Genomic DNA, 60948 nt, shown 5'->3' with positions numbered 1-60948 from the left:
TTTTCACTTAATCTCCCAAACTACTCATTTATTTCTCAGTCAGGACCATTCTTTTTTTTCAGTTAGTCTAATGAAAATTGTTAAATGTTATGACTCATAATTCTAGAATGCTTTTTTTGTGTGTTATAATACTGTCCCTGGACACCTTTATTGCTTTCTTTTTAAAGGTTAATTCTGCCTGTTCTATCACTTGTAGTCCAATAAGGCCATCCAAGTTTAGCTGTCTTCACCCTTCTGGTTAGCGAATCTTCTCAAGTGATGAGCAATCCCCCTTTGCTCGTGTTTCATCTCCCTTAGCTGTTCACTCAGTCTGTTAGGCTCCTTCAAAACATGGACGAACTAGCAAATGATAGAAAGTGCAGCAGTCAGTTGGTTTGTTCGTCTTTTATGATAAGCCAGGTTTGGGGATTTTTTATTTTTATTTTTATTTGTTTGTGTTTCGTCTGCTTCAAAGGAGGGGCACTAATGAGAGTGAATTGCTCTCCTGCTCTGGGGAATCCTGCTCCTCTGATAGCATAGGTGTGACTGAAGGAGGAACTGACTAGACTGCCAGTGATCCTGTTAAGAAAACTCCCCCCTCAAGCCTACCAACATTCCCAGCCTCACCAATGTATTTTACCTGAGAGACTCTTTGGACCAATCTAAACTCCACGTCCTACAGCCCTGACCCATCTGCCTAGAACTCTCCTTCCCCATTTGTCTTGGTCAGGTTTATGATCAAATGTGACCTTCCAGAGACCTTCCCTGTTCATTCTGTGAAAAAGCGAACACCCATTCCTCTGTCCTCTTAACCTGCTTTATTTTTCTTTGCAATGATCATCATATTTGTCTTATTATCTGTTTCCTTCTACTAGAATATAAATTCTATAAGAGCAGGGATTTTTCTGTTTGTTATTGCTGTATCCTCATCACCTAAAATTGTACCTGAAATGTTATCGTTGCTCAAAATATACTTGTTGAATGAAGGAATAAATGAGATTCCTGTACAAACTATGGGCTCAGATGCATCTTCCTGACTTTGTCAGCTTGCAGATCTGGTTGTTATTATTACATAGTATCTTGCCAATGGGTCTCAGTCCTGGGTAAGTTCACTATGGATTCAATGTGACCAAAGAAATGACAGTAGACCGTTCTTGGGGTGAAAGGGTTATACCCAACTTTATTCCCACGTTGGTAGGTCAATCACTAGAATCCCATCCACTCAGAGCAAGTCTGCATGCAGCAAACTGGTCTCTGCCTCTGAGCCTCTCTGCCCCTGCAGCCATCCCAGTCTCTATCCTCAGTGCTGCCACCACTGCCGTCTCATCTCTGCTCTCCTGCAGCCTTGCAGCCATGCCACCGTGTTGCCCAGAGCACTGGGTGGAACTCTTTATACAGAGTCAATAACAGTATTGCCCTCACGTTTGTAGTGAACTAGCCAACCAGAGCCAGGTGAGAATCCTGGCCATAGGAACCTTCATTTTATTCATACCGAGGCATAGTAGAGGGTAAGAAAAAGTCCAGAATATGGGCTCAAGCCCACTTTCTATCTGAATAGTCCCACCATGAACCATGTGAATTTCTTTAATCTAATTACTTTTATTTCCAAATAAATAAAGTAAATTATGTGAACTCTGAGTCAAAGATAGCGCATTGAACATGTGTCTATTTCTGTTCCCTTGAACCACACTAAAATAATAATAATGGATTTTTAACCCCAGAAAGGGAGACTGAATACAAAGATATCAGCTATAAAATTTTATAAGCTAGAAAGCAAACAGATAAGCAGGAAGTCTTAAACTAGCAGAGGGGGAAATTAAGAGCCAAGAGGGGGAATCTGGTTTAAGTCACAGAATTGCCTGAACATTCATGAACTGGCATTCACAGATGCCACTAGAAATGGAGATGATTCCTAGCTACATCTTGGGGATAATTGGGGACATAGTCTCTAGAAATAAAGAAATAAGCAGAGGACCCTAACTTGGTACTCAAAAATATTACATGAATAGTTGCATACTCATAGCTGAGGTCACCCCTTGAACTTCCTCATCTCTTGGCAAGCAGATACAAATAGACAGACACCCTTTGTGCCAGAAATGGGTAGAATCTTCTCTAAGAACTGGACCAGCCCAAAAAGAGAGACCCAAACTTCTCAGATCACCCTGCAATTATATTCACAATCCTTATGCTATACTGTTCTATTACCAATGTGAGTAAGTTGCAAACTACATTTCCCCTTTCCTGCATGTTTCTTAGGTAGAACTGGCCAAGAGAAAAACTGGCATGAAAGGTAAGCAGTCGTCATGACTCCTTAAAGGATCCCACAGTTAAAGATTATGCCACAAAGTGTAGAGTTCCTGGTACCTGCAGGCCACAGTAACAAATTCCAGATCTAACGCCACATACCTGGTTCCCAGATCCAGCACCACATACCTGGCAGCAGGCCGACAAAAACAGTACAGACGTAGCTTCCCACAGTTCTCGAGTTCCTGGTTGTAATCACCTCTGGTGGCTGAACACGTTTGATTTCTTAAATTCCCCTAGAAATCCCAACATTTCCACCCATCTCAGTACCTGAAGAAAAACTTGCTGGTGATCTTTCCTTTACTTCCAGGACCTCCTTCCAGTGTGCTTCTGTAGCTACTTCCATAATTATTTATGTCTAATCCCTAGAGAAAATGTTTTAACATTTATAGACCTCTACACAGTACTAACACTGTTCATGTGCTCAGAGTTTACAATCAGCTTTTTAATCCCCCATTCTTTTTTGCCTTGACAAAGCATCTAGGGAAAGCCTCTAATAGGAAAGACCTAGTACAAATAAAGAGAAAAAAACTCAGCTTATAGAAAACAGAGAAAGAAAACCTTTCCTCACCAAAATACTACCATAAATCTCCTTTGAGAGAAAAGTGGCAATATTGTAGACACAAACCAAGACAGCGTTTTATTATAAACAAATATTCAGACAATAAAAAAGGGATCTGAGAATCAGAAATATGAGAGTAAATATGAAAGACTCTTCAGAAGAACTGAAATGTAATACTGAAGCCATCCCTAGAAAATAGAACAACAATTAAAAAAATGAAGAGGAGAAAAGGTTTTTTTTTTAATTGACTACTTCAGAGAATCTAATATCTGAAAACACAGGAGTTCCAGAAAATGAGACAATCAGCAGAAAGGAAGAAATTATTAGAGGCTCTAACAAAACCTAACTCATACCTTTTTGAAACAGCTAAGATTAACTTCTCTCCCAATATGTTGACCTCTAACCAGACCTTTCTGAGTTTTAGGAATTTCTCATAGACCTCTCTGGAAATTACAGGTAAAAACATTACATTCCAGAGGCAGTTCCCAGGTACACAGTCTCCCTGATGCCCTCAAGACATTGATTCCATGAGCTCCCCTTTAAAATGCTCCCACTCTGAACAGAGCTCTGGAGATGACCTTGGAGTGCTAGTCCGCCATCTTTCTGGGTTGCTGGTTTCCTGAATAAAGCAATCTTTTCTTTTCACCAACACTTGTCTCTTGAGTTTTGGCCTTTTCAGCGACAAGCATCCAAACTTGGGTTCATAGCTAGGTAACAAAATCAACAATTACGTAATCTAAGGAAAGTCCCCTGAACTGAAGAGTTTCTAGGTTAAAAGGGTTCATCCACTGTCCAACAGAATAGATGAAAATACACTCACATTAAGAAAAACACCTTGAAACTCCGCAACATGGACAAAGAGAAGATCCTAACAGCTTCTCAAGAATAAAATCTGGTCACATATGAATGATTAAAAATAAGGATGGGTTTAGACTTCTAAACATCTAAAATGAAGCAAAGTCTTTAAATTTTGAAGGAAAATGCCTTCCCATATACAGTTCTATACCATAAACAGTCGGCATAATATTCAAACAGGAAGGTCAACTTTTATAACTAGTCAAGCAAGAATTTAGCTCACTTACCCTTTCAGGAAGATACTGGGGAGATGATAACCAAGTAAAGTTCTGACAGTTCCAATGTGTGGATTTTTCCCCAGACCATCAGCAATTCCTGACACCGGCTGGGTATCCTCCAGTTCAATTCAATTCTAACATTATTTACCTGGAGCTAGCATCAGATCCAATAGGCTAAGGGCTCAGTCCTACAAGACTGCCTGGTCCAACCCTATTTCACACACTAATCTCAAATACAGACTATCATGTCTGTTTCTGACCAACTTGGCTATAGATTGGAGGTTTCAAAAACTCTCCCTCCTTGGGTTCAATTAATTTGCTAAAGCAGCTCACAGAACTCAGAAAAACATTTTTTTTAAACTAGATTTTCAGCTTGTTATAAAAGGATATAACTCAAGAATAGCCATATAAAAGAGATACATAAGGCAAATTATGGGGAAAGAGCACGGAGTTTCCATGCTCTCTTTGAGGGCACCACTTTTCCTTGAATCTGCATACGTTTACCGACTTGGGAGCTCTCTGAACACTATATATTTGGGTTTTTATGGGGGCTTCATAGGTAGGCATGATTGATTAAATCACTGCCCATTGGTAATTGATTCAACCTCCAGCTCCTCTTCCCTCGCTGGAGGTCAGAGGGATGGGACTGAAAGCTCCAAATTTTTATCACAAGGTGGGCTTCACTGGCAACCAGCCAAAATTCCTTTGATGCAGTCCAAAATCACTTCATTAACATAACAAAGGACACCTAGGTGGCTCTCTTCCCAGGAAATTCCAATGGTTTTAGGACCTCTTGCCAGAAAGGGGAAGAAGACTGAATATGTAATTCAAACCATAAGAGAAATTAAACCAAGGAGAATACACAGAACAGATCAAATAAAAAGTGAAGAGAATTCCTAGGTATTACTGAAGAGAGTGAAGACACACCTGGAAGAGAAGACATCGGGAGGATCAAAAGTATGAAACCAAGAATATATGAAGGGCTATGTATCTACAGATATCATTTCCATAGTAAACAGATAACATTTAGGTAATATGGAACTATTGCTTCTGTTGATGAGATTTACAATGCGGATGAAATACAGAAGAAACACAATGATCTGTCAGTGAAGATGTGACTTATGTTAAATGAATGCTTGTATTAAAGCCTAGTGCCTCTCTTTTAACCAATATCTTAGCAAAACACTTCTGATTCCTGCAGAATTCAATGCCTAAAACACATACACAATCTGTGAAAATGAGAAAATTGATGTTGATGTGATTGACATATAAATATTTTCAACAAGAATGGTCACTCAGACTTTTGACAACTGTCTGAATGTATGGATGGCCAAAACACAAAAGTAGCTATTAGATGTATGAGGATTCTGGACATAAGGCAGTCGACGCCAACCACCACTTCACTTCCTCTAACCATTTGAGGTGCTCCTGGGCATCAAAGACCTAATTATTTTAACTGTCACTCTTTCTGTTTGTATTAAATAATTTGATTCCTACTCAGAGCAGGCCTTCAACAAAACTATGGGGTCTTGTTATAAAACTTTTCAATTTATAACCTTCTGTTAGATATATTCTTTCCTGTCATTTTCACAATACTCTGTGTGATAGATGATACAGATGAGAAACTGGTCCAGAGAATTAAAGTGATTTCTTCAAGGTCGTGGAACTGGAACATGAGGAGCTGGGATTCAAAGTGGCATCTTCAAACTGTAAATCCCTTTCCGCATGGTTTCCGTCCTGAATTTATTAGATTTACAACATGGAAATGACTCTGTAACCTTAACTCTGCCCTAACAAATTACTCATACTTTTTCTTTATCTTTGCAAATTAGTTTGTTAAGAATCACTGCCAAAAATTCTTAATCTGGTGAACTGTATTGCCCTCCTAAATTTAACTCTATACCAAATTATGCACAGACAGAACTCCTTGGCCTGCAGTCCTGAGATTCTGAAATTTTCGGCAGTGCCTAACAGACTGTTTTGACCCACCACATTTAGTCACATCAATCAAATCACCTCAAAGAATACATTGTTCAGAAAATAATGTAACATGATTGATGTGAACAGATGTGACATAGGACAATTAAGTTTCAGTTTAAGGACCCAAAAAGAAAAACACCTGATGCTCTATAAGGTTCACTAAACAAAAGCTCCATTGTTAACAGTATAAATATAATTTATAGGCTTTGTTTTCCCAAGTGGGAGAGAGAAGAAATAAAATATATGTAAATCGTAGAGTGTGTGTTTATTCACCATGCATGGGCAGAAAATTTCCTCTGAGTGTTAGAAATCTAATATTTCCCATTGCATTCTAGAGCCAAGTCTAACTTAGCAATGCTAATCCACAGGGAAAAAAATAATGTGTCTTAGGAAATAAATGATTTATCCTTAATATACATATGGATGAGAGCATTTCAAAATAATTCAATTTATTCCTTTAAGAGAAATGAAGGATCTTAATAAATTTGAAATATAAATGATATTTTATTGGGTATATTTTTATAGCATTTTATGTAGTGAATTCTTAAAGGACATTTATACTATTACCAAAGGTCATAAGCATTCCTTTCAAGGTCTTTTTGCTGAGGTTTACTTCATAATTTAAGCCTATGCAAAACAAAGATAAAAAATGTATTCACATATATGTATATGTGTGTGTGTGTGTGTTTGTTTAAAATAAACTACCATGTTTTCCTGGAAGTTTTTTCTTATTGTATGCATTGTGAGATGTCACATTTATATATTTGAATACCTTGGTAGAGAAAATATTTATTTATAATCAATCCAATGCTTTTAAAGCAAATCTGTAGTATATCCTTATAACATTTCTCCTTCCTCTCTTACTCTACCTTGTCTTCCTCTTTTCCACTTTTTTTTTCTCAGTTATTTCTTTTACAAAGGAAACTGCCAGGATTCCAGTGCCCAATTCTCAGATGTGGTACTTTATTCCTTTGTGTGAATGCAATGCTTCCTGGGGAGCCTGTTGCACAAACAGAATTGTCCAAACAGTAGTAAGTACTGCACATCACAATAGTTTTGTGACCTTGGCCATGTGACTGAATTCCTGTGCAAGAGGAATTATCTTTATGCTTGAGATAATTACAGCTATATATCTTATGGAGTAATTTGTGAGAATTAAACTAGCAACTGAAAGTGCTTAACATATTTGGTAGTAATTATAGATGCTCAATTGTTAAACTTAAGAAAAAAGTCAGTTATTTTACCAGTAAAAATGGGTTTATTTGGGAATAGCAGAGAATTGTAATCAAGAACATGCAAGATAGAGTAGAACCAGAGGCAAGTCCAGAGAACAACGGAGAGGGATACTCTTTTACAGAGGAAAATGACTGATTTAAGAGGGCTGTTTATAAGCAAAAAGTCCAGTGGAGTCAACTGGAAGTCATATTGTGGCTTTGTATTGACTGTGTTTTAACAGTCTCTAATTGGCTGGGTTGTAAAGGTGAACAGAAGGTGGAAGCCTACTTCTTCCTCCTGGGAGGTAAAGTAACTTAAACAGTATTGAGACAGGGACTGCGGGTGTAGTCAAAGTAGGATGAGGGCCTCCAGAAAAAGCAAGGCAGAATATTTACAGTCAGGGCAATGTAGCTACATGCAAGGAAACTGCCTACCAAAATTCTGTGTTAAACATTAAGCTCTAAAGTCATTCTTCAGTGAGATCAGTTGATAATCCCCAGATAAAAGAAAGTAGCCCATGTTTTTATTATGCTAATCGTTTGTAATCATTTGTAAGATTCACTTTAGCATGCTAAAAGAGACTTAATGTTTCATCAAGGACAAACATCCTAAGACCACTTTTAACAAGTCCACACCCTAAGCATTTTTTCACATTCCCCCAAATCCTCAACTGTCTATATAAAACCCCTAGCAATACACCAATATGGGGCTCTCTTGTCCCCTCCTGGCATGAGGCAGGAGCTCTGTCCTCTCACCGTATCTCTCAATAAAAGCCTCTCCCTGGCTTTCCTACCTTGGGTGTTTGCTAAGTTCATTCTTCAGCTCTGCAAACAAGAACCCTGGCAGCAGTATGGCATCCATCTCTTCCAGTGGGATCTGAGATATACAAAGAGTGGTGGGCATGAGAGATTCTCCTGTAGGCTACTGGACACAGTGTCATTGAGCTTTCCCTTAATTTTCACACAATATATTAGTTTCTTTTCTTCATTAGTTAAAGGATTGGCAGTTTAATCTTTTTGTTGAAATTACAGTTTTATCTACTGTAGAGAAAAAGGAAGTTCCATAGCTAGGATTCTCACCTGATCCTGGTCTGCCTACCACTGAACATGTACAGGCTTGCAGGTGCAGGTTTGGACACATGTGGGCAATAAGTTATTATTGACTCTATGTAATAACAGGCCTCCACCTCAGTATTCTGATGCTGCGAGGCTGCAGAGAGGCCCAGAGGCAGAGACCAGCTTGCTGTAGGCAGACGTGCCCTGAGGTGGACAGGATTCTAGCACTTGACCTGCTACCACAAGAATAAAGCTGGGTATGGATGCTTTTACACTAAGAACATTCCATAGTCATTTTTAGATCTCACCAAATCCAGAGTGAACTTGCCAGGTGCTGAAACCCTCAGGTGAGACATCTACCAATTGTGTATTTTACTTCTCTTCATTAATGCCTAAGAAAGGAGATGAAGATGAAAGTGGCAGGTTTCTTCCCTTCTTTCCCTTCTCTAATGAAAGCACATATTACAAAGCATTCAGCGTGGTGCTGTTGTAGGTTGAGTTTGTTCTCCTCGGTTCTTGTCCCCACTGCAACAAAGAATTGACAGGCAGAGACATAGTAGTGAAGCAGAAAGAAAGTTTTATTTGAATACACTCCAAGGGAGGAGCTGTCAGAGTCAAGGCAGACAGAGGCACTGAATTTTTAGGGGAGGGTCTATTTATCATGACCTAGCTGGGGAGGTACTTCCTTTGATTGATAGACTGAGGTCATTTGATTGATAGCTCTAGTTATACACCCATTCCTCTTACTATACATGTTTTTTCCCAGAATACACACAAAAAACATGGAGTTAGGGGGAGAGGGGAGCAAAACTGCTGTTTTAATGAGATTATGATGAGGTGTGGTTTCGGCAGTTCCTGGTTTTGCTCCATTGCACCTGCCTTGGGACCTGACTGGGACCTGTTTGGCCTGGTCCTGATAAGCAAGAAGTTATCTACCTGCAGAGTTTGTTGTCTCATGTGGGAACCCCCCCACATGGGCAGAGTTTGGGCAGTTCTTTTTTTCCTTGAACCTTATCTTCCCCTTGCCCAGCTGCTCATGTCTTTCTACCTAAAAGTGAAATACCCCATGAGCACTAAGGAAGAATAAAACAATTTATAGGGAGATGGAAATCAGCAGAAAGGGTGGACAGGCATTATAATTAGGAGACAAAACTTTGTATATGGTATCCCAGACTATTCACAATAATCCCATCCAAATAGTCAACCTCAGCTTTTTCCTGCTAAGAAATGCCTACCTCAGCTACTTGGGAAGGCTTTCCATGCCCCAAACTTTCCTATTTCCATGCCACTCACTCTATTATTTTTTTTTATTTTTTTTTTTGAGAGGGCATCTCTCATATTTACTGATCAAATGGTTGCTAACAACAATAAATTTCTGTATAGGGGACTCAATGCTCAATGCACAATCATTAATCCACCCCAAGCCTAATTCTCATCAGTCTCCAATCTTCTGAAGCATAAAGAACAAGTTCTTACATGGTGAACAAATTCTTACATAGTGAATAAGTTCTTACATGGTGAACAGTACAAGGGCAGTCATATCACAGAAACGTTTGGTTTTGATTACGCATTATGAACTATAAACCATCAGGTAAAATATGAATATTCATTTGATTTTTATACTTGATTTATATGTGAATCCCACATTTCTCCATTATTATTATTATTTTTTAATAAAATGCTGAAGTGGTAGGTAGATACAAGATAAAGGTAGAAAACATAGTTTAGTGTTGTAAGAGAGCAAAAGTAGATGATCAGGTGTGTGCCTGTAGACTATGTGTTAATCCAAGCTAGACAAGGGCAATAAAACATCCACGTATGCAGAAGATTTCTCTCAGAACGGAGGGGGTGAGGTTCTAAGCCTCACCTCTGTTGATCCCCAATTTCTCACCTGATGGCCCCCCTGCGATTGTGCCTGTCTTAGGTTGTTCCTCCCTTGAGGAATCTTACCCGTCTCTGGCTAACCAGTCATCTTCCGGGGCCATACAGGGAAATGTAAAGTTGGTAAGTGAGAGAGAAGCCATATTGTTTGAAAAGGTTAGCTTTTTACTTCTTTGCAGATTTATGTCCTGTGGCTTCTATGCCCAGCATTTGTCTTGAGGTATCTTTACCACTTGGAGGAATTATGATACTCGGTGAATTCGATATGAGGCACGAATTCTATTTATGGTTTGTAATTAGGAAGGAAGAAGAAAAGCTATAGAGGTAGCAGACGGAAAAAAACATGGGAAGATTGATTATTTCTTTGACATATCTTCTTGTAGAGTAACTTAAGCATGTATAGGTTTTAAGCTACTACTTAAATTGCGCACACACATTAACATAATAGGAGTATAGTTACATAACCAAAGCAGACCTGTAATTACCAGCCATCTCCAGTGAAACCAAGAAAACCAGTTAGGCATCCTAGGCATTTGTGAAAATTTATCTATGATATGATGGATGTTGTCCAACTGAACTTGAACAGTCTGAGAGAAATCAGACAAGTTAAAATAACCCATTCCTGGGAACTGTACACATCCCATATGTTCTTTTAACAGTAGAAAGTCTGTAGTTGTGAGATTTTGGAGCGCTACAACTTGCACTTCTCCTAATTCTTGGTTGAGTTTCGACAGTATAGATTCAGTCAAATTTGTTGTTTTACTGTATGCACAGGCCAGCTTAGATATCTCCTTCTTCATTCCCACGGCAAGTCCAGGAACCGGTGGGATGAATGCAGCTACAACTGTAGCAGCACCTGGATCTTTGTTGAGGTTTTTTGATGATCATCTTCTGGTATGAGTCTTCCAGAGAGTGCTGATGTTGGAAGTTCTTCTTCATATCATATCTTAGTTCATTTTCGGGGTAGCCAAATTAGGCTTTGATCCTCTGTATAAACACAAACAGACCCTTTGACCACACTTTGATATGCCCTTTATACCATTGTGTAGAACTCGTTGGAGGTCACCACACAGGAAATGCTTTTTTTTTTTTGTTATTATTAATCTACACTTACATGAAGAATGTTATGTTTACTAGGCTCTCCCCTATACCAGGTCCCCCCTATAAACCCCTTTACAGTCACTCTCCATCAGCATAGCAAAATGTTGTAGAATCACTACTTGTCTTCTCTGTGTTGTACAGCCCTCCCCTTTCTCCCACCCCCCCATTATGCATGCTTATCTTAATACCCCTCTTCTTCTTCCACCCCCTTATCCCTCCCTACCCACCCATCCTCCCCAGTCCCTTTCCCTTTGGTACCTCTTAGTACATTCTTGGGTTCTGTGATTCCGCTGCTGTTTTGTTCCTTCAGTTTTTCCTTTGCTCTTATACTCCACAGATGAGTGAGATCATTTGGTATTTCTCTTTCTCCGCTTGGCTTATTTCACTGAGCATAATACCCTCCAGCTCCATCCATGTTGCTGCAATTGGTAGGATTTGCCTTCTTCTTATGGCTGAGTAGTATTCCATTGTGTATATGTACCACATCTTCTTTATCCATTCATCTACCGATGGACATTTAGGTTGCTTCCAATTCTTGGCTATTGTAAATAGTGCTGCGATAAACATAGGGGTGCACTGATCTTTCTCAGACTTGTTTGCTGCATTCTTAGGGTAAATTCCTAGGAGTGCAATTCCTGGGTCAAATGGTAAGTCTGTTTTGAGCATTTTGATGTACCTCCATACTGCTTTCCACAATGGTTGAACTAACTTACATTCCCACCAGCAGTGTAAGCGGGTTCCCCTTTCTCCACAGCCTCGCCAACATTTGTTGTTGTTTGTCTTTTGGATGGCAGCCATCCTTACTGGTGTGAGGTTATACCTCATTGTAGTTTTAATTTGCATTTCTCTGATAATTAGCGATGTGGAGCATCTTTTCATGTGTCTGTTGGCCATCTGTATTTCTTTTTGGAGAACTGTCTGTTCAGTTCCTCTGCCCATTTTTTAAATTAGGTTATTTGTTTTTTGTTTCTTGAGGCGTGTGAGCTCTTTATATATTTTGGACGTCAAGCCTTTATCGGATTTGTCATTTACACATATATTCTCCCATACTGTAGGGTTCCTTTTTGTTCTATTGATGGTGTCTTTTGCTGTACAGAAGCTTTTCAGCTTAATATAGTCCCACTTGTTCATTTTTGCTGTTGTTTTCCTTTCCTGGGGAGATATGTTCAAGAAGAGGTCACTCATGTTTATGTCTAAGAGGTTTTTGCCTATTTTTTTTTCAAAGAGTTTAATGGTTTCTTGACTTACATTCAGGTCTTTGATCCATTTTGAGCTTACTTTTGTATATGGGGTTAGACAGTGCTCCAGTTTCATTCTCCTACATGTAGCTTTCCAGTTTTGCCAGCACCATCTGTTGAAGAGACTGTCATTTCACCATTGTATGTCCATGGCTCCTTTATCAAATATTAAATGACCATATATGTTTAGGTTAATATCTGGAGTCTCTAGTCTGTTCCACTGGTCTGTGGCTCTGTTCTTGTGCCAGCACCAAACTGTCTTGATTACTATGGCTTTATAGTAGAGCTTGAAGTTGGGGAGTGAGATCCCCCCTATTTTATTCTTCATTCTCAGGATTGCTTTGGCTATTCGGGGTCTTTGGTGTTTGCATATGAATTTTTGAATTATTTTTTCCAGTTTATTGAAGAGTGTTGCTGGTAATTTGACAGGGATTGCATCAAATCTGTATATTACTTTGGGCAGAATGGCCATTTTGATGATATTAATTCTTCCTAGCCATGAGCATAGGATGAATTTACATTTGTTAGTGTCTTCTTTAATTTCTCTTAAGAGTGTCTTGTAGCTTTCAGGGTATCGGTCTTTCACTTCTTTGGTTAGGTTTATTCCTAGGTATTTTACTCTTTTTGATGCAGTTGTGAATGGAATTGTTTTCCTGATTTCTCTTTCTATTGGGTCATTGTTAGTGTGTAGGAAAGCTACCGATTTCTTTGTGTTAATTTTGTATACTGCAACTTTTGCTGTATTTCAATATCAGTTCTAGTAGTTTTGGGGTGGAGTCTTTAGGGTTTTTTATGTACAACATCATGTCATCAGCAAATACTGACAGTTTAACTTCTTCGTTACCAATCTGGATTCCTTGTATTTCTTTGTTTTGTCTAATTGCCGTGGCTAGGACCTCCAGTACTATGTTAAATAACAGTGGGGAGAGTGGGCATCCCTGTCTAATTCCCAATCTTAGAGGAAAAGCTTTCAGCTTCTCGCTGTTCAGTATAATGTTGGCTGTGGTTTTATGATATATGGCCTTTATTATGTTGAGGTACTTGCCCTCTATTCCCATTTTGCTGAGAATTTTTATCATGAATGGATGTTGAATATTGTCAAATGCTTTTTCAGATCTATGGAGATGATCATGTGGTTTTTGTCTTTCTTTTTGTTGATGTTGTGGATGATGTTGATGGATTTTCGAATGTTGTACCATCCTTGCATTCCTGGGATGAATCCCACTTGGTCATGGTGTATGATCCTTTTGATGTATTTTTGAATTCGGTTAGCTAATATTTTGTTGAGTATTTTTGCATGTACGTTCATCATGGATATTGGTCTGTAGTTTTCTTTTTGGTGGGGTCTTTGCCTGGTTTTGGTATTAGGGTGATGTTGGCTTCATAGAATGAGTTTGGGAGTATTCCCTCCTCTTCTATTTTTTGGAAAACTTTAAGGAGAATGGGTATTATGTCTTCCCTGTATCTCTGATAAAATTCCGAGGTAAATCCATCTGGCCCATGGGTTTTGTTCTTTTGTAGTTTTTTGATTACCACTTCAATTTCGTTGCTGGTAATTGTTCTGTTTAGATTTTCTGTTTCTTTCTGGGTTAGTCTTGGAAGGTTGTATTTTTCTAGGAAGTTGTCCATTTCTCCTAGGTTTCCCAGCTTGTTAGCATATAGGTTTTCATACTCTCTAATAATTCTTTGTATTTCTTTGGGGTCCGTCGTAAATTTTCCTTTCTCATTTCTGATTCTGTTGATTTGTGTTGACTCTCTTTTCCTCTTAATAAGTCTGGCTAGAGGCTTATCTATTTTGTTTATTTTCTCAAAGAACCAGCTCTTGGTTTCATTGATTTTTGCTCTTGTTTTATTCTTATCAATTTTGTTTATTTCTTCTCTAATCTTTAATATGTCCCTCCGTCTGCTGACCTTATGCCTCATTTGTTCTTCTTTTTCCAATTTTGATAATTGTGACATTGTACCATTCATTTGGGATTGTTCTTCCTTCTTTCAATATGCCTGGATTGCTATATACTTTCCTCTTAAGACTGCTTTTGCTGTATACCACAGTAGTTGGGGCTTTGTGTTGCTGTTGTCATTTGTTTCCATATATTGCTGGATCTCCATTTTGATTTGGTCATTGATCCATTGATTATTTAGGAGCGTGTTGTTAAGCCTCCATGGGTTTGTGAGCCTTTTTGCTTTTGTTGTACAGTTTATTTCTAGTTTTATGCCTTTTTGGTCTGAAAAGTTGGTTGGTAGGATTTCAATCTTTTGGAATTTACTGAGGCTCTTTTTGTTGCCTAGTATGTGGTCTATTCTGGAGAATGTTCCATGTGCACTTGAGAAGAATGTATATCCTGTTGCTTTTGGATGTAGAGTTCTATAGATGTCTATTAGGTCCATCTGTTCTAGTGTGTTCTTCAGTGCCTCTGTGTCCTTACTTATTTTCTGTCTGGTGGATCTGTCCTTCAGAGTGAGTGGTGTGTTGAAATCTCCCAGAATGAATGCATTGCATTCTATTTCCTCCTTGTGTTCTGTTAGTATTTGTTTCACATATTCTGGTGCTCCTGTATTGGGTGCATATATATTCATAATGGGTATATCCTCTTGTTGGACTGAGCTGTTTATCATTATGTAATGTCCTTCTTTGTCTTTTGTTACTTTCTTTATTTTGACGTCTGTTTTGTCTGATACCAGAATTGCAACACCTGCTTTCTTCTCTCTGTTGTTTGCATGAAATATCTTTTTCCATCCCTTGGCTTTAAGTCTGTGCAAGTCTTTGTGTTTGAGGTGAGTCTCTTGTAAGCAGCATATGGATGGATCTTGCTATTTTATCCATTCTATTACTCTGTGTCTTTTGATTGGTTCTTTCAGTCCATTTACATTTAGGGTGATAATTGAAAGGTATGTACTTGTTGCCATTGCAGGCTTTAAGTTTGTGGTTTCCAACAGTTCAGGGTTAGCTTCTTTACTATCTTACTGTCTAAATTAACTTGCTTATTAAGCTATTATTAACACAGTCTGATGATTCTTTGTTTCTCTCCCTTCTTATTCCTCCTCCTCCCTTCTTCTTATGTTGGGTGTTTTGTTCTGTGCTCTTTTTAGGAGTGCTCCCATCTAAAGCAGTCCCTGTAAGATGCCCGGTAGATGTGGTTTGTGGGAGGCAAATTCCCTTAACTTGTGCTTGTGTGGGAATTGTTTAATCCCTCCTTCATATTTAAATGATAATCGTGCTGGATACAGTAGTCTTGGTTCGAGGCCCTTCTGTTTCATTGCATTAAGTATATCATGCCATTCCCTTCTGGCCTGTAGGGTTTCTGTTGAGAAGTCTGATGATAGCCTGATGGGTTTTCCTTTGTAGGTGACCGTTTTTTTCTCTCTGGCTGCCTTTAATACTTTTTCCTTGTGTTTGATCTTTGCCATTTTAATTATTATGTGTCTTGGTCTTGCCCTCCTTGGATCCCTTGTCATGGGACTTCTGTGTACCTCTGTGGTCTGAGAGGCCATTTCCTCCCCTAGTTTGGGGAAGTTTTCAGCAATTATTTCTTCAAAGACAGTTTGTTTCCCTTTTTCTCTCTCTTCTTCTTCTGGTACCCCTATAATGCGGATATTGTTCCGTATTGATTGGTCACTCAGCTTTCTTAGATTTCTTTCATTCCTGGAGATCCTTTTATCTCTCTCTGCATCAGCTTCTCTGCATTCCTGTTCTCTGTTTTCTAGCCCATTAATTGTCTCTTGCATCTCGTCCATTCTGTTTTGAAGTCCTTCCAGAGCTTGTTTTATTTCTGTATTCTCCTTCCTCAGTTCTTGCATATTTCTCTGCAAGTCCATCAGTATAGTTATGACTTTTGTTTTGAATTATTTTTCAGGAAGACTGGTTTAATCTATCTCCCCAGGTTCCTTCTCAGGGGAAGATGTAGCAGATGCCAAAGCTGTGTGGATTAGTCTTGTCTGGATCAAATTTTTTTGTCTTTTCATGTTGATAGGTTCTATTGACTGTCAGCTGGGAGAGCCAAACTTCCAGTTACTACTGGCCTTTCTTTACTGGGACAACTGCGATTCCTAGTGGCTTGTGTTGGGCAATTGCGTGTAGACTGGGTCTTTGTGTCTTGCATGGCCGTTATAGAAGAAGCTCCCTTGCTGAGAGCGTGGCCAGCCACTGGCTGCTTCTCTGCTATGTCCGAGCCCCGGAGGGGTAATGGACAGGGGGCTGTTTGTCTGTTTACCTCCGACAGGGGTCTCAGAGCTGTTGCCCAGGGGTTTAGTGCGCCCGGGTTTCCCTGGAATTTCCAGCTTCTGGGCTGTGACCTGTGTTATTTCCATCCAGCTGTGGCGTCCCTGTCCCTTTAAGACTTTCAAAAAGCACTCGCTTTTCTTTGTCACAAGGGCATCAGCTTCCGAACCTGCTCAGAGTTCTTGCTGCCCTGTTTCCCTAGTTTCCAGCCCTCCACTCATGCACTGTGTCTGCACTCTGTTCTGGATGTCTGGGGCTGGGTGTTCAGCAGTCCTGGGCTCCCTCTCCCTCCCCCCTCCGACTCCTCTCCTCCTGCCGGGAGCTGGGGGGAGGGGCGCTCGGGTCCCGCCGGGCTGCAGCTTGTATCTTACCCCTTTCACCAGTCGCTGGGTTCTCACACGTGTGGATGTAGTCTGGCTTTTGTCCTGTGTCTTCTGGTCTCTCTTTTAGGATTAGTTGTATTTGTCGTATTTTCAAAAATATATATGTTTTTGGGAGGAGATTCCCACTGTCCTACTCATGCCGCCATCTTGGCTCCAGCCTCACTCTATTATTTTTAACTATAACGTTCTTCTCTACCATCAAAATTCTACTTACTCTTGAAGAAACATCTCTGGGAAGCTTTTCCTGGTTCTGCCAGATAAGATTAATTACCACTCTCTCTCTGCTCCATAGTTGCTTATAACTCAAGTGCAGCCCCAGTGTTTACTTGATAGTTTCCCCTACAACACTTCTTGAAGATGCGATCTTTTCTTATTAACTTATTTATCCCTAGCAAGAAAATTCAGTAAATTGTTATAGAAGATTAAAAATGTAAAAATCTATGTAGTAATCATCCAACAATCACATTGTTCTAACATTTATTTAAAATAATATCTCATGGATGCTGAGAGCTTAAGATATTTCTTCCAATTTGCCTGCATAGAGCCCAACTTACAAAATTCCCTTATGTACGTACAGTTCTAACAAGAAGCAGAGAGGTTTGGGGAAAGCATTTAATGAAAGGTTACAAATCTTGTTCTATCTCAGCTTTGCCACTTATCAACTATATCACCTTGAGAAAATCATGTCTTTGAGCCACAGTCAACTCATTTGTAAAGTAAGAACTTAAGTTTAATGATTTCCAAGGTCTTTCCGGCTGTCATATTCTATCATTCCATACTACCAATCCTGAGTTCTTACCATTATATTGCTTTCACTCAAGGACTTAAACTGATAACACTGAGTTTAAAAGTTTAAAATAAGATGGGGGTGGTGACTTCAAAACTAGAGAAGAGTATCTATGGTTAGGATGCTGTGCCATCCCCATTTTTTCTGAAAAGTTTGGGAAAGACACCAGTGTTGACATGTAGTCTTGATTGCTTTGAGTATGTTATAAAACAACCTTGGTTACCCTGTGTCAGGTTCTCTAGAAAAAAAGCCAAAGGTGGTAATTACTGTTCAAATGATTTATCGGGGGAATGTTCTCAGGAGAAGGAGGACTGAAGGAGGACTTTAAGGCAGGGGAAAACAAAGTTCAGTAAGGATGTAGTCTCAGCTAAACAACAACCTTAGTCTGTCTGATCCCATGGAGAAGCTCTGGAACTTGAATTACACCACATATTTCACTCACCTTGAGTCAAGAGGCTGATCTTTGGAATCCTATGTGAGTCAGTCAGCGACCAAAGTTGGGAGGGTATAACATCCCATATAGTAGAGGTGAGATGAGGTGGCTCCATGCTGCCACTTGACCTAGGGAAAATTTCTATAAGAAGAAGGAGGAAGCTGTGAGCTGTTAGTAGCTAACTTAGAGCCCCTGTAGGTTGGATGCTTGGGCTGGTAAAAGGATCCTTGGCAAGTATAACACCATCTTCTATTAAAATTCCTTTTCTTCCCAGAGCAGAAGCAAATACTCAAAAAAGTACAAGTGATTCTGTTTGAAGAAACGTGTTAATACAAGAATATTCTGAGTATACCAAGCATTTATTCATTCATTTCTTCATATAGTCAATTAATAAACATCTATTGAATCCTGCTTTGTATGACCCTTTCCAGTGAACAATGCAACTGCATTCAAGTCAGATGCCCTTGAATGGGACAGTCTAATGGTTTTGGTGATTTAGTATAAGAAACCGTATTTTTTAACAGAAGAGTTCATCACTGGGTGGGATGGATCCATACACTATGCATTCTGCAAAGGGCCTCTGGAGAACTGAACAGATTGCTTAGACTGAGCTATATATACCAAAGGGTAGACCTGAGCCTCCCAGCAACACCAATCAGTGACCTGTTAGTGTCAAGCAAGACCCAGGACCCATGGATATTATCTGCCAAAACACAGAGCTATTGGCAGCATAAATGCCTCTACATGGCATTACAGAACATGTGGGTGTTGAATTCAAGTTCTCTCCAAGTTATATATTACCAACTTGGTTTTCTCCTCTTGTGTAGTTCTTTCTCCATTTGTTTGGTTCTTTCCTCTTGATTAAGCTTCTTCTGAATTGTTTGTGGACAGCATGTTTACAAGTAAGGGAGATGTTGCCAGCCTGCTGGAATGTACAGAGTGTTCACTATGACCTTCAATGTAACCCGGGTCCTATGGGTCACAGGTGTTTCTATTGATTGGAAAATTCATATTGAAATCACGTCCTTCTGGAAGAGAATGACTGGAAAGAATGACTCCAAAGTTTCCAGCATGATTGAATAAGGGATAAGATTACCAGCAAGTGAGACAGAAAATGCTGGATGAGAATTGGGAGACAAGTATTTGAATTGGCTCAAAGAACATAACAGCTCTTTCTCATCCACATACATAACTCGTAAGAAATCTCCTCTTATGGAAGGCTGATAACTCCTTATTGCCTAAAACCATGTCTAATTCATCCCTTTGGATTCAATTCTTACTCTTTTCTCCTTAATTATAAAATTCCAAGCTGTTTTTTGCTTCCTTTGCCACTTTGCCTACATTTGTGGTGTTATCCTTTGTTCATACTTCATTTATGGACAGGAAGAACCTAATCCTTCCAATGCTTAGAATTGTGGAGCCTCAGACCAAAAAGAGGCCCAGATTCTTCAAGTACCAGGAAGGTCTCTTTTATTTTTCCTTATCAAAGTCTTCAGAAGATTTTAGATCTCTAAGACAATGGTTCTTAATCAGGGACATTTTGTCCCTGGAGACATTTGGCAATATTTGGAGACAATTTTTACTGTCACAGATGTGGGAAGAGTGCTACTGGTATCTAGTAGCTACAGGCAAAGGATGCTGCTAAATACCTTAAAATGCACAAGACAGCCCTTAGGAGGAAAAGGACTATCTGGTCTAATGTCAAGTGAGCCTTTCTTACTGCAAGGCTACACAGTGTGGCTCTTCTTTTTCTTGGAGTTGCAAAATTGTCTCTTTCAGATAACAGGAAGACATCTGTTTTTATTAACAAAGGGCTCCCAGGTCTCATGCTATTTCTACTTCCAGCTGCCAATGAAGAGCATGAAGTGGCCAAGAAGTTCCTTAGCAGACTTGCTGCAGCTCTCCACGGTCTGATCCCTCCCTCTAGTGGAAAGCATTGCATATTCATCTGGAAGGACAAATCCCCATACCCAGGCATAATACAAGGAAGGTGGTATTGGGAATTAGAGTACTGTAATCAACAGACTTGCCCCCATCTCTTTAACTTCCAAGAAGAAACGTATTTTGGAAACATAATAGACATTTAAAAAATACAGGAGTTCAGCTTGGAAGAAATTTTATTTGATTACAGTGTAAAAATTATGCATTTTTACATGAAGATACAAGTGAAAACCTACCACTATCAAGTGTAACTTGTCTACGTCCCTTCAGTGTTTTAGAAACCACCCATGGGATTCAGAGCATGAATTTGAGCTCAGACATTTTCTAACTGTGATCTTGTGCTAGTTTTCAAACTCAGCTCCTTCATTTGTGTAATAATACGTCTTTTATAGGGTTAGGGAGGAGTACATGAACTGTTGTGTGTAAATCACTAGGAATGGTGTTTGGTGTTCAATATATGGCAGATATAATGGGTATAATCTGGGCACACTAATCTCCGGGTTTAGGCAGGCAGCAACTATCACTTTCTTGCTTTGCATCTGGTGGGGAAAGTAAGAAGTATGTTGTGTCTCACTTCTGGCTTGCTCAAAAACTACCACAGGCCTTTACAGAATAAAGTTGTCTGCTTAGTGATTCTCTACAGAACCGGTCTTCCTTGGTCACTACTGACAACTCCATCAGAGGAGAGACAGTAGCCTACTCCACTCTGCAGTACTGGCTTCTAACGAGGAAGTTGAATGGCTGGACCAGCTCTTGATCTCAAGTCTTGAAGAGTCCATCACATAAATCAATGACTGGAAGGAACTCTACATCCCCCAGCAATTCTGGGTGGGTTTGACTTCACTATGACCATATCTAACACCATCTACCTGTTACTGACTTTTCTGTCCTTTTATCACTCAAGGGAATGGGGCCCAAGTACTTGAGGTCTAGTTCAGAGACCACCCTCATACAGAAGGGGAATGGAGTTGGGAGGAAATCTTTGTGTTTGTAGATGCAAATGGAGTTGGTAAAATTATAAAGAAAAGCAAGAAAATGATTATCATAAAACAGATTGTAGTTACTGTAAGAGAGTGCATGATGAGTTTGTGGGCTCATAATATTCTCTTGACATAGGGGGTCACTTTCTAATTATTTGTTGAACTGTACTGACTTGGTACATATTCTTTTCTGGCTGTATTTTATTTCATGATTAATAAGTTAAATATACTAATATCACTAATACTGTTAATAGCACAAAACATGATATTGTAAGAAAAACCTGGATGTCAGTAACTGAGTTTCTCAAAGAGCTGAACATTGAATATGAAGAGGTTTTTTCATATTGATTATTTAATCAATGAATTTCAGGGGTTGCATACGATAAATATGTACTGTCTAAATCCAAAATAATTGTTTCTGTAAAAGTAAAATAAAAATTCTAATCATAGTTTAAAAGGAGAGAGATATGATAAAAAAAAAAAAGAGAAAATTTTTCACATGTCTGTTGGCTGTCTTTACTGTCACCCATTCACTATCAGTGTTTACTGGCCCTGGCAGCCTTATGTAATCAACACTGTTGCCTCTAGCTGGCCTAGGAGACCGTTCTTCCTTTTCCTCTAGCTGAATTTGACCTGGTAACTTCTACCTACATCCTTCTGGGGGCAGTTGGCCAGAGCAAAGTTTTGCCAGAAGATTCTTTGGCCACAGAACTTCATATCCTTCTACTCCACCTGAGATAGCAGATGGCCTGAAAATCATTCATAAATGAATGTGTAGAAAATAAATTACCTCTGAATATGTTTAGTGTATTTATAGTATATTTAACACTAATAATGTTAATTTAGAAATTAATAACAGGATATAAGAATTCCAAAATTTTGTGGTAAGACCATTTATGTAAATAATTTTTATGATTGCAGTTGATGCTACTATATAGAGCATCAACTCTTTACACACAATGGCTCTGATAGAATTGCTGACATTCATTTAGCTCTTGATTTAATTAATGGCAATAATAATTAGCATATTATAATCACTGCAAAAACCTTTTCACTGACCCAAGATTATTTAAAAGCTTTCTTACCTTCTCAATTTTAGGACATTTCTTTAGGGGTTACTTTTTAATCCCTCCAACAATTTATAGGGGTTGGATGAATGAACAAATGAACCACCTTGTCAATCAATAGAGTTTATTTGTGGCTATAGAAGAACAATTCTTTCATGGTGCAAACAGAACTGACAAGTGATTTTATAAGACACATTGAATGAGACAGTGTACCTGAAAGAGCCCTAGATGAGATTTGGAACATCATAAAGATTTAAGTAAAGTTATTAGAATTTCAACCTAAATGCAGAACATTTAGTGCACCTCTCAGTTGCTTATTGTAACATATGTAAAAATAAGGAAATTATAGAGATGGTAATATTCAGAATAAAAATTCTTGCCATAAAATACACATTCTAAAAGAAATTGTTTTTAGAATAGTGAATTCCAACAGTTCTTAGAGGTTATTATCATTTGAATAAATTTTCCTAAGGTTATTTCTTGTGCATTTTTTTACAGAGATGAGATCATACTATATATATTATCTTATATTCTGTCTTTATGGTCTTATATTATAAAGTGTCCTTTCCTCATAAGCACTAACAAGCATGTGAAAATATAACTTTAATGGCCCCCTAAAACATATTATATTCCTTAATTTACAATTACCCTGCTATTGGGCAATAAGATTGTCCAGGGTTTTTTCTTCTGATTTTTAGCATTGTAACTGAAGCTGTAATAAACACTAATGTAAATCTGCATCTATAATTTCTTAACAGTGATTCACAAGAATGTTGTTAAAGGATGAAACTATGTAGTAAGTATTGTTTTATTTCCTGACCAGCCTTCATTTCCACTTCTTTTAGTGACAGCACCTTACTTTGAAGAATCATGCTGTATCCCAAAAGAACTGGGTAAAGCTGACTCCATCCCTGGCTCCATGGTTGTGCAGCGCCCAAGTCTAGGCTATTAGGGCATTCGACCCTCCTGATGGGAGTGACTGGTCAGGACTAAATGTGAGACTCAAGTCAGGCAATGAGACTAGTCCTGGATTTTTCTAGGAATTACTGTGGAAAAGTCATTCTCTCTCATTAGAGATTGCTAACCTGGTATGAAATAAACCCAATTTTCTAGTTACCACTGGAGATCATCTTGGTGACACAGAGGAAAGGCAGAAGCTAGAGATGAAAAAGACAGATTCCTAATAATGTAATTTCAGTAGCAAATTCTATCTTGAAACTAGGATATAATAATTTCCTTTCTGACCTAAGCAGGTGTAAGGTGGAGATTTCTACTACTTGCAACCCTCATAGACCAGGCTAATTAAAAGGGTATACCATACTGAAGACTGATTTGCTTCACTGCTAAATTACTTTTCAAAAAACATAATTTATACACATGGTAGTATTGAATAAAGGTGTCATCACAACATTATAAGTATTTCATATTACTGTTTTAAACTCTACTAATTTTATAAGGAAAGAGCTATCTTACAATCAGTATTTCTTAAACTATTAAGTAATATTTTAAATGTATTAACCATTTTGATTTGTTTCTTAATACACTTTGCCCATTTATCTATTATTGTTATTAATGTTCTTTTATCCAATCTGTGTTAGTTTTATAGTAGATTTCTCTTTTCTTTTCCCCATGTTACAAATATATATATGTATTATTCTATTGCTTGACCTTTACTTATGTAAGACCTCTTTTTCCCCTGGGGAAATTTCTCCAATTCAAATTTGAGGGAGAGAGATCTAATAAGAAAAGAAAAGAGATCTGATAAGAAAATTCAATCTATACTCTTACTTAATTCACCTAGTAAAAAACATAAGTTTCAGTTTATAGAACAATAAGCATGGCATCTGCTTGACTGGCTTTCTAATCTTCTTAGCTCTCTTTCTAATAAAATAAATTTTGATATTTTGTATGTTCATGATTGTCTAAACATTTATCATCCTTCTAAGGATGTTTACAAGAAACAATAATGGAATGCTCAAAGGAAGACAGTTTAAATGATGAAAAGGCTATTAACACTATTTGGTTAAATCTTTAAAATTATAGCAACAAGGATTATAAAACCTCTTCTAGAAGTCAAAGACTGAGTGCCATCAAACTGAGAACTTAACTGAACTCTCTTAGCTCATTTTATCTAAACTACTCTTATAGCAACGAGTCATCCAAAAATGCAAACTTGTCTAAACACACTACTCAAGAAGGTTAAAACTATCTAACTCTAATGGAAAGTATAGTCTTTGTGAAAGTGGGCGAAATGTCTTTTCATCAAATGCTAGTGGCCTTCTTTATAAAAGCAGCAGCTTGATGTTTGATTATTATGTCTTTTGACAAGGTGGACATAAATTCTATGATGATGCCAATTTGACACTGCAAATTGTTGTTAAGAGCCATTATTTTTCTCCCTTGCTGAGTATTTGAGTGTGATACACTGTGTGTTTCAAGATCTCAGAGGTGCCTCATAGTATTGTCAGTTAATTTTTTTAGTGAGGTGCTTGTATATCAAAGGGAAAACCATAGGAATATTAAGTTGGTTTTTCGTCTTTATCTTCCGCTGGGATGTAAATCTTGAGGTCAGAGTCTCTGTGGTATCAACATTGTATCCTTAGTGCAGTATGTGGATCCTGGCAGGCTGCAATAATTACTTATTGTAATAAATGGATGAATAAATGAGAAAACAGAGAAGGCCAGCTCTTTCTTGGCTTAGATGGGAAAAATGAGTAGGTCTATTATACTGAATTATTTTATGTCATTTTGGTATCGGTACTAATAATGATTATAATAATAACAAAACTTAATAAATTAACTTTTTTTGAGTTCTTATTATGTGACATGCACTATATTAAACACTTTATTTGCATAATCTTAATTCTTACAACAAATCTGAGGTGTCTATGATTATCCTCCTCATTTTACAGATGAGAAAACTAAAGAAATAGTACAACTATGGAGAAAGGGAGGAACTTTTAATAGGAGCCTCTCCTCCCTATTTCTGTTTGTTTTGTTTTTTGTGTTTTTGCTACTTAAATCGCTTGTCCAAGGCCACCTTGCAATTTTACAAGACAGCCAGGATTAGAATCTAGTTTTCTAGATTGTCAAATTAAAGCAGTTTCCTCATTATCAGAGAGACTTTGGTTTACTTCAGAATCGCTTTCAGATCTTTTTAAACATACAGATTCCCAACTGTTTCCCACCTAAATTCAGATCCATATACCTCTGATGGATCCCAATAGTTTGCATTTAAAATAAGTTTACCAGTTAAGTGTCATATTCTGCAAATTTGGTGCCGCTCTTTCAGAGCCTGCGAAAACTTAAAAAGTTCCAATTATATAAGTAAAAGCCTTCGTGAATAATGTTTAGACAAGATTTTAATGGTGAAAATACTTTTCATTGTGCAGCAGGGTCTGCAATCCCATCATCATGATCTGTGTCTATAGACAGGTTTAGCCTGTGAACACAAATAACACTGCAGTCTTGAAGTCTTCCATCCATATCTTGATTTGGTTTTTAGAAAGAGTCAATATTAAGAATGAGACCTCACAGTAAAAAAAAAAAATAAATAAATAATAAATAAATAAATAAATAAATAAATAAATACAAATAAAAAATAGAATAAATAAATAGATAGATAAATAAAATAAAGAATGAGACCTCACATCCTCACATCTTGGGAACATAAAGGAAAAATGATGCGCATATTACAATAGAATGGCACCTGTTGTAGCCATTCTTCTTAAATACATGACTGTTCACTTTATAAAATGTTTTATTATCAATCTGAAACCTTTGGAAATGGGATGAGAACCAGCAACCACCTTTAGACAGGTCAACTACACACTTGAAAATGTAAATAAATATGAAGGTTAGGGAACAAGAAAAGCCAACAACAAAGAAAAGCTAAGAAAAAGCAACTTAAATAAAGTGAACAACCTGTTTCTACCCACTGACATTGCTTTTCTAAATGAAAGCCTGCTGAATCATGTGTTATATGGGTAAAACTTAAAACAGGTCTTTCTGTGATTTGATTTTGTGTTTGTGAACTTGAAGGAAATGCTCTCCTACCTTATAAACCTAATTTATCATGTGCAAAATGATTTAGAGAAAGGCTGGATTCAGAGGCCAACGTTTTTCTATAAATATGAGCCTTTAAAAAATAAAGGCAATTCAAAGTACTAAACTGAAAAATAAGAGACTTGGTTTTTAGTCCTTGATATGTATTTGGTTTATTTCCTAGGCCTCTCTGAATCTAAGTACCTTATTAATAAAATAGGATGGTAGAGGGAGGGAGGCAAAGAAAAATTAGAGAATCCTTTAAGAGTAGAGGTTTGCAAATTATCTCTTCTAAGATTCAGATAGTGAATATTTCAGGTTTGGGAGTCATATCATGTTAGTTATAACTACTTGTCTGTGCTATTATAGCACAAAAGGAGCATTTGAAAATGATCATAACTTTCTTCCAATAAAATAAAATATTATTTTGTAAAAATAGGTGATGAGCAGGATTTGGCCTGTGGATCATAATTTGCCAACCCATGCTTTATAGACGTTTCCTACAATATTTTGAAATATGATTTTTAGGCTTCCAGAAATACTAACTATAGACATAATTATTCTAAAGGTACTAAAAAAATTGTATAAGTATGGTTTAAAATAAATTTGATTATATTCCTCATACAAAACGTTATTTTCCTGATAAGTTTAGGACCAGTATGTGCAGGAAAGTTTATAGGGTTAACATTTGCCAATACATTTTCCCTCAGTAATGCTCTCTTTCCCTCTGCCAGGAGTATCACTTATTAAAATACACTGAAAGCATACTTAAACACACATACACACATCCTTATAAATACCAATCAACCAACTCATAGCAGTTAAGCATGTAGTTTTTTATAATTAAGAGTTCGGACTTAGGAGTCAATATACCAGGCTTTATCTTCCAGTATTGTGGCGTTAAGCAAGTTACTTAACTTCCCAGAAAACATGTTTGATTATCTGTTAAATAAATATATAAAATATACACCTCATTGGATTAGTATGAGGACTAAATGAGATAACATATTAACATGAAAAGGGAGAGGGGATTATGTTAATGTATTATATATAGCAATCTTTCTTTCTAGATGTTATTGGCATCGACTTGTTATCATACAATAACGCCAGAACTGTAGTGAGTCAAATACATTATTAGACCACTTAGTTATTATTAGTAGACAATTGGTGAAGCTTTATTTCCTTTTTTTTTTTGGTATTAAAAAAATCACTGACCAATTCTGGTCTTTAAAAAAATGGATTCATGATTATTCTTCAGATGAGACAGCCTCTCCTTTAAATGCTCTGGTTCCAAACATTCCATTAGCTCAAGGTTGGTAATAGATTTGTATATCTCAAACTCAAATGTAGTTTTTTTTTCCATTTTAAAACAACTTTTATGAAAAAAGGCAATGCTTAAAAATCTCATGGGAGCAGTTCCATGTCCACTAATGATGAAGAACAAACCAGACTGAATCCTTCACAGAAAACAACCATGACATTTGAACTTAATACAAATAGCAGCTACCTGAAGCACTGGAGAATAAACAGAAGAAGATTGACTCTGGTGGGGTGCATGTCTAGAAATGTGGGGTTCCATGAAGTGAGCTCCCAGTTTTTGCAACATGTAGCCTGAGGCCAAGTGCAAGTGGTATTAGACAGTGAGGCCACGATGGAAAATGACCCGGTGAACCAGAAAACTGAAACTCGGAAAACTGGTCATTGAAGAGAACAGGTAAAGTGTGGGAGGAAAACATTCAGTAAGGGGATATCCAAAATCTTTCTGCCCATTTACTGACTGAGCCCTTAACTATGCATGTGTGAAACAGATAGAAAACATTTTGGCCTATAGTAATCGATCCCAAAGAAGACTAAAGCTACCACCCAAGAAAGATAATTCAATTTTGCATGGATTACAGCAGGTTAGATAATTAAAAGGATTTAAAAGACTACACAGAGCATACTCATGAAGACTTTTATTAATGGCAAAGGATATGGTACAGCAAGAGAAAGAGGGGTTTTTTCAAAAAGCACTGAGAGTGTGTGAAATCTCTAGGCACAGCTCTTCAGACTCTGTCATACTCGCAAAATGAATATGTGTTTCATCTTGGGATTGAATTGCCAAGACTTCTCTGATAAGTCTTTGTTTCAGGAGAGCTGCCCAAAAGCTTACAGTGGACTCTTTAATGCTGTTCTATGTATAAAAGCCAAACCTGAAAAGTTTAACTGGTCATGCCAGGTGTAATTCATCAATAAACAAGTCAGTTTTGGGTGCTTCCAGAAGAGTTTTGAACATGAAACAGCTTATTATAAATCACTAGTTAGCTGACTGACCTTTTCTTGGCCAAGATAAGGTGCCAGATTTCCAGATGTCCTTGAGATAAACACAGAGCTGTCTTAGTCCAGCTCTAAAATAACCTTATCTTACACAAATTCCAGTAAGATAATTGCCTGCTAGAACAAAAGAAATAGCACACATCAGGGAAAAATAACAGAATCCAGAATCTCAACAACTTAACATTTACCATTTCTAGAGTATAATAAAAAATTCCCTGATGTGAAAAAACCAGATACATGGCATTTACTGCCAATAGAGAAAAAAATCAACTAAGAGCAACCCTCGGATGACCCAAGTGTTGGTACTACAAGTTAAGGATTTTAAAGTGGTTATTTTAACTAACCTCAATAAAGTAAAACAAAATATGTTCACAATAAAGTAAAAAGATAGGAAATCTCAGTAGAGACATAAAAATGACAAAAGAAAAATAAAATGGAAATTTTATAACCAAAATATGTAATATGCTAAAAAATAATCAATGGATGGACTTAGCAGAATGGAGAAGACAGAAAAGAAAAAGCAAATGAATTTGAAGACAGATCAGAAGAAATTATCCAGTATGAAAAATAGAAGAAAATGAATAGGTCCTTGGGGACTTGTTGGATGATAACAAATGGTTCTATATATATAATGGTTCAAACTGGACATGAGAATAAAAATGGAGCAGAAAAAAAATTTTTTTAATTGAAGACAAAATAGCGCCAAATTCCTAAAGTTGTTGAAAGAAATTTTCAATTACAATAGTAGCACTATGGAAAAACCATAAAAAGCACATCTTGAGAGCAGAAAGAGAAAAATGACACTTTATGTATAAGATAATAATCTGGTTAACAGCTCACTTCTCTGAAATTATGAAGCCAGAAAAAAGTGAAACATCATGCATGAAGGTGCTTAAAAAAAAACCTGTCAACCTCAAATTCTATATCCAGGGAAAATTTCCTTGAAAAGAAATGAAAAACAAAGAATAAAAATCTATAGAATCATCTTAATGTCATCCTAATCAAAATCCCAACAGGTTTTCTTTTTACTTATCTTTCATTTTGTGTTTATGTGAAAATTGATGATGATTCTTAAAAATTACATGGAAATGCAGGACCAAGTACAAGGCCAGCACAATCTGAAAAAGTAGAACAAAATTGGAATACTTATATTCTCATATATCAAGACCTATTGTAAAAGTATAGTCATTAAAATAACATGTTTTGGTACAAAAATAGACAAACTGACTATGGAACCGAAGAATAGAGAGTTCAGAAATAGACCCAGACATATGTGGTCACCTAATTTACAACCAAGATAAACACCTCAATACAATGGGAAAAGGATGGTCTTTTTAATAAGTGATGCTGGATTAACTGAATTTCTATATCAACAAAAATGTATTTTGACCCCGACTTTATACCATACACAAAATAATTTTTGCAGGTATTGCAGACTTAAATGTGAAAGATAAAACAATAAAACTTTTAGAAGAAAATATGAGATAATATCTTTATTTTAATTGGTATATGTAAAAATTTCCCTAAAAGATTATAGAAAGTATTAATCATTAAGAAAAAATCAATAATTTAGATTATATTAAATCTACAAATTTATTTTTATCAAAAGAAACCACGAAGAAGATAAAAAGACAAACCAGAGGAAGAAAAGATATTCACAATATACTTATTGACAAAGGGCTTATAGACAGAATAAAGAACTAAAAATCAATAAAAAATGACAGACAACTCAGAAGACCTGTACTAAAGTGTTCAGAAGATTTTTATTTGTAAAATCCAAAAACTAAGAATTACCCAAAGCCCATTAACAGTCAAAAAGATAAACTGTGGTATATTCATACAAGGTATATTACAAATCAATAATAATGGTCTATGACTGCCTGTAGCAATATAAATGAAGGTGAAGGAAGGCAGATATGAAGAAAGTACATTTTTTAAGATTCAATTTAATTAAAGAGAGGGTAAAAACAAGAAAATCTAGATAGTGATTATCCTCATAAGGGAAGTAATGAAAGGAAGGGGCTTCAAGGAAAACTACAAGGATAATGTTGATGTAATTTTTCATTTCTTGATATGATTGCTAGCTAAACAGGTGCATTTGATTTGCAAAAATCCCCCAAACTTTACATTTATCCAGTAACTATGTTGTACATCTGAAACCAACATAATACTGTATATTAACTTTACTGTATTAAAAAAATTTGGTTAAATCCTTCAAACTACACATTTAGGGTATGTTCTCTCTTCTGTAGGTTTGTTAACATGAGAAAGTTGGTATAAAAGGAAGAGAGACAGAGAGGCAATTATCTAAAGCAAAAATCGCAAGCAAGTCAGTGGCAAAGGAGCTCCGACTTCTAGCCTGGAATCCAGGTCCTTTCAGTCAGAGGCCAGGGGACAGAGTGGGGACTGGACAGAAAGGTCATGACCACAAATGCCATTTGGTCTAAGCCTCCTATCTAGGTAGGGCATCAAATAGGGATTTTTAATATCATTCCCACATAAGATCATACATGTAGTTAGGACATAAATGGACAGTTTGAATAGAAGAATATGTTCATCAAAAGCCTTCAAACATTACGGGCCTATCCTGCCTCGTGATGAACCTATTAAGCAATTTATATTGTTTTAATAAATCCTATAATTTTTTATACAAACAGCAAAATTCTATAGCTTTCTGGAATTTTGTATTAAAATTGTTAACTAGTTGACTTAAATATTAAAGTATATCAAGGATTTTATAATCTGGCTTTGGCATGTTTTCATTTTTAAGGATATTGGAAGCCCCTCCTTATATCTATCCTTATAAATCTGAACTTCACATGATGTAGGATTCAAGTTACTAATGAAATAAATATAAGGTATTATGAAGTACTAAGAACACTTAGTAACCTTAAACTAAAAACATTAAAAATATCCATGCCTTTTTTCAGGGGTAAATGTATAACTTCTTGAGACGATCCTCCAACAAATCGTCTCAAGTAACAAATGTGACTTATCTGGATTGCCTGTACATAAAACCATAGAACTAGTAAAGAAATAATAGCCTTTCCATAATGATTTATTGAATTTAAATTCAAAATCATTGTTTTCATTGCCTAATTATGGTCTAAAATAAAGATTGATTTTATGTCCTATATGGTTTAGTGGTCAATATGATTAGCAGACATAATGTAGCAGGGGAGACACAGGAAAGGCAGTATATACAGAGAAGATAAGTAATGATTCTATAGCATCTTACTACACTGATGGACAATGACTGTAATGGGGTATGTGGGGGGGACTTGATAATAGGGGGAGTCTAGTAACGATAATGCTGATTAAGTAATTGCACATTAATGATACCAAAATAAAAAGAACTTATCTGTTAAAGCTGACTGTATTTTAGAATTTAGTTTAAATACACAATAAGTTGTCCTTTTGTGGATGTGTGTAACCAAAAGGTTTGATTCATAACTCTGTAGTTTTTTGTCCACTGGGTAGGTTGTTTCACAAAATGTCAAGCAAGTTACTGAAAGTCTTGATGTAGGAGCCTATGAAATGAGAATCATGCCACTAAGCTTTACACCCATTGCCTCTACTGATGCTTTAGCATTAAAAAAATATATTACCTATAATAATCATAACTTGATTTCACTCATTTTTCAAATTTTAATATTTTGAACTTTAATTTTTAAATCCAGTTTTATTTCATTCAAAAATGAAAAATTTAAAACTACTGAAGTTACTGAAGGGAAACTGGTTACTGGAATGAATCTCACACAACACCACATGACTCACCAAAAGATTAAAAAGTCACCTAAACCTTCCAAATATATCAAGTTGCTATTTTGACTGGCAATTTCATAAAACAAGGTTGTCAGGAGAATAGTAAATACCAGCTGTCTCTGCTGCTTGCAAATCAGGAGCTGGGTGATAACAACCTGCCTGCCAGTATTTCAACAGGCGTGAGGTAGGGCCAGGAAAATGGCCAGGGGTCAGGGGTGAAGGGTAGGCTGGAGAGAGTCGGTGTGAAATGTAAGAGAGCGTCCATTAGTACAAATAAATCTGAATTTTACATGATGTAGGATTCAAGTTACTAATGAAATAAATACAAAGTAGTATGAAGTACTAAGAACACTTAGTAACCTTAAACTAAAAGCATTCAAAATATCCATGCCTTTTTTTAGGGGTAAATGCATAACTTCTTGAGGCAATCCTCCCAACTCTTCTGGTATCTCCTTTCCACTCACGACTCTCACTTCCATCTCTCACCACCAGGAATCCAAGAGTGAATGCCGTTTCCTAGTGTACTAAATTGCACTATATAAAGCAGCACATAGTTTCTCTGTTTCATGATGTCTGTAATTTACTTCTGAAAATTTCGGTGGAGATACAGCACTATAAATGTGTATGTTGGTTGAGTTGAAATTATATGTAGAGTCTGAATACTGAAACAAGAATTCATGGTCTTGGGGTGGCTGGCAAATGTACATCAGAAAGGCTACCTCAGAGAGGACTATAAATGTTTCTGTATCTATGCCTTTGAAATATGCCAGACATTTACTAATTAGCATTCTGAATATCATGTACAGATTTTCAGTAGTGAAATTTGTTAATTGCATAATGAATGTTAGAGATTCGTTCTCCTTGGTGAAATCAACTTAAGTGGATTGGCTATAATTTAGAGATCTTTGCAAGAACAGGATTGAAGAAACTAGTGACTTGACTCTAAAATGGTCCTAGGTCCAGTCATTGGTTTGGAGGATATCAGGGGCTGAGTCTATTACAGTGTGAAGTGTGAATGCTGCTTCTAGAATATTGTTGTTTCTGACTTAAAAGAACTTTTCAAGCAAGGTGGTTGTCTCAGCACCTAAAAGGAACAGAGAATTGGGACTTTACAGAGAATAAAAAATAAGTTGTATGAAATGTTTAGTGCTATTTACTAGTAAGTTCTTATTAAATAAGTCAACATGAGGCTTTGTCTAAGGCTTGTTTTATTTTAAGCCAGTACTAATACCATGGGGGAGTAGCCTTAATGTACCTCAAACTTTTGTGTTGGCCACTAATATATTCTAACAAGAACCAAAGAGCACAACCATATTGGCTTAGGTCACTTCTATTTTATTTGTGTTCTTGTTCTTGTTAAATTTATTTATTTAGTTCTTGATTTATTTCCGCTTATCCCCATAAGAATTTATATTCCCAGTCTTTTAAAGCTCTCCATGTAAGTCACCATGGTAAGCTAATTTTTGTTAATTTTTTTTACCCTTTCCAAGAATATACTTTCATTCCCATTTTCCCCTTCTTAAAGACACCAATGTCTTAATCCAAAGGTAGAATTTAAATGGTGAAAAATCTAGCCTGCAGAGGGAACACTTAGGGAAGATGGCTTTGGTCTGAAAGAACTTTGGATGTCTTTAAGATATACTTCCCTGGATAACAGTATTTATATATTGGACTGGCCCTGGTCTCCAGTGTTTTGTTGTAGGTATTCACATGAATCTCCAAGAGTTTAAAAAGTCACCTAACCCTTCCAAACATACTAAGTCTGTTACAACAGTTTTGGACCTAGTTTTTATATTGGTAGCCACCTGACACCAAAGTACTACTCATTTCCAATAGCAAATAATCAATAAGAAAACTGGAGGATTCCTTAAAGGTCTAATAGGGCTTTTAAATTTTGTCTTTCTTAGATTGTGTGGACTGCAATATTTTTAATAAGTACAGAATTTATAGATGCTATGATGCATACTTTCTTAGAGATAATTGTGTGGTTTCATGCTATCCTTAATAACAACTCTCTTAAATTTGGTGGTATCCATAAAGGACAAGTACAGTATAAAGCTGTCCATAGGCACCTCTCCCTGTGCACCAAAGCAGACTTAGACATACAACAGAAAGGCATTTTAACGACTTTGGTAAGTGGTGCTATAACCAAGCATATAAATATTTCATTTGGGAATTTTTATTTCAGTTGACTTCTGAAGCAATGCTAAGTCTTTTCTTTTTCTTTGGCATCAATTCAACAAGTATGCATAATTTTATTCACATATTTCTTATTATAAATATGTTTGTTCATGTTCTTGATTGTTTGCAAACATTTTGCACATAAAAGCATCACCTGCACTCATAAAATGTATTCTATGTTCTCCAAATTTCCTCTGCATCTAGTGCAATGCCAAATACAAAATGATGGCAAATGATAATGCTGATGAGATAACTACTTTAATGAACAATTTTTAATTAATGTTTATTTTATTTGTCCTAAAATATAGTATTTTCTTATTTGTTAGATAATCAACTGACTTAAATTGTTAGCGAAACAGCCAACTGTCAAGTTGTTCAAATGCCTTATTGTCTCTCCTTATATAATCAAAACCAATATACATGCAAAATCAAGAGTTTCACATCCAAAACGTCTAGCTTTACTTCTGGCAATTGTTTTTAAGAGGGCACATCATTAATAGGATGCTTAAAAATGACAACCCCCTGTGGAATTACAGAGAAAAAGAGCATGTTCCTTTGAAAAAAAAACAACTCAGGTGAGTATTGTTTTTCCTCCCATTATTTGCTTGCTTTTTCAAAATTCAGTTAAAGAAAACTCAAAAGCCTTAAGATGAATGAGGTTCAATCTGATACTGCTCGTTTTCCCTACGTAACTGAAAAAAATCCTCACTAGTATAGTTCCTGAAACATAATGAGTATTTTCCGAGTGAGTGGATGCAAACATTCATAAATGCTCATAAGAATCACCAAGCTTACTTTAAAAGGGTGGTTTTTTTTTAAGTGAAAGTGTTAGATGATTTACCAGTTACTTCTGATGATGTTCATTTTCACTCTGTACAGAAGGTGGAGCCAAAGACATACTTATCCACTGGCTGGGAGGCTTTCCCATTAAAACAAAGCAAAACAAGACAAAACAAAACCAAAAAATTCTTCCCTTGATGAAGCTTTTTTCTGTGTGTATAGTAAGATTCACCAGGACATAGATGTGGACTACAGAATTAGTTCAGATTTTACCCAGGTTGAGACAACCTTTAACCCTTAAGTCTCTCTCAAGGATAATAAGAGAGCTAAATAAGGTGAAGCAAATTTCACTTAAGTGGATATTGTGGGGTTGTGAAATATACCGGCTGACCCCAGAAACACATCAATTGAAAAAGGATTCTAGCACCAGTTGGTGAGAAATTTTCACTACTCTAAAGGAAATATGGTTGATCGACAGTTATATTCAGAATACATTTTCTGGTTAGTTTTACTAATCTGAATAGAGTATTTCTTTGAACTTGAATACTATTGAGGTCTAAATTAACTTCTTTTCCCCATTACTGTCCAGTGAATGTTAAATAAAATTTAAAGTGATATCCAGAGAGGATTATTCTGATGCGAATGAAAAGAAATCCATAAGTCAATGTCATTTTATTCCAATACAGAATCATCCTAGAGACCCAGTCTTAGATAATCCTTTTATTCTTCTACAGCTGCCTTTGAATCCCCTCAAAGGTACTATAAACTTTTCAAGTCTGTAAACTTCCTCTTATCTCAGAATCAGCTGATAACCTTACCACTTTAATTTGACAAGTTACCTTGAAACCCCAGCTTCCTAATGCCCACACTGTCCACATCAGAACCTTTTTTTTTTTAATGCCCTGCATTCACTCTTTCTTTAAAGGAATAACTGTCCTTCTTTCAAAGTTAAGACTCCGCCAATACCCAGGTGATATTTTGCATTCAAATAAGACTCCTCGTAGCTATTCCCTTTCCCAGATTCTACCTTGCTTCTTTTCCCATTCTTTGTCTGTAGTAAGTGAGGAAATCCATTAAGGCTACATGTGTGCTGCCTTTTTGGTATACTGCCTACATCCCATCTCTTAGTAATCTCATCTGGGCATATGGTTTCAAACATTAACTTTGAGTATAATTTCACATCTTACAACACTTTTTACAAATGAGACAGCAAAATCATGTCTTAACATGAATTCTACAGTCCATGTTTTAAATTGCCAGTCAGACATCTTCATCTAGATGTGTCCAGTTCTTCATACCCAAATATCCTGAACTGAAATCATTACATCACTTTTAGCAAATCAGTTCCTCCTTCGGACTTCCTCTTTTTTGTGTTAATAACATTTTCCCAATCAAAACTCCAAACTTGGCTGCTACACCTTCTCTCTATTGTCCTCCTCATTCAATCTGTCTTCAAGTTCTAGTAATTCTACCTTCCCTTCCTTTTATTCCTAGTTCCCTTGTTCAGGTTCTTATAACTCACTCTGTTACCATTACTATATTCTTCTTACTGATTTCCAATCTACAGCCATCAATTATTTTTGAACATTTATCCTACGCACTGAAGTGAGAGTAATCCACTAGAGTTTGTGTGAGACAGGCATTGAAAGTCCTTAAAAAATAACCCATTTATCTCTTAATAATTCAGAAATTTGTATTTTGGAACAAAGGCAAAAACCTAAAAATGCAGTTGACTCTCATATTAAGAAATACTTCTCAAAATTCTGAAAATGACTCTACTCTCCATGTGCCAATAACATCCATTTCCAAATGCACAGAGCAACATGGATAAAACACACTCATGGTCCATGGTGGAGTCTAAAGAAATCTTGCCCAACAGGAACTGTAAATGACTGTCCCTCATCCCTTAAGCACAGTATTGCCTGACCAGAAAATCAGGCTGCCTCCATTTCTTCTGCATAGAGAAGGCCTGGCAATCAGAGAAGATACAGTTCTAAATTTGTTTGTATTAGTGAAATGGCATTGATATTTCTGAGAATATGAGAAAAACACATTTAAAAAAATCTATCCTACAATTTTTGCAAAACATTCCAATGGAGACAAGCTTCTAAGGTCAGAGAGGTAGGTATTTTTTAAAATAAAAGCACTGGTCAAACAATAAAATTTTTGGTCGAAATATAACTCATCAGCACTACTATAGTATGAGGTTTAACAGGAACTATGACCAGGCATTTGGGGAAGCTGCTAGGTGTCCATGAGAGAAAACTGTGTTGTCAGGGGTCCAACAAAGAAGCCATTCCCAGTTGACCCAGCTCCTCTTCTGCAATATTACTCATAAAAGTCACATTTTGGTTCCATGATCCCAAAAGAAGATCACATAGAATGTTTATATCTTTTATGAATAATTATGTGAAAATCATTTTAGAAATAACACATACATTCCATATTTTAGGAGAACTCATTATTCAATTATTGACTTATGCTATGACTAATCCCTTTGGTTTAGAAGTGCTTCAAGTGGTATTCACATATACCTTAATCAGGCATAAAGAAATTATTTAGTTCTACTTCAAATTGGCCATATACAAAATAACCTAAAAAGAAAAGGTAGCAGAATACATAATTTTATATACCTAACAAAACAAAATTGGAAATAAACACAATTTTTCATTTTAAAAACTTTGTTATAAAGTAGTTGCAGCTTTTCTTTAATTAAACATTTCTGAATTAGCATTTTAGGAAATCTTTAAAATAAAATGAATGATATCAGTAGTAATTGTACTTGGAAAATAATTTTACAAAAGTAAACCAAATAGGTATATGTAAATTAACTGAAACATAGACCTCTTTTTGTTAATAAAAAATCCTGGGGAAGGTGAGGCTCTTGTAATAAAAGGAATAAGTCATATTTTCATGAATGTGTTCTGAATGGAATTAAATAATTTTTAGTTAGGACAAAACAATAGACTTGTTTGAAGGAGAGGACAATATAAACACAAGACCAAAGCAATATTTATGGGTTGTTGAGTTTGAAGACATGGAAGTCAGATTACAATTCCTATTTCTTTTCTCCCCTTTTTTAACTTAAAACTCTACCCATGGAAATAGTATCGTCAACAAATGAGAGCAAAATCATGTCTTAAAACCACATTACATAAGGTGTTTAATCAATAATTGTAATGAAAGTATATTTAAGGAAAGGTCTATCTACCAGGAAATCTGCCATTCTCCATTTTTCTGATATTTGTATTTAGTGAGAAAAGAATAAGGAATATTAAAGCTTGGATAAGTGTGCTTCGGTTCTACAGAATAATAGCCAAGAGGTTTCCATGCCCAACCTTAGGAGCATCACTGAAGCCTGTTTATGGGGAATCATCCTACCACAGCCCTCTGGTATGGCATCTGGGAGTCCTTAAAGGAGTTACCCACTCTAAAAATGAGGCTACATGACTCAGGCTACTATACACCCTAATGCAGAGTGCTGAAGAAAGAGGGCCATGGAAGAGGTGGAAAAGCGCATAAAAATTATATATGTAGCCCTTCTGTCCTTGGGCAGAAAACTCTCCAGTGGGTTTTAGACAGTAGGCTCATCTCAAGGAGGGTCTATAGCTTTGGGAGCCACTTAGTGCCAACTTACATAAGTTATTTAATTAAAAAATATCCTGACATGTCAACTACAAAAGAGTTTGAGTGTTTAGTGTGTTGGTGTGAATGGGTTTGAGATATTAAGAATTTTCAGCTTCTGGAAGATCAAGGAGAGGTCAGATATCAAGATTTCACAGTGAAAACATATTAAATATAATAGTTATAAACACAGGTTTTGCTAAGTGAAGGAAAGAGGAAAAAATCCAAAGTGGTTGAGGAGTTGAGGTGGGCATGCCACCATACATGTTCATTTCTGAAATTTCTATCTCCCATCCCACCATTTCCTTTGTTAATTGGCCCTACTTAACTTAGAGGAAAGGAATTAGATCATCAAATAACTCACACCCACCTTTAACTTCTCACACCTTGGCCAGTATGAAACAAGTTTACACTGGCTATACTATTCCACTATTTGCATTTACTGTAAAATACATGTGCTTTTTAACTTTAGAAAAGGTTGTTATATGACAGCTGTAATATGTAACACAACTTTTTATTACCCCTGAATTTTTGGTGAAACAAGCACTAACTAAAACCAGTAATTGCTATCTGTAAAGAGAAACTACAAGTAGGGGCATTCACATTACTAATGCTATTTCATTTTTCTGGTCAGCAAATTTAAACTGCAACTTTATCTCGACCTGAGTACTCACTCCTCTCCGCCGCTTCGGCCAGCCAGTCCAAGTTCACCGGCCTCCCCCGCCGCTCTCCTCCCCGCCTTTCCTCTTTCCCTCCCCTGTCTTGTAGCCCCTCCTCCTCGTTGAGTCAGTGGCTTGAAACTTTTAAAAGCTCTGTGCTCCAATTAGAAAAAAGCTTTTACGAGGTATCAGCACTTTTCTTTCATTAGAGGGAAGGAGTGAGGAAAGTACCAAATAGCAGCAGACTTTTAAACTTTAAATAGACAGGTCCGAGTGCCTGAACTTGCTTTTTCATTTTACTTCATCCTCTAAGGAGTTCAATCTCTTGGCGTGCCTACTTCACTTCTGTTAAGAGAAAGAGTAAGTTTTTTTTAAAACAAAACTTTATTCGTTTCTTTTTCTATAAGTAAAGCATTTCTAAAGTTTTAAAATGTGTTAATTGTGGCCTTGATATGATTTTGTAAATGGAATGTTGAACGTGAAATTGTTTAGTTTTAAAGTTAAAATTGAACGTTCGGTATTTATTTTTTTGACTTAAAAATTTTCTATTGGTAATGCAACAGGTAAAAGAATATTCAGACCTTTATAATTAGGATAAAGCACTACTTTACTATTTGGTCCTTCATATTAGCGTATACTTTTACTTTTTTTTTTTTTTTTGTAATCAGTAATCGTCTAGGTACTTTGAAACTTTTGGCTGGGGCGGGGGGGTGGCTGTCAGGGTCCGGGGTTGGGGATTTGACTGACATCATCACAAAAATCAAAGTGCAAATTTGCTTAGGACGTTTGCTATAGAATTCTACACTTGTGTGCTTTTTCATATGGAAATCTTGATTGATGTTCTGTAGCTTTGCAAACCAAACTTCTTAACAAAGTGCTTTGTTCAGATCTTTGAGGTTAGGTGACTTCCACGTGGTCCCTTCCTGTATTTCTCCTCAGTAAACAAAAAGGTATAAAAATCAGAGTTGTCTTATTGAGGTTTTCAAAGCAACAGCACATAGTCTCTTCGTGTTTGTAACCACAATGGAGAAATTTGAGACCCCCAGGAAAGCCACTTCTTTTACTCGACCACGTTGGCAATTGAGATGAAATCCCTTGAATGGGTGGTGGTTACTTACTAAGCGTGGGCCAGGGTGCAGTTCCAAAATCGCCTCCTACGATGGGAGATCCTAGAAAGAATATGAAACGAAATTTCTTAAATTGCAGCGCCTTTGAGAGAGCTCACCACCCCCACCCACCTTCCTCCTGTCCGAACCTGTAACAGACTTCAGAGCTCTTGGGCAACTTTTTTGAGTTGGAACCCCCGGGGTGCTGCCAGTAGGCAAAGATTGCTTTGATTTATTACTTAGGAGTTCGATTTCTGAAATAATTTTATTGGCAACACACATTCTGTTAGCCAGAAATGCAGCGAACCATGCATTTCGTGCCCGATAGGGACTGTGTCTGTTCTACTGCCACAGACTAAAGTAATTAGATTCTTGGTGTGACCCTGCAGTTGGAAGTATTTGTTCCAGACAATGCTGAAAAGCATATAAAAATGAAAGCTTTGCGGAGGCCAGGACTCGGGGCGGCGCGGGGCGCCCCCTGCCATCTCAGCATCCGCCCGGCTTGCTCCGGGCTGCGCTGCCAGAGCCCCTGGATTTTGGAGAAGTTTGTTGAGACGTTTCCCTGAAATCCTTACAAGTCAACCCAGCCTAGATCCCAGTTCCGCCTGTGAAAAGGAAAGGCAGGGGGAGAGGGGCGGGAGTGAGGCAGACGGACTGCGCGCCAAATGGTACAAGAAGGCAAATGTTAATTTAATTAAACGTGTCAATCTAATTTCCCTTTCCTTTCACCCTCATACACAGTGCTCTTTTCAACTTGTTGAATCCCACTGTGTGTATGTTGGTAAGGAAACATGAATATCTTCGAATTACCTTCCTTAATGCCGTTGTGATTGTCCTACAAGTTCTCAAATTTCCCAAGAATGGGGTGCGGGGGAAGCCCCCTAATGACGTGTCCAAAGGCAAATCAGTACAGGGTTGGGGAACTCAAACCTTGAGCTTCCGAGCAGAGGATCACCCCCACCGTGCTCTCAGCTCTCCAAGTGTTTACTGAGCGTCTCTGATAAAGCTTACCATAAACTCTCCTTGACGCACCACCCCAGATTCATCCTCTCTCTAAGCCCTGCCTTTGTTTCTCCAGAAGTTCAGCTGGGGGTGGGAAGAGGAGACCTATAAATTGTTAGAAAAATAGACATGGTTTTATTTGGAGGTGGGTTTAATTTATTTTGCTTCCCAAACCAAGTATGTAATGAGAGCTTAATCTCACCCTCCCAAGACTGGTATACTGGAACTCAGTCATAAATGCCCTTTGGCAATTTGAAGAATAGATTATGATATTTTTTTGTAAAGGAGGCTGTTTTTTTACTTTTGAGCAGGGATTGCTGAAAATAAAGCCTGCCTAAAAGTAATGCAAAGATCTCATTAAACTAACTCCAACTCAAAGAATGAAATAAGCCAGTTAGAAAACACCTCCTGGGAAAGAGTAATTTCTTCTAGGTAGGCCGAATTGACCCAAAACTATACCAATGTCAGGAATATGTTTTGTCCTGGCAAATATGTATGATGCTTTTGTACTTTCCAAAGTTGGTATAGTTGTCACCTGTTTTCCTCTGGAAAATCTAGTAGTAGTTTTGCTCCTACTTTCTTCACCATTTAAACATGTCCCACATTTTTCCAATACCTTTTATAGTTTATCACCACAGCTGCCCCATACACCCAGTTCCTCACCCTTTGCAGTGTGATTCCTACGTTGCTGACTCTCCCTGGGACACAGGGTTCCAAAGACGCTCTGTATAGCAGACATCTAAAGGGTGTGTTTCTAGATATTAAGAGTTGTTTTTTTTACTTAGATGTTTCCAATTCCTGCATATAGAGGGATGGAAAACTCACGATTCACTGCATTCCTTCATTTCTTTTATATTATCCAGAGGTGTAGCTTGGTATGAGCCTCAGAGCTTTTATCTGTGATACCCGAGGGAAGGGAATGATAGGAAAGTCAGCAGTGATTAATACCTTCTACTCCACCTTTCCTGTTGTTTTGACTTCCCTTCAAGATTCTCAGTTGTTTGAATAGGTTGCTGAAGCTTACCCACACAGCCCAGTTCAGCTCTGGAGAAAAAGTGATTATCTAGTATTTATCATTACTGCCAACATTCGATAAAGACAGTCAAGTTAAAAAAAAAATCCCAGAATTTCTCCTTCATGAGAGGTTAATTAACTTATTTTTGGGTTCTTGGGAAAACTGCCTAAACTCTCCACTTTGCCTGTCTAAGTTCACCATGTAGTTATGTATGAACATCCGTCTTTTGCCAAAATTAAAACACAAACTGCAGTGAGATCTATATATCAATGACTTTTGTCTTGAAACTTCCATAGTCTTCATATCCAAATTTACCTAGCCTTCTAAAATAATTTCTAGAAAATAGGTGTTTTATGGACTGCTTAAAGTTCACAGTAATACAGAAAATGGTGTGTGGAGGGTTGTTTTTGTTTTTCTTTGGTGGGCAATTTCTGAGACAGGTACATTCTATAGGATATGGCTTTTTTTCATGAGTGGGGTAGATTTCCCCAGTTAGAAGCATAAAGACAGGCAGACAATCTTCAAGATCTTTTCTCCCTATTTAAAAGAAAGGGGTGGGGGGGCTAAATTCTTCCTTCCCATAAATCTGTGTGAGATTGTTAAAACAGCAATATTACTCTCATTTCAAGAGTGTCTTGGAAACTCATTCTGATCACCATTAGGAAAGTGTTAATCATTTCTTAATTGTTACTTTGCTAAAGAAAAGATGGCAAAATTAGAAAACAAATGAGCTATATCTACATCTAATGATGGTTTAAAGACTAATAACTAAACTTTGAGTTCTTTCTAAGAACTTCATGTGCATGAATGATCTCATTTAATTCTCATTGAAGAAAATAGATTATTCTTAATCAATACATTGGTGAGGGCATGAAATGCATATTTATATAATGATGAAATAATCGGGTTGTTCAATAAAAGTCCTCATTTTGGTGGTGAAGGTGGGGTGAAACACCAAGAACTGAACTAGTAGAAAGAACATTTTTTAAGTCCATCAGAGCACAATAGAAGAACACAGCTTTTAGCCTGCAGCCTCTGACTTAGGGTTTTCCTCTAGCACCCCTAAAGTGATCAGGAGCAGATTGTTAGTGGGGAAGTTGAGTGATAGCTGTTGAACTAGAGAGAGAATTGTCTCTATTTGGATGAAGTCCCTCAGCCTCAACCCCTATCCATTTCATTTTTCTCTGGAGGCTGATGTAGTTTAAACAGCTGATGAAAAGGGGTGAGTGCCCGGGAAAGAGAGGCTGATTAGTACGGTTTGTCTTCCCACCCCAACAATGATTTTATATAGTTCAATGTCACATCTGAAATACCTGTGGAAATGTAACCATATCATTCCTTATAAAGGAATCTAAGGATAATCAGGGAACCACAAGGCAGAATTTTAGATAGAACAGATGCTTATGTGGAGTACACTTGATACTACACAGAGTTAAACTGACCGTCCAGGTATAAGGAAGCAAAGGGTGTGTATTGTCTGATGAACTGGGAACTGGGAATATTTTTCATGGTACCTGATTCAAATCAGTTAATTTTCTGCATCTACTCCAACTATATAGAAATGTTATATTAACCGGGGTTAATAATCAGCTATTGCTCTTCCCCACCCCAAGACCTGTCATTCTTGAAATAAACTCAGGTTTAAATAGGCTGTTTCTTCTATTGCAAGACACTGTGGAGTTATTTATTTTTGGTGGCAAATTGTGTAGTGTATTCAGAATACTGCAGAATTGGGGTATGACAACACAGGTTTAGCTGTTATTTTAAAATCTTATCCTGTAACAACGTAATAGTGAAGCTAAATAAACATCTATGATACCCAATACATTTTTTCAATAATCCCAAATCACTGTAATCTCATCTGATAAATTCAAGATGCTCTTTGATAGAGAGGCTTTTTTCTTAATTTAGTCCTATCCTGTTCAAGAATCATTTGAAGCATGTCGTTTCCACAGACAATTCTGTTTCAGCAATTGTCACTTAAAAATTTGATGGTCTCTGTAATATGAGATGCTTACAATACTCCTTTTTTTTTTATACTATGAAAGTCTCTTTTTCAATTAATTTGAAACTTTGTAAATTTGGGATATGTCATTGCAATTGAGAGACTCCCAAGGAGATGGTAAACAAACAAACAAACTGGTGAAACCTGGTGCCTTTTTTTATATAGGCCCCATTTAATTCATTCGGTAGGTATTTGTTCAGTATCTCTTACTCTTTTAAGCCCTAGAGTTACAGCAATGGACAAAAGAAACTCCCTCATGGAGCTCACATTCTAGTTGAGAAAAGCAGGTAGTAGTAATCTCTTGTCATGAAGGGAGACAAACAACAAATACATAAATACATAATATGTCAAGTAGAGCTTAGAGCCATTAAAAAATAAAAACAGGACAAGAGAATAGAAAGTGATAGGCCTGGAGTGCTGTCTGATGAGGTGAGACCTGGGCAGAGACCTAAGGAAGTGAGGGGGTGAGCCATGTGGATGGAGCAAAGCTGGGTGAAGCACATTGGCCTGTTGGTTTTTCCAAGATTGATGGTTTGAGGAGAGGGGGTTGGCAAGCAGGGTGGCTAGGCTGGTGACATGAAACCTGAAGGGAGGTGTCCGTCACTGAGATCAGCTATGAACAGGGATGGTAGTGAGCCTCAGTCATAATCTTTTTTGGGGGGGAAGATAAACCCTGTGGTATTCGCTGATTGAATGTGGGCTATGTTAATTATGTATGAATATGAATATTACCAAAAGAACATCTGGCTGTTGTAACTACAGTAATGGTCACAACTGAGCTCACTCGAAGACATCGGCAAGGGACAGGGGTTCTTACAGAGTTAAAGAAAAACATCAGGAAGGTTTATGTTTTAGTTTTGGTGCTTAAACTTTTTTTTTTGTTTTAGTATATTACAAACACACACAGCACTTCCCTTTCCCCCAAAGAAATCTATTAAATGATTTATCAGGAACTTCCACAGACATTTCCTTATGCATTTTTAGCCTTCATGGTTTTATTTTTAAGTCCCCATTCTCAACTCATTACACTTGTCTTTTCTTGGGAAAATCTTTCAAATTGAAAGTAAAATATTTTCTAGTTCTCATAATAATTATTAGGACGTTAATGACAGAGCAACTTCACTGTGGCTATGGCACGATGATTTGTTTTTGAGCTCTGGCAAAAGGGACAGTCAAAAGTAATTTAAAGTTGAAGTTTTATTCTCATTTTAAATAAAGTGAGTCCTTGAGTTCTTGAGGAACAGCAGATGCAGGCGAAGTGAAGGTGGGGGAGGAGGGCAGTGTGGTGAAGGGTGAGCTCAGTTCTGGGTGTCCTGAGAGCCTCTGCTCCCCATGCTGGGCCACCCTCTGGATTTTTTTAGGCACTTTCTGCTCTCTGGACATCATCCCACTCCTAAATGTTTTGAACAAGAGAGCCCCCAAAATGTCAAGTAGCTATTATTTGCCTCCTGGCCTAAAACCTTATTTCAGAATCATCTGGTACATTTGTTTTAAAAAAAGAAAGAAGACAAAAACTAATTTCCCAGCAACCCCTCTACTAAAAATCATATCCCTTCTGATTGGTGAGTGTCAGAAATGTATGTCTTTAACCAGTGTATCTCCAAGTGACTGTGATGCAATTCGAGGACCACTGCAAAAGGGCCAGCAGCTTCGCAGGCAGGCTAGACTTGGGTGCCTGTGGCTTTTGGCCTGTCATCTAGAAGGCCAAACAGGGCAATGGAAAATTCTATCCAATGTGGTACATGGAAGATAGAAGAAGAATGGTCCAGCTGCTATCAAGCATTTGCTCCTGATGAAAACGTTGCAAAACTCCTTCACCTAGACCTTAATTTCCATATTAAGACCTAACTTGGGAACCTAGAGGTACAGCTGTGGACACACATGATATCTGTTCAGCTGGGGTGGTTTTCTCATGTATCAGTTAAGTAATATATCTGCCTTATACTGGTGAATATGAATGAGGTATATACTCCATAAGTCAGTGCCCAGCATTCTGTAAACATAATTACACTCTTATAAAAGGACATCCATTTTTCAACTAAGTCTTGGAAAAATGAAAATATGCATGGGGTTGGGGGTGGAACAACCAGTTGATAGAACTTGTGATTCACAGCAACTACCAGAAAAGGTAACTATTTTTGTTGCCTCTCCATGAGAATCACAAGCATTATAAGCCATCAGATTACTTACCTGATGGTCTCTATGATAGTGATAATAACAGGTATCTGCATGTTATAGGGTAGTAGGTGTCCAATTAGATAATTCATCTCATTCTGATGAAAGTGTATAACTCATTAATGCAGATGACAACTGTGTGGGTGCTTAAAGAAAAGACACCTTTGCAATTAAGTTGCTAGTGCCCTAGACAACTGCCCAGTGACCCAGTTCACATACTGCAGCAGTATGGTGTGTTTTTATGGTATCTTAGAATTATATGCAAGTCAAGTTTTATTTTGCATAGAATGTAAAGAAGCTTAGTAATTAATTGCCATGAGCATCTTCACAGTCATATTTCACTTTGAATAATGATGAAACACTAACCAGAATGACCACTGCTCAGTGTGCCTGCACTTACTTCTAAACATGTTAAGTTTGTCTTGAGCTTGATCATCACATGAATGTGATGAGATGTATACTAACAGTTTATCATTTCATACTTGATTGTTTTTTGTGTGTTCCCCACCCCCCCAACAATGGAAGTATTGAGCAAAAGCAGATGACACTGGCAAAATATTGTAATTCTTTACAAACAGAATTAGGGCCAATTTACACATCATCACATAGCAACTGTCTATTGATATAGCTCCAAAAATTCTGTTATGTTTGTTTGACCCTAATGGGCTGTACTTCTTCATTCCCAATGTAGTATTTTCTGCCAAATTGTCAGTTTCCTTCTTTTTGCATTCTCTAACCATCAAACTGTCCTTCAAAGATAAATTACTCCTTCTCACTTCAAGATGTCCCTTGGCTATTTAACTCTTTGTCAACCCATAAGCCTTTGTTCTTTTTTGACTGCTTCTTTCATATACTAGTTTCACTGTGTAACAGGTCGCTTCAGAATCTAAAATGACTCTTCCTAAATGTGGAAGGGAAGCTCCCTATTTTGTGGTAACTTTGAAAGCCTTATTTCTGTGACCTACCCACCCACCTCCCACTCTTAGCTTAGCCCAGCATTCTTTGGCACCAGTCTTTGGGCTGTCATTGAGGATACGCATTGACTGCTAATTGAGAGAGCTGGTGCATAGTTTCATTTTATGGGTCAGCCGTCTCCTTTCTTCCATCCAGGAAATCCCAGGCCAGGTTTCCATGTCATTTTTTCTGGTCCTTATAGCCAGGAAAGACAGGCATTAGGCAGAAATGTAGTATTGCATGGTGGAGAAGGAGACTCCTTTGGATTTCATTTACTTCCTACAAGTAGAAGATGGCACACAGTCGATACCAGATGAGAAACTTCTTTATATATCCAGACAATGAACATATTTCTAACAAGCCTATATAATCCTACTTTTAGTTACACTCTTTAAAATTCATTACTAAATTCCTGGAAGTCTTTGCGTTGCTTTTGTTAAATTATTGAACAGTCTTTGACTACTTCATCCTTTTCTAAACTCCACTTACTACTCTCTCCTGAAAATTAGACTATATTCTCTATGCCTAACACATGTAATGTTATTCATTTCTTCCCAGCTTCCAGCCCTTGCAAAGATTGTATGTATCAAACATTTCTAGCTTTAACTCAGCTTTTCTATAAATTTAAAACCAGTGTGGTGCATTGAAGAGCGTTAGCTGAGTATTTCCAATACCCTTGAGACCTCAATTTTCAGCAGTGAAATGGATTACTGGCAAATAGAAGTATAACTTTAACTAGATAAATAACTTAGGATCCATCACCTGTACAGACTTGGGTCTATTTCTCATCCCCAAGAATGGGGAAGTCCTAGGCTTAATTTATCTAGGTGTTGCTAGGATGTTAGACTGAGTGAATAGGCTAAGGGTTCAAAGTGAAAGGCTGAGAGTGCACAGCAATTGAAAGATAAAAATCAATCATTTTGTTAGAGATTAACACTTTAAAATTGGTCTTTTTTATTTCTCAGGTTATATTTAGTGTTGAGACAAACTGAACTCTTACCTGATGAGTGTTGTGCATTTAATCTGTTTTTTGAAAACAGGTTCCTGCATATAGACACATTGTGTCATACGGTGTGTTTTAGTTCAACATATTTTCCCTGGGAGGAAAACAGATTTCTGAACCACATAAATCACAACTTTAGAAGAAACAAAGAGGTATCAATGACCTTAATATAGAGTATACACAAATTATATTTGAAATACCAAGGAGAAACATTTCAGAGTACAATTAGAAATAAAGTGCTATACAGTTGACCTTTGAGCAACATGGGTTTGAATTGCATAGGTCCACTTACATGAGGATTTTTTTCAAAAAGTATGTTGGAAAATTTTTTGAGATTTGTGATTATGAGAAAAAACTCATAGACAAATTCTATAGCCTAGAAATCGAAAACATTAAGAAAAAGGTATGTCATGAATGCATACATTACATCTAGATACTAGTCTGTTTTATCATTTGTTACTATAAAATTGACAGTAGGCTATTAGTAGTTGTCTTTGGGGGGTGCCAGAAGTTATATATGGATTTCTGACCACATGGGTTTGCATCCCTCACCCCCATGTTGTTCAAGGGTCAACTGCATAATACGATTGAGATTTGGAAACAATGCATGTGCACGTGTATGCGTGTGTGTATACATGGGTGTTCTTACCTTAGTTCTTAGATACCCGTGCTTTTTGAATACCACAGATCAGCATTTTGCTTAGGCCTGCATACAGACACAGGCCTACCAGGGCTGAATTGTACTCATTTATCAGACAGATAAAATAAGCAGATGTACTTAGCATAGACAGTTTCTGCAGTTATGTGTTGAGGCAGTGGCTGAGCTAGTAATACATCTTTGCAGGCAAGATTGCAGACTACTCCATACATAGGCTCTAAGACTTTTCATTTTTGCTTCAAAGACTTATCTCAAGAAAATTTGAGACCTCTTCGTGTAGGAGAAAATGGGACTAGAAAAGCTTGCCTTTGTTTTTTTTGTTTGTTTGTTTTGGTGGGGAGGGAATTCTGGAAAAGTTATGAGACCTTTTACAATATTTTGAATGAAAAAACCTGTATAATAAACAATTTGCAGTTTGTGATAATTTAGTTGTCTTTCTGTTTCTTTTCAGGTGGCGCCCGGGCAACATGGGTGACTGGAGTGCCTTAGGCAAACTCCTTGACAAGGTTCAAGCCTATTCCACTGCTGGAGGAAAGGTGTGGCTGTCCGTCCTTTTCATTTTCCGAATCTTGCTCCTGGGAACAGCGGTTGAGTCAGCCTGGGGTGATGAGCAGTCTGCCTTTCGTTGTAACACTCAACAACCTGGTTGTGAAAATGTCTGCTATGACAAATCCTTCCCAATCTCTCATGTGCGCTTCTGGGTCCTACAGATCATATTTGTGTCTGTTCCCACCCTCTTGTACCTGGCTCATGTGTTCTACGTGATGCGAAAGGAAGAGAAACTGAACAAGAAAGAGGAGGAACTCAAAGTTGCCCAAACTGATGGTGTCAATGTGGAGATGCACTTGAAACAGATTGAAATAAAGAAGTTCAAGTATGGTATTGAAGAGCACGGCAAAGTGAAAATGCGTGGGGGCTTGCTGCGAACCTACATCATCAGCATCCTCTTCAAGTCTATCTTTGAGGTGGCCTTCTTGCTGATCCAGTGGTACATCTACGGATTCAGCTTGAGTGCTGTTTACACTTGCAAGAGAGATCCCTGCCCACACCAGGTGGACTGCTTCCTCTCTCGTCCCACGGAGAAAACCATCTTCATCATCTTCATGCTGGTGGTGTCCTTGGTGTCCCTGGCCTTGAACATCATTGAGCTCTTCTACGTCTTCTTCAAGGGTGTCAAGGACCGTGTGAAGGGGAAGAGTGACCCTTACCATGCCACCACTGGCCCGCTGAGCCCCTCCAAAGACTGTGGATCTCCAAAATACGCTTATTTCAATGGCTGCTCCTCACCGACAGCTCCCCTCTCGCCCATGTCTCCTCCTGGGTACAAGCTGGTCACTGGAGACAGAAACAATTCTTCCTGCCGCAATTACAACAAACAAGCAAGTGAGCAAAACTGGGCTAATTTCAGTGCAGAACAAAATCGAATGGGGCAGGCCGGAAGTACCATCTCTAACTCCCATGCACAGCCATTTGATTTCCCTGATGACAACCAGAATTCGAAAAAACTAGCTGCTGGGCACGAATTACAACCACTAGCCATTGTGGACCAGCGGCCTTCCAGCCGAGCCAGCAGTCGCGCCAGCAGCCGTCCTCGGCCTGATGATCTGGAGATCTGAATCCGGGCCTGAGGGCATCAAGGTTCCACCTAATTGTGGAGAAGAAAAAAGGTGCTATAGAAAGTGCACCTTAGGTGTTCATTTTGTTCCAGTGGAGGTGGTACTCAACAGCCTTCATCGTGAGGCTTAGAAAACAACACAAAGACATTAGAGTATTTAGGTTCATTGGGGGTGTGTGGGATAGTCAGGTAGAGAGGGAGGGGAAAAGGGAGCTACATGTTGGTATTTAATGTAGTTGATTGAAAGAGCTTAAGTTCTAAGTAAAAGTTGCATTAGGTGATAACATAGGTAAGGGCTTTTTCTCTCCCCCACCCCTGTAAGAGTAGTTCTGTGTATGTGAAAGAGTGGGTGATATTTTTGGCTAAATACTTTTTCGTTTTACCAAGAAACTGAAATAACTTTGGCCAGGAAAATAATACTTCCTGAACATCTTATTTCTTTTTATTGAGAAAAAAAAGATGGAAGACTGTCCTTATGTCCCTGCTAGAACATTCCATTGTTAAAATTTGCACTTTGAAGGTAAGCTTTCTAGGCCTGACCCTCCAGGTGTCAATGGACTTGTGCTACTATGTTTTTTATTCTTGGTATCAGTTAAAAGTACAGACAAGGCCCACAGAAAAAGACTTTCCATGCATTTGCAAATCTCAGCCAGTTATATGAACATTCTTTTTTACATCCACATGCATCATACGCTAATGTATCACTTTTTCATCATTCCTCAAATACTATTCACATTCATTTAATGGTTTCTGTAGATGTTAAAGACATTTGGGATGTCACTTAACATTATTTGAGTTAGAGTCAGGGAAGCAAGCCATGCTCAATATTTAACAATCACTTGTATGTGTATGTGTCTGAGAGTGTGTTTTATTTGTCATGTATTGGTACAAGCAGATGCAGTATAAACTCACAAACACAGATTTGAAAATAATGCATACACGGTGTTCAAATTTGAACCTTTCTCATGTATTTTGTGGTGTGGGCCAATATGGTGTTTACATTATATAACTCCTGCTGTGCAAGTAGAGCACACTTTTTTTTTTCCCTAAAATGTTTTTTTCCCCATGTGTCCTATTATGGATACTGGTTTTGTTAGTTATGTTTTTTTTTCTTCCTTTTTTTTCTCTTTTTTAGAATATAGCAGTAATGCTATTGCTGAAATGAATGATTCTCTTTTTTTCTGAAATGTAATCATTGATGCTTGAATGATAGAATTTTAGTACTGTAAACAGGCTTTAGTAATTAATGTGAGAAACTTAGAAGAAATGCCTAAAGTGGACTATTAAGTGTGTTTAAATGAATTTTGCAGTAACTGGTAATTTTTGTTTTGTCTTACTTACTCCACATTAATTCAGAACGTGTATTCTATTAGGAGTTTGACAGTCTTCTGGAGTGACCAGCAACTTCGATGTTTGCACTACGATGTTATTTGGAATGCAAGAGAGGTTGAAAGAGGTTTCAGTAGTACACATGTAACTAATTTATTTGAAATATATCCTAAAGAAATCTACCAGTTTCTACAAATGACTTGTTAAAACTCCACAGATTAGTGAAAATGCAGAGTATCATACTTCTTCTTGCATGTCAGCTCACAAACAGTTTTGTACAATGAGAAATACTAATTTGTTTGACATTCCATGTTAAACTACTGTCATGTTCGGCTTCATTGCATGTAATGTAGACCTAGTCCATCAGATCATGGGTTCTGGAGTGTTCTTTATTCAATAAAGTTTTAATTTAGTACGAAGATAGCTTCTATATCTCATGTGATTTTTAAAATCTGACTGCATCTTTTCATGATTACCAAAGACATTTCCATTGGAGGTTGGGGCAAATAAGACTCATAAGATTCAAGAATCTTTAAAAGGACAATATTTATCTTTAGCTAGGTTCAGTGCAACATTGATTGTTAATGTTTTGGGATTGTTTATTTAACTGAGAAGAAGATAGAGTATGCAGGTGTTGAATTTGGAATATAAGATAAATGAGATAGGTGTTAAAGTTTAAAATAAGATAAGACTGAGTAATTTAATAGATTTACACATGACAGAAGTGTGCGTAGAAAGATAAGATGCTGAAATTTTAAAGCTGTAGAACCTCCCTGAAATTAAAAAGAATAGAATCAGTTTGAGTAGGTTATGCACTATGACAAAAGAATGAAGTAGATCTATGATTCTATTATTCCAAAACATGGTGAAAATACAGAAATAAGATATTAAAAATTCTTAACACCCAGGGAAAATTGAACCATTCAGAGGGAATAGAACAGTTCAGAGCAATTGATAATATTGCTGTAATTTAAAATATAAAATATATTAATGCCTTTAAGTCACATTTCAAGAAAGGCTTTTAACTTATTAAAATTATTTATATAAACATTTATGATCACAAAGCATTATTAAAATTATTTATATAAACATCTATGATCACAAAGCAAATTTATAGATTGCTAGAGCATAAAATATTACTACTTTAGAGATAATCTAGTCCAGTTCAGTTGCTGCTTTTTTTTGATGAACAAAGGCTATGAGATTTGCCCAAAATTAAAGGATTATCTGATAAGTGGTTTCCCAGTCAATTAATGTAATTTGTAGTGTCAATATTTCTTTGAGTATTAGCATTTGGCTGACTGAGAATCCAGTGGGAGAGGTAAGTTTTCCCTGTGCATGTACATGTGTTTGCATACACTATGGGAATAGAGAAGTGGATGATAGTATTTGAGGGTGTGTTTGTGAATCCTACAAAAGCAGGGTTCAGGGAAAATGGATGGACAAATGACTAAACTGAATATCGGAGTAGTAGGGTGGAGGTATAAAATAGGTTTCTGTTGCATGTGTGCAGAGGTGGGAGGGCAAGTTATGTCTTTCAGATATAGTCCAGCCTAAACATTTCCCAGTTTTACTGCTTTATTTAAATATTATAAATGCCCACAGTTTTAAATTACAAAAGTATGTGAAATGGAAAATCAAACCTCTCACTTCTCTCCATTCTCCAACATACAAATCAGTGAAGTTCTAATTCCCAGAGGAAATCCTGTTAAAAGTTTCAGACACCAATCATAATCAGGGATTTTTGTTAAGTAGTGGGGAATGACTCCACAGTCCCTGCCCGATGAAGCTTACAAAGTGAGTCCTTACAGAAGTTTTAAAAATAATGTTCCATTCTTCCTTTGCTTCTCTTATTTGGCTACCTGCTTTCCACAACAAAAATTGAGCTGTGTTTAGAAATTATTAGAAAACTATGCAGTTTCATTCCACAAAAGTTGATTAGGTACTCATTTTTTTGCATAAAATTCCATGTTTTAAAAAGAAACATTTGAATCTTCTAGAAATAGTAGAACTTTCTATGGTGGTGGAAATGTTTATTCTGCTCACTATTGTAGCCACTAGCCATATGCGGCTATTGAGCACTTGAAATGTGGCTAGTAAGTCTAAAGAAATGAATTAATTTAATTTTAATTTTAATTAGGTAGTTAAATATGGCTAGTGGCTATTGTATTGGGCGATGCCGCTCTGATCTGATGGGATAAAAGTTTCATATTGGGTGGAAATGGGAGAGAGGACAGATATATTAGAAACAAGAATAGACAAGAAATTCAACATCGTTTTTAGTCTTAGTATCTCTTACTCTGTAAACAATACGAAACTTATTGTAAGCAAAGCCTCTGCTTTGATGTTAAATTCCCTAATTTTTTTGTTAGAAAATCTTATATATTCTATTACCATTGTTTTACTTCAAAATTTAATGTGCAAACATATGCTGCTGCCTGTTTTTAAAAGTTGTAGGATTGTTAAGTGCCTTTAAATATTAGGAAGAAGTCCAGGCCCTTATTTGGTTCAGTGCATTAGCACTCTAGCCACTGAGTCTCTGTTAAGCTTTCAGGCCACAGGCTGTTCTTTCACCTTATTTTGAGAAAATTGCTGAACCTCAACCTGCTCAGGGTGTTAGTTTCCTGCCCACACACTGCCTCTCCTAAAAATTCCAAACTTCAAATTCCAACATGCCAAAACATCTGTGCTTTGTACTTGGAGGGAGAGCAAAATAATGAAGTTTGTGGGCTTATTAAAGTCTTAAAGTGAGTTCTTTTTATAAACAGCACACCAACAGTGTAGAAGCATGTTTATAATCTTTACTGGCTCCGAGATTCTGTTGTTACCTTTTCTTGGTTGGGCAAATACAGCTGAGCCCTTGGCAGGTCAGAATCTGCAGCTGGCAATTTTCAGAACTCAAGAGCAGACATGGAACAAACACCATAGAAACGCCACTTTAGAAAGAATGAAGTAAGAAGAGTATCATGTAAAGACCAAAGCTAATTTGGAAGAAACATACTACATTTATTTCCTGATCTTCAAAAGTGTTGAAATTTTAAGTCAGATTATTTCCCCTGTTCTCTGGATGTTTCTTTCAAAAGGCCACATGCTTATTTGGAATATGACGTGTAGGGTAATTTCAATGCCCACACACTTTCCTGTTGAATATAAAAACTGTCTCAAGAGGCACCCACTTGAGAGAGCAAACCCTAGGCCTAAGTCGTATTAATGCAATGAGACATTTGCCCCTATGCAATATGGAACTAAACGGAGTCTGGTCTGGCATTTACGCTGGAATCTCTTGTCAGTCAGTTACTTTTTAAAAAATTATTCATCAGAATTAGGATATATTGTATGATAGTTTTAGTTGCTATGGAAGCAGAAACCATAACATTTATTTTATTTTAAAAGTAAATGAAGAAAAGTGTAAGACTGCCCTCTGCTTTGAAAATCTTGGGTCAGAGTGATTTATTTCATCTCTTCAGTTATATTCATTAATTCTGAACACAGTTAACTAGAAACACATACATAAAATTTAAACTAACCTTAGCCTAAACAGTGAGAAAATGACTACAATTGAGGTTAACTCAAAGAACAGTAGGGGATAAAGGGTAAAAAGTTGAGATTTGTAAAACAGAACTTGAAGCCTCAGCTCTAGCCAGAGTCCTAGAGGATGAATTGCCTTTGAAGACTTTGATGTAAGTGTAGCTCAACAAGTTTTCCTCAACTCAGAGCAACTGGAATTAAACTGACCTTTACAGTTCTCTAGCATATTAATTTCTAATCCTCTAAGCCTCACCGTAGAAAGACTTATTCAAAGGCAGACAACCAGGAGAACTAGCTAAAGTCAATATTTATTCTGAGGCAATTTTCTATACTTTGGCCAAGCTTGTCAATGCCTTTCTTTGGGGAAAAAAATTTAAAAATATTTGGGGAGAAGCATGTTACATTCATGAGTATCAAGTTTCTGCGAGGCTGAAGTAATTTGAAAGTTAAATGTAACTACACCCAGTATTCTGTCACCTATAATTCAATGTGAGTTAAAACTATAACAGAGTTTTAACTGTTAAGTTATTTTCTGTACACTTGAAATATCTTGTAATTCATAATTTTATAATTCATAATTTAAAAATTAAAAAATGACAGCAGATACAATGAATTATAATGTGACTGAGGTCATTTCTTTCAGTTTAGAACTTTAAGTCATTTTCTTGGGTCTAACCTCTTACCAGAATTTTCTGATTTGTGACAGCTTAAATATACAGAATTTCCTCTCAGGTTTTGTTCAGAGCTGGACTTACAATTCTACAATTTGTTTCCTACCTTGAATCTACAATTGAAGTTAAAGTGGATTAAATGTTAGAAAGCTTTCATGAAATTCCTTCCCTTCTTTTTCCATTACACACATTTAGAACAGTTTTGTTGACAGACTTTGTCAATTTGTAGTATCAAACACTTCCTTTTGTCATCTACACCTTATACCTTGCTCTCCTAAATATTTATCTTTTAATAAACCAGTGCCAATGTAAATATTTCAATAGTAACTCTGGCATAATCTAGCAGATGTTTAACATTTGTAATTAAAGATTATCATTGGAAACCATCAAAAAATTTATTTAATTTTCATCTTTATTCTGGGCCTTACTTGTCTGGAGGACTTGTAGCACTTTATAATTAAAGAGCATAAGAACTGTAGGTGATGGTTATCTAAACTCCAAACTTGGCAATTGTGGGAACCAGGGTGCCTTTTGGCATTTGACCAGTCATTTTTAGTGAGCACTGTAGCCAAGCTCTCCCCCTAAGCTGATGATTCTTCCTGATAGTTAGCTTTTATGTGTGAGAGGAAAAAGAGCTAAAGAAACTATAATGTATTAAAAAGTAACACCAAAGCTGAGAAAAATCTCAGTGGGGGAATTGTTTCATATAAAAGTACACTCACACTGTAAGAAAAGAAAGAGTAGTTCTGATTTTTTTAAAAGTGTAGTTAAATAGTTACAGAAATTTACAGCTTTTTGTAGGTTTATATTAGCACCTTGGCTTTGGAAATAAATTATTAAAACAAATTCACTCTTTCTTTTTGTTATGAATCAGTCTAAAACAATGCTAAGCCCGTGCAGATAGTTCTCAACTTAAGATTTTTTTATTTTTCTGCTTTGTGGTGGTATGAAAGTAATACTCATTCTGGAATTTTGAATGTTGATCTTTCCCGGGCTAGTGATATGCAGTACCATCCTCTCTTGTAATTCTGGGCAGTGGCAGTGAGCTACAGCGGCCAGTCAGCTACGAGATCATAAGGGCAAACAACTGATTCACTTATAACTACTCTGCACCTGTACAACCATTCTGTTTTTTATTTTCAGTACAGTATTTAATAAATTGCATGAGATATTCAACACTTAGTTGTAAAATAGGCTTTGGGTTAGATGATTTTGCCCAACTGTAGACTAATGTAAACATTTTGAGCACATTTAAAGGGAGGCTAGGCTAAGCTGTGATGTTTAGTAAGTTAGGTGTATTTTTGACTTACCGTATCTTCAACTTAATGATGGGTTTATCAGGATGTAACCCCATTGTAAGTCAATGAAGATAGTTTGCAGTGACAAAGCTAACCTGATGTTTGCTTCAGCTATTTAGACAAGATTTTGTTTTTAACTGAAAAAGTATTTTTAACAATCCTTTCAATCTGTGGCTAAATGCAAGATGACCTTTAAAAATCAGGTACTATTTTTAAAAACCACATCACATTAAGGCTGCAAATGTTTTCAAGAATTGGAAACATGAACGTCTTAAGATTTTCCAAAAATCCCTGGACTTCTGGGGAATTTCCAATATTTGTAGGATATAAACTTTGTTGCCTTTTGTGAAGTGTCCACTGGATAATCAATTACAATGTTGCTGTGTGGTGAGATGATATGTCAAGAAAAAATGATGTAAGTGGAATTAGATGAGAAATTTGGAAGAAAAGTGTGTCTGAAAAAATTCTTGCCACATTAAATAAGATTTGGTCATGTGTTCATTTTAAATACTACACATTTTTAAAAGATGGTGCTTTAAACAAGTCTTATACCCTTTCTTGTTATTTTTAGTATCTCCCCAAACCATAAATACAACCATATGTCAGGGCAAAGTTGTATTGATGGTTTGAACATAGTGTACTTAAGTTTTATTTTTATCATTCATTTCCATTTTTAGCAAGTAACATGTATTTTTCGTCAATGATCCGATTTTGCATATTTTTAGTTGTTTGTGGGCTAGGGGTTTGATGAGTAGAATACTTTTTCCTCATGCTTTTCAATGCCCATATTTTCAAACATGAATTTTTTGAAAGTCTACCTCAGAATAGTTTTTTTAAAAATAATTTATGGTTTTAGGAAATTTTGAAGCTGGCAGAAACATAGGTAAGTTGAAATTGCCTACTTAGGGAAGAGTTTGTCATTTATTCACTGTGTGACCTTGAACAAAGTATATAACCTCTCAGTGTCAGTTACCAACTATAAAAAAGAAATATAAATTCATTCCCGCAAGGTTGTTGTGATGATTAGGTAAGATATAAGTAAAGTACATAAGACGTGCAGTAAGTCTGTAAATAGAAAGCAATTACTACCAGTCACCATTTCTCTCAAGGGAAATGAACAACGTGAAAGGTAGTATTGCCCGGAAAAAAATCCAGTGATATCATATTTTCGGTCAAAACATTACCTCTGTGTTTTCTACTTCAATAAAAATTGTAATAAAAATAATGATATGTCTACTGTAATCTCAAAACCGTTGATAAACAAAGCTTAGTGTCTTACACTATACTTAATATTGTACAGGAGGCCTAGAAAATAAGAACAGTATAAATATTAAAAGAAAACAAGGAGAGAAGCACTTAAATAAATTCAGTTCCTTTTGTAGATAGGCCCACACAGTGAATCAGCTTCAGAACTCAGGATTTGGTGAATAAATATCAATCTGTAAGAATAAGGGTCAGAATGTGTCCCACCCTAAAGCAGCTATAAGGGGTATTATTAACATATACAGGCAAAGAACAGAGAAAGGAGACAATGAATTTCCGATTTAGAAATCTGAGAAAGCTCCCTCTGTCTTTATGGAGAGGATGAGTGCAATCTTCCAGTTGCCCGAAGACATTGCATCAGCCGGACCGGGCTGTTTTGCAGTCTCATAGTTCTCCACAGGTCTCTGAGCCAGAGCCGTTCTAGACTTTTCCAGTAACACCCCGGAAGCTCTGCGTTTCTTCCCATCCATCATCCTTGCACAAGGGGTTCCTTCTGCCTAACACGTTCCTCTTTCTCTTTCACCTAGTTGACTCCTACTCATCCCTTCAGTGCTCAACTGAAATCTTGCTGCTTCCCACACCTTTTTCTGATTTCCTGGGGCTGCCAGCTTTATACTCCCATGGCACCCTGCCCTCTTATAGCATGGACAGAATGGTTCAGTGTTTGAGTTTCCTAACATATTGTGCTCACTATGAAAATAGGAGTCTTTTCTGTTTTTTTCTCATAAGGGCCTAGCATTTTGTCTCAAATTGCACTAATAGCAATAACTAACAATTATTGTCTGCTAACTAATGAATGCAATAGTAGCAGATACAACTCTGTTTCTGTCAAATAGATCCCCATTAGGGAAATAGATACATAAGTAGAAATTAGCCATTCACATCAAATTCTTCCCCCTTTTTGTATGTTCATCAGATTGCCTTTTCTGTACATTAATATACTCTTTCTCCACAGTAAAAGTGAAATAATTATTAGTGTCTTCACTTTACTGACGAGTGAAATTATGTTAAGTAACTTGGCCGAAGTTGGTAGTAGTGGGTGGCCTACTCAAGATCTGAAACCATGTAGTGGTTTCCTAGTTTTTATATCTGCTTCATATTTGGAGAAACACTAGGCTTACCTTCAAGAAATAGATCAGTTCTTAGTAAACTGACATCTCTGAGCTACAGAAATTTAGAAACATACCCTGGCCTACAGTGATTTCACTAAGATACTGTGGTGGTGCAGCCTCTCTCTGGACAGTCAGGGCTAATGCTAGAGAATTGGCCCTATGTCCATCCAGGAGTAGCAGCTGCAAATTCTCCTTCCTTTTCCCCTCCCACCCTTTTCTCTCTTGCTTCCTTCCTTGCTTTGCTCTTGCTGGTGCTGCTACGGTTGACTCTTCCTCCTCCTCTCTCTTCCCCATCCTCCCTTCCTTTTCCTTCTCCTTCTCCTTTACTTATAAAAGCAACACCTTCAACCACAAAAATGCAAACAAAAGCAGAAGTATAAAAAAGTGAAGGGCCTTTCCAAGCCACTCCCTAAGGGTCACCAAATCATATGCAGATACACATACTCCTTGTGAATAATTTTTAAATTCTTTACAATAAACTTCCCTGTCAAAATATATGGACCTATCTCATTTTTAATGGCTACCTAATATTCCATAGGGTGGATATTCTGCACTATAATTGTTATTGTTGAATGCTTCATTTTTTTTCCCAGTGTACCATTATTTCAAATAATACTTTAGTACTTGTATACCTATCCTAGCAGTGA

The 60948-nt window shown here is 37.0% G+C and overlaps 1 protein-coding gene and 1 long non-coding RNA gene across 2 annotated transcripts; one reads left to right on the top strand and one right to left on the bottom strand.

Annotated features, from left to right (window-relative positions):
• Nucleotides 1-7913: 7913 nt before the first annotated feature.
• Nucleotides 7914-39619, bottom strand: LOC130679821 (uncharacterized). The gene is made up of 3 exons (XR_008992775.1): nucleotides 39583-39619; nucleotides 18220-18351; nucleotides 7914-7989 (listed from the first exon to the last, which is right to left on the bottom strand). It is a non-coding gene; the product is annotated as an uncharacterized LOC130679821 (long non-coding RNA).
• A 110-nt stretch (nucleotides 39620-39729) lies between these two features.
• On the top strand, nucleotides 39730-52848 carry GJA1 (gap junction protein alpha 1). The gene is made up of 2 exons (XM_036903929.2): nucleotides 39730-39927; nucleotides 49937-52848. Exon 2 carries the CDS (start codon nucleotides 49953-49955, stop codon nucleotides 51099-51101), a length of 1149 nt encoding a protein of 382 aa, XP_036759824.1. The 5' UTR covers nucleotides 39730-39927; nucleotides 49937-49952; the 3' UTR covers nucleotides 51102-52848.
• Nucleotides 52849-60948: the final 8100 nt, after the last annotated feature.

This window comes from Manis pentadactyla, chromosome 12, assembly GCF_030020395.1.
Source record: "Manis pentadactyla isolate mManPen7 chromosome 12, mManPen7.hap1, whole genome shotgun sequence".
Taxonomy (NCBI): domain Eukaryota; kingdom Metazoa; phylum Chordata; class Mammalia; order Pholidota; family Manidae; genus Manis; species Manis pentadactyla.
The sequence above is the reverse complement of the archived record's forward strand: the minus strand, read 5'-3'. Positions and strand labels throughout refer to the sequence as shown.

Coding starts and splice junctions, on each gene's coding strand:
- GJA1 (XM_036903929.2), top strand. CDS start 49,953: ATGGGTGACTGGAGTGCCTTAGGCAAACTCCTTGACAAGGTTCAAGCC.